Below are 72,089 nucleotides of genomic sequence, written 5' to 3' on the forward strand. Positions count from 1 at the left end.
GGAAGATATAAGACCGGCTAAAAGCCAATTACTGACACGGGGCACCGAAATTGGTGCTTCGTTACCTGTGGAAGGAGTATCCCAAAGGAGGAGAAGGAGCCGATATCAAAACTCACGTTTCCGTGTATGCTGGGGCCGGCGAAGTCATGGCTCCTAAGATCACTGCAGCATCCGCGGCAGCCAAGTCAAGGCAAGGGCAGTGAGGCTGGCACAGCGAGAGATCATCGAACCGGAAAACAAATCAGCAGAGGGGGCCACGTCGATCTCCAAGACGCAGAAACAAGGAAGCACTGCCACACGGAAGGGGAGTACGACCGGCCCGTCAGTGGCGGAGCTATTGCGGAGGACTCCGGCTAGAGCGCTTCCGGGTCAGGAAGGGAAGAGCAAGGCTGGAGACCTCGATGAAGAAACTACTGCTGCAGTCGTGTTGACGGCGGACGAGTGTAATGGTGCTGTGGATACGTTACTGGATGGAACAGATGTCCCTGAAGCGCTGACCCCGGCAGGGGTCGGAGAAGACAACGGTTCATTGCCAAAGCCAAATCTGAGCGCGAGGAACATTTGCGAGCCTGGTACCGTGCGAAACGAAGGTATGGCTCCACTATTACCACCCTTGGTGACAGACAGTGTTTCCGGCAAGGAAGACACGGGAGGGTCAAGTATGGATAATGGGATTAAATCTGTGGGGGGTGCTCAGTCACATGCCGTATGTAGTTCAGCCCATAAACCTCAAACACCTCAAGCACCCCAATTAATGGTGAACAACCCCAATATAGTAATCAATACCGGTCACGCTAATACGACTAATGTGATTAATACGAATAATATTGACACTGAGCTTGAGAAGGACCCCATTGACTTTTTTTCCTTTTCTGATGAAGCTGAATGGTCTGATGATACTGCGTCTTGTTTGACCGATGAAAGTGGAAGTGGCAAAAATATAGAAGATCTCAGGTTTAAACCAAAAACTGTCTTCAAATGGAAGAAGACCCATCATGGGGCAACTGACTTGGCCTGGGACTATACCCCAACTAATCAGCTTACTAATGTCTCTTGTTTGGCAAACTCAATAAATTATCCCGATCATCTAGTACATCCAGATCCAACTGCTCCAAGCCTAGACACTATTCTCCAAGCTGTCGCGTCGCATCGCAAGGAAACATCGCAGGATGGGTGCAAGGCTCAAGCGGCCCTACATTAGGTGCAAGGGGTGGTGCGCAAATTGACCAGGACCTGTAGTACATTTCGACTGACTGAATTGGAATCTAGAATTCTTTCTAATGAATCTGAGATTACTATGAACCAAGAACGGGTTGAATCCCATGAAGCCGAGCTGGCAGATGTGAGATGGAAGCTGGAGGAATTCGAAAATCGCCAGCGTAGGAATAACTTACACATTTTAGGGGTTCCCGAGGCAGTGGAGGGGGAAGATATTCACTCATTTGTCGTTGACCTTCATCGTGATTCTTTGCCGGAACTTTCTGGCTGGAATTGGGCTGTAGAAGTTCAGCGTGCCCACCGCGTGCCCTTCACTTTAAAGAAGCCAATGAAACCAGGGGCATATCCCCGTGCCATTCTTGTATTTTTTGGCAACTTTTTGCTACGCCAGGCAATTTTTGAAAAAGCCAGACCTGAGTCTAAACGCCTAGAAGTGGGGTTTCCTATTTTGTGCGCCCAGACTTTTGCCACTCTACTGTCGAAAGGCGGTGGAGGCTGCGCCGGCTAATAAAACCATTTCAAGACAAAAAAGCGCAGGCCTATCTAAACAACCCTGCTCGGCTTAAAGTGATTCATGGGGGCCAAACAAAATTCTTCCTCTCCGAAATAAAGGCCAAAGAAGATCTCGATGGGCTAAGTTAAGGTTAACAAATATTGGGGTGTGAAAAGATGAAGGATGAAAAGACATAAAATATGAAATATTAGAAAATTGTACAGAAAAACTGTGCAGCTCGGCATTGGTATATATTTATACTAGTAGTTCGGCATTTGTATGTATATATATATGCAGGATACTAGCATGAGCTCTGGTCATGTGTTGCATGTCCATCACAAACATACTCTTATGGAGTCTGTATGCCTCACAATGGGTGTGGGGGGGAGGGTGGGGGAATGGTGGTGGGAGGGCAGGGGGAAAAAGCAGATAAAAAAACAACTCCAATAATAATATTGGTGTAGTAACAGATGCAATTAAATGGATAATACTGACAAAAGATACACAAAAGGATCGAGTTGTCTGGAAATCTTGTCAGAGTTTTGGGTTTAGTGGTGCAGGCTTTCCAAAATCAGCTAATAAGCTGTAATGGGGAAGATAACGATTTGTTCGTTGAACGTGGCAGGACTTTATGATAGAAGTAAGAGAGCCCGTCTATGGGAAATTATTAAACAAAACTCTGCTGATATAATTTGTGTCCAAGAGACACACTTGCCCTGGGATAAAAAAAGATCAGTTAAAGGCTGATGGCTGCAATCTGCTTGCCTGTACAACACAAACATCGAATACTCGTGGGGTAGCCATTTTAGCTCAAATATCCTTAGGACAAGCTATACGCAAGGCAGAGGATGCCCATGGGAGGTGGGCTATCATAGAATTGGCATGGGGTATAACTATCTGTTCAGTTTACGATTCAAACAAAGACGACCCACAAATCTTTGAAGATCTTGAAATGGAACTTGCCTCTTGGTCAAGATCGCTCGTATTTTGTGGTGATCTTAACATTTCCTTGGGGTCTGCATTTAAGAAGCAGAGTCAGAAAAGATATTCAGGCCATAAACCAAGGGTATTCAGAGTTATTAGCCAACTTCGAGATAGCTCCGATCTTGTGGATATTTGGGATATTAAAAATCAATTTGATCCTGGCTACATGTATTTTTCACACTCTCATAATAAGTATGTTAGAATAGATTACATATTAGTAACAAGAAACCTGGCTAACCTAGCAGAAATTATTAAATGCCCTAAAATAATCTTGGACCATAACTCCCTAACCCTTACAATTAATATAATCAATTTTACCAGGCAACGCTCAAACTGGACGTTCGATAGGAAGCTTTTGGTTAATAGAGATTATATAAACTTTATATCTGCTTGGGCCCAAAGATATTTCAATATGAACAAATTTAGCGCTCCCAGGGGGGTTGTTTGGGATTGCTTTAAAGCTACCCTTAGGGGGGAGGCAATTAGCTATGTGGCTAGAATTAAAAAACAGCATGATAAGGAAAATCATTTATTGATGCAAGATTTGGCCAGAGCAGAGGAAGAACATATTGCATCACTAGCTCGGGGTGAGGATGGGATACATACCATGCACCAAATGCTGGTCCTAAAAACAGATCTAAACAATGGGCTGATTCAGAAAGCTGCAGAAACTTTTCAGGCGCACCGAAGTAGTATTTATGAAAATGGAGAGAGGGTGGGTAAGCAATTGGCATTGCGCACTCGACAGAAGATTTCATATAACATGATTACTTCTATTAAAGCAGAAGGGCAGGAATACTCAAAACCAGAAGATATTGTTGAGATATTTCAACAGTACTACCAAAAGCTCTACCAAAGTGATACTATAGCTGACTTAGAGGAAATTAGAAATTTTCAAAAGGAATTTGTAAACGACACTGGGTGGAGTAAGGTCATAGATTCTGTAACTAGAGAGGACATGGAAAAAGAGATTAGCATTACAGAGCTACAATTAGCCCTATCCGGTCTGGCTTCTGGAAAAGCATCTGGCCCCGACAAAATCCCTTCGGAACTTTTTAAAATATTAGGAGAACAAATACTACCTTTCCTATTGGATTTGTTTGTCGGGATACAATGGAATGACATTCCTCCAGAATCATGGAAAGAAACTAATATAATTGTCTTTCCTAAAAAGGGCAAACTGACCGAGCTTCCTTCTTCATACCGTCCCATTTCATTGATTAATTCTGACTCAAAGTTCTACGCAAAGATCCTGGCTAATCGGCTCGGTAGGGTCATCGAACATCTGGTCTCCCCCTGTCAACATGGTTTCATCTCTGGTAAGGGTACAACGGATCACACTTGCAAAGCTATCTCGCTCTTCGATATCATGTCTGGGACAGGGGGCCAGATGTTGATGATCCTTCTAGATACTGAGAAAGCCTTCGATCGGGTGTCATGGGAATTTCTTTGGGGTGTGCTGTAATCTAATAATTTTGGGCCCGGGCTTGTTAAATCAATCAGAGCAATGTATGAAGAACCAAGAGCTAAGCTCCAAGTAATGGGTATTGAATCTTCCCCAATTATCGTTTCAAGAGCAACAAGGCAGGGATGTCCCTGCTCCCAGATATTGTTTGCTATGTATATTAACTCTTTGATTATAAAACTATTACAGACCCAGGAAATAAAAACCAATCACTATCACTGCATATGAAACAAAAATACTCGCTTATGCCGATGATGTGGCAGTATTAACATCAAACCCCGCTGAAGCAATGGCAGAAATTGAGCCTATTACCCAATCATTCAGTCATTACTCGAGATACTCTCAATAGAGATAAAACGATTGTTTTATGCACCGATAACCTTGACTATGATGATCCTAGAAAAGCAGAAAAAGCTACGTATCTAAGCTCATCTGAAAATATTATTAAACTTAACTTTGAACACCTAATAAAGCATATAAGAAAAGATCTTACTAGAAGTAATAGCTTGCACTTATCAATTATAGGCAGAGGACATTTTTTTAAAATGAATGTGCTCCCTAGGGTACTATATTTGTTTCAAGCTATTCCCTTAATCATAGAAGACAATATTATTAAAACACTTGAGTCACAAATGTCTAATTTTGTCTGGCAATATGGAAAAATCAGGAGGACTTTAAAATATTTATCTCTACCACAAAACAGGGGTGGCCTAGCTCTTCCAAATATGATGTTATACTACTGGGCTGCCCTTCTCCATCAAATGGCACCACTCTTTAATCCCATGGCTGCTAATGAAAATACAGAGGTCATCGAAATACCATCTATCTACGAACTTTCAATTGGCAAGAAAGCTCACGGGCTCTTGTTGAGACAACTAGAGCCAAGCTATTATAAAAAAGTGAAATTCAAAGTCATCTGTATTGCATGGAAAATATGGAGGAAGGTTTCTAGATATATGGCAATTCCAAAATTTAACCAATATACCCCTTTGTGGCATTCTTCTCTATTGCCTGTACAGGCTAATGATGACATTGCTAAAAAATGGGAAAGCTTGAGGATTACAACAGTATGGGACTTTTGGGGAGGTGATTCAAATACCAGGTTTCTGAGCTTACAGAGAAATTTTGAAATTTCTAATAATGATTACTTTAAATGTATTCAAGTTAATACTATTCTTAATCTAAAAACTCCAAGTATTACACTGGAAAAGATCCAATTTTTTGATATTATTGGTAAAAATTCAACCAGAATTGGAACAAATTTATCGCTTGCTTCTTGAAAAACTCCAAGGTGACCTTGAACATACAGATTCATCATGGGCTGGTAAACTTGCTAACCCCAATGTTGCTATTGACATGAGCCTACTTCTACAATCACGTATACTAATATCTTCTAACTTAAAAGCCCATCTTTAAAAAACATCTGGCCCCTGGTCTCCAATTGCGGCCTGGAGTAGAGGGGTAAAAAGGGTATAAGATAAATCGTTCCCGCTATAAGATTTATTTTATTGATGCCTCGGATTGTAATGAATCAATGTATGAATTGTGTATTCTTGCTAGCTGTATTAATTTTAAAGATATTTATATAGTTGTCTATTTATGTATATCTCTATTTTTCTATATGTAATAATTGCAGTTGTTTTAAAAAAAAAAACATAGGATAATAGCAGCTCTACCTCCCTTTTTAGCCACACATTCTCTCTGGCAGATGTAGTATCCCAAAGGCAAGGCTTGGATGATGTCAGACCGCAAATCTTTGTGTAGCCAGGTTTCCATAAGGAATAATGCACCTGGTCTTTCCTCCTTCAAAAAGATGAGTAATGCAATTTACCTGGCATGGCAGGGATATGCAATTGATCATATACTTGTGCCAGCCATCCTGTGCATTTTTGTGGTCTTTTGTACAGAGAAACATTGAGGGGAGATTTTTACAAAAATGGTCTCCCTTAGATAAATTATTTAAATTGAGGCACTCCTCCTTGATGGTTCCTTGTAGTAAGTGCAATTGTAGGGGTGGGTATGTACACTTGCTTGGATTCACTAGAGCAGTGTCCTGGCTCCCAGTCTAATTAAGATGTGGATGGGCGCATACTGGCTTGCCTTTGGTGCACTGGCGGTGCACCGACTACAGCTTCTGCTGAGCGACCGCACCTGTGCCTGGATGACAAAGCTTTACTGTTACTCCAGTATGGAAAGTACATAAACACATATTGAGCCCCTGATAATTCTGGAATTCTCAGATTTGAGCTAGATGAGAAACATATTCCAATTAAAAGATGTACTTTAGTTATTTCATTGTTCTCTCACCCTAGAGCTATTTTGTGATCTCCATTTACTTCAGTGGTAATGGGGAGCTATGAACATACTCCCTCTGTTGTATTCCTGGTAACTAACATAAGTATATTTTGTGCAACACTGCAGTTTATGTTGAGTTGAATGGTGTACCACCTTGCCTGATTAAATGTTATGGTTTGACGTTTTCAGTTTACAGTTTGATATTGGATAAGGTTTCCTAACTTAATTTACTTTTCTATAATTTAGTTTTTTGCTTTTCTAATCAATCTATTCTCTCACTCCCACCTTCACCATCACCATCATATGTCATCCTTTTCCTCCCTCATATTTAGTGGAGCAATGACAGTACTATGACTTCTAATCCTCTCGCCACTGTCTGGTGGAGGCTGTTGTCTTCTTATGGACCATGTGCACATGGTAGCTATACTAACATTTGAATAATACCACTAGCATCACATCTGGGTACTGTTTTTGTAAAATGTACCCCGTTTGGTTTGGCATTTATAGGGGATGGTGGGTAGCTTGGTGGATCCACAATCAGCACCCCGGCAAAAACCCAAATTGTGAACAAAGATCTTCCTATTCTTTCACTGAATATTAAAGGTCTCAACAATAATGGTAAGAGTAAAAATACATTCTCTTATCTGGCTTCTTAATGTCCTCATATTGTGTAACTGTTGGAGATGCATTTTTCACTGATGAAGATAGAGAGACTTAAACTGAAAAGGGACTGGGTGATTAGAAACATATTTGTGTGCAATGTTATGTTATGGTATGTTATGTTAAAATTGTGTTAAAGCGCGCAGGTGCCCCAGCTAAGGGGCGTCCCGGCACTGACCGTGTAATTGTACAGAAAACGGATAAACAGAGAAAATCAAAACCTTAAGTCAGAGGAAAGAGAAAGGTCTTAATGGCCTTCCGAAATGGAAGTAGCTCATCAATGCAACTAATAGATACAGGCAAGGAATACCACAGTTTGGCCGCAAGTAGACAAAAAGAACAACCTCCAACACGGCAGAGTCTGTACTTAGGTATAGTCACCAGATGTTGACCCAAGGAGCGCAAGTTACGCTGGGGAGTATACGGAGTTAAAAGAGGACAAAGTAGCTCAGGACTGGTACCATTCAGGATTTTAAACGCCAAACAAAGTGTCTTAAACTGGATTCTAGCTTGAATCGGCAGCCAGTGTAAAGCTCTAATAGTGGCTCTAGCAGAACATCTACGTGGAAGTCCCACAAGAGCCCGGGCAACGCCCATATATCTGACGCTATCACACTGAGCGCTTAAACTTATGAATATGGATGGGTGACTATTTTGTTTCAAGAAACAATGTCTGTATAAATAATTAATATATAAGACCCGGGCAGAAACTACAGACAATTTTGTATTTGTGTAAGTATTCATTCAGGGTTCAACATTAGTGGTGGGCTTGATCTATTTGCCCTGTAGTAAGAAGGTAGACTTTCCAAACCGATCTTCTAGTACTAAACAGTGACAGATTTTGCGTGGCTTACAGTAGTTATTGGAATTTGACTAATAGAGCACAAAGGCCTCATTTGGGTAATGTTGAGGGTTAGAGCAGTGTTATGGATATGCTCTTGTAGACATATGGAGACTGCTGCATCCATACAACAAAGAATACACAGTTGCCTGATGTGACCTTGCAGAAGCAGGTGCATTAACTTTCAGACTTCATATCTTTTGGCACAAATGCGAGGATGTGGCCTAACGACTAGAGTGACCGGCTTTGAAGCTGGGTAACCAGGTTTGAGTTTGGGGGAATACTCAAACATCCTGTGATTCTGGGCAAATCACTTAAACTCCTGAGCCTAAAAAATGAATGTTTATGTATATAATGCAACTGGTGCTCATGTGAAGTCCTCTGATACCTTCGGGTCAAGCTTGCGTTATATAAAACTGCAAAAAAAAAGGTGTTATCTCTGCACGGAGATACTAAGGGCCTCATTCCAACTTTGGCTCTGTGGGAGTGGGCCACCACACGACTGCCCCCCTCCCACACTGCCAAACCTGCCTGCCCTCCAGATTACGAGTTAATTCATGGTCTGGTGAGCAAGCCCATGGCAGTACAGTTTAAAGGCCAATAAGTGAGCCTTAGAACTGCACTGCCATTGGACTGCCAATGGTTGTTCCTGTGTGGCATGGACTGAGCAATCCATGCTGTGCAGGAACAGGGGTGCATGCACACAGAATAGCACAACACGTTCCCCCCTGAATGCACCCCATTGCACAGGAGCAGGCTCACCTCAATGTAAAGGCAGGTGTGGGGACATTCTTAATATGCACACCAGTGCCCCAGCGGTACCACCATGCATATTGCTTCCCCAGACCACTGCGCCACTTGCAGGCATTGCGGATTCAAGGTGGTTGCAGCAGTCCCAAAGCTCTCTGACCGCCGTACTAGCAATACAGCGGTCAGACCGCTGGTGCGGCAGTCCCCGACCGTCAACACACTTCCACAGGGAGTTTGGAGGTCCGATGAACCACCAAATCATAATCAGCCCCTAAATCTGCATTGCCCCATGCTCAAATTTCTTGTTGTTTTTCCTGGTTGCGGCCCTATACTTGTAATCTAAGGTCTAATTCACACTGTAGCTCCACATAACATACAATGCCATAATTCTACAAACAGTCCTACTTGCTTGTTTCCCAGTTGCAAGGCATATAATAGTGCCTGTTACCATTACATTTATTGCAGATACAAAAACAAGGCAGTTGAGATCATGATTTGATGACTTTCCAGTACAGGTGTAGTCACATAAACACTACAGACATAGCAAGTGTAGGAACACACTTCCACCCGTATAAATGCAATAGTGATTCTTGTAATACCACTTTGCATTTAGCATGATATATAGCCAAACAGACATCACACTCTTATGAGTTTATTGTCAGTTCCATTGCTCACCACATAAAATCACTGCAATTGAGATAGGTGATGACACGTATTTTATTGACTATACTATTCCACTGTTTCCTTTACTGTTAGCAGTGTCTATTCACACCTCATATGGACAGGCAGGGGCACAACCCTATTGTCAAACTCTAAATCATGAATAAGGAGAGCAATTGTTACTGAGTATTATACCACAAATCTACTGTGTCCTCTGTCAGTTCGCAGTGATTTCAAAAGAAGGAAAAAACAGCAAGATGAGTATGCTGCAATCTTTTATTTTAATTTCTTTCACTTTACAGTTTAGCCGTTGGGTAAGTGCTTCTCTATTGAGGCAGATTCTGTTTTGTTTTCTATTTCTGTGTGGCAATCTTTATGAACTATAGATTATGTTAGTTTCAGAAAAAAAGATATTCGTATGTCTCTTCTTTCCTTTCTTTCTTCTAGATAGTTTTCCTCCTCCCCAGCCGGTTGCCTTAGAAGGAATGTCACAGGTAAGTATTTTCTCTTGTTTGTTGTTTCTTAATTCCTCTTAGGCGTTGTCTATTTTTCTCTTCTAGTTTAATTAATATCACTAGTCTGTTTCAACTCTTTAGTTGTTCGCCTGTCGATATCTTTCTGAACTTTTCCCTGCTATCGCTAGCTGAGAATCGGTATGGCACCTTTCTAAGAAATATTAAATCAACTCCCAGGGGCATATTATCAAGGACCGGTGTTAAAATTATCGCAGTTTTATCGGCAGGAAACTGCCGATAAAACGGTGATAATGGCCTTGATAATACACCCTTGTTAATTCCCACTGAAGCCCATGTTTTGGAGTTAACATGGGCTTCTATGGGAATTAACAAGGGCGTATTATCAAGCCCATTATGGGCGTTTTATCGGCAATTTCCTGCCGATAAAATGGCGATAATTGTAACACCGGTCCTTGATAATATGCCCCCCTGTCTTATTTTCTGGTGTATATTCTTCGTAATTAAAGAAAAACAAACTTCAGGAAAAAAAGGGAAAAGAAAAGAGGAAAGCAAAAATACATTAACTTCCTGAGGGTTTCAACTCCACTTCTACCTTTGCATTTTGTACCTGTCACTCTGCTCTTTTGGCCTAACTTTCCCTTGAGTCACTACCCTTTAGTGCCACCCTCCCCCTTCCAGCCCCACACCAGAGCACGTCTTGGAGCATGATGGCATCATACATTACCTGGCAGGATCCACCCTGCACATTGGCTGTAGACCTGTGGGCTGCGGGTTCAACAGTCCAGTTGTCGCATTTCTTCCTAGGCCGGGACACAGTAACCTCTGGTTTGAGTTGGAAAACTTTTCCTTGGGTGAAATGTCACCTCCATCATTGTTGGGCTTTCTACTTTTTCTGCCTTCCATTACTCTACATTTATCCATCCTTGCAGGGCCATGCAAGGCGGTCTTGCATTGCTTGATAAATTTCACTTTTATCAAGGGCAATCAAAAGCTTGATAAATCTATTCCTCAGTGTGTAAGCTACCAGAGGACACTGCATGACACCTTGTACAGCAATTTTGATGCTATGAGCTTATTGATTTGATAGTACTCAGCGGGGAACTATCTTTTCCAGGACTTTCCCAGACCTCTTTAAAAGCTTTTGCTATTTTATCCTCCAGTAGGCTGCCTTCCAGAGTGTCATTCATTACTGGGGTTATATTGTGCAGAGATATTTCACACAGGAGGGCACATCACGTGCCCCCGATCATGCACCTCTCCCTCCTGAATCTGATTAATGTGATCAATATTGCCTTAGCAATTTATTATTTCTGTTATACAGAGTGTATTATTTCTGTTATCCAGTCAAAATATGCCCATGTTCATAGAAACTTGATTATCCTTATAATCATCCCTGTCCCCTATGAATAATCATATCTTAGTTATTTCTTCCTGTTGGCTAAATACTAAGGGCAGATTTATCAAACGTTCACGCAACACATTAATACACCTTGCTGTGCTGCATGAAAGAGAAGAAGGCAGGAATGCATCATAGTTGCTAATATATGACGCATTCCTGTCCTCTTCTTGCACTGGTGCCCATGTGCTGCCTTGCACCAACACAGGCACCCTTGGGCCATGGTACAAGGGTGCCTGGGTTGCAGGCAGTATTGCCTTTGTGCGGAAGGCTCAGTTTAAGCAGCCCTTTAAAATATCTCAGTCTTGCAATTGCAGCCTGTGTGGGCAGTGTTACACTGCCATTTCGACCAGACAAAATAAACCTCTTGCCAGGACCAAACCTCCCTTTTCAATACATGTAATCCACCCCTAAAGATGGCCCTGGATATCCCAAAGCAAATGGTGCAGCAAGTTGGTAACGTACTTTTACGTTTTACATGTCCTGGTAGTGAAAAACTCATAAATGTGTTTTTCACTACTGCAAGGCATACCTATAAGATATGGTTGGAGTTACCTTATCTCATTTAATTAGCTGTAATTTTTAAATGGGAAAAAGTAACCAGTTCATGTTTTGTGCCTTTGGAATTGCAATGAAAAATCATAATTTATGGTGAAGTTGGGTTTAAATTATAGTTTTTAAAATCCCATTCTTAAGTCGCCATGTTCCTGCCTTAGCCATTTATTGCCTGTGGCCCCTCTCTGGGTCACATGGATGGGTGTAACTGAAATTTGGGCTTTGTGTATTCCTCCTAGATTGCCACTCGCAATAGAGAGCTTAGTTGTGCCTGCATGAGCCATCACTGGCAGGATGTGAGGGTGGGACTAAGCACAGCCCTAACAACACTTGAATTGGTGTGTCCTGCTTCCACACAAAGGGCTGCATACCCCCTATAGATAGTCCGGAGCCAGGGTAGGGAAGACAGGACTCCTGTGCACTTCAAAGGGAAACTTCTAGAACCTTCTCCCACACTCCAGAGGAAGGGCACCAGGTTTACATTTTTACCCTCAGACACCTTCTCTTCAGTGCACTTCCACACCAGTGGATTCTCTTATAGGAGGAAAGACTGTTGTACTACTGAAAGGACAGACACTCTCCTGGACTGCTGATCTGAAGAATTGCTACCCTGCTGTGCTGACGTTCTGCCTTCTTAACTGGGTGAGAAGGACTAGACCTGCATTTGTTGAACCCAGGACCCCTGGCCAAAGGGATCCTCGATGATGATGCAGTACCTTGCACTACAGACTCGCCGCATCTCAGAACTGACACATTGCTTAGGCTGTGCAACACATCTTCGAGGCAGATCCTCGCAGTACTAAGCCAACCAGGATTTAAGGTGCTCTGTAGAGCGGTCCTAACTGGGTCCCTATAGCCAGCCTGCTCTCCAATGCGGTCGGCCTGAACATGTGAATTTGTCCTGGTCCAGCGCAACCAGATATCCACAGTTGGCGCTTTGTGCTTTTTGGTACTACTTTTTCTAAAATCTTTAAACCTGCATATTTCCTGTCATACATATTGACTTTTTGTCATTTTAGTCTTTTTTATTTATTATAAATTTCTCTATGTTTCTAACCCAGTGTGGGATCCTTTTGTGGGGTGTATTCACTGTGTTACTGTTTGTCGTGTTGCACAAATACTTTATACACTGCCTCGAAGTTAAGTCTGACTTCTCTGTGCCAAGCTACTAGGAGACTGAGCACAGGCAGTAGGTGCGCCTACTGGATGGGGTGGTGAGGATAAAAAAGAAAAAAAAAGACTTACCTGGCTGCCACAGGCCTCTGCCGCTTCGTCCTTTTCTTATCTTCTTCCTGTCTGGAATCCGGCAGCAGGATACATCCAGGCTCCCCTAAACTAATCACTACGCTGCAATGCAGCGTTGTGATTTGTCTGAGCACCGTAGTTCGACGCTCAGATGTGGAGAGGGAGCTTTGGCATATTCTCCACCCAGGCTGTAATGCAGCCTTGGTGAAGCACATGCAAAGTGTGCATGAATGCGCACTTTGAGTGGGCAAACCTCCCCCTGGCCCCTCCTCTGTCAGAAGAGCAGCCCCGCCAGCATCAGGAAATAGAAAACTAAATTGATAATGAAGCTGTTTATTATTGTTTTAGTTTCCCTTTAACTATTGCTTGCAGAGCTGTAGGATGCTGCTCCTCTGCCCTAGCGGAGAAGGTACAGCTGAGCACAGGTTAATTTAGGGTTAACTTGTGTCTCATCCTTACAAGGATTGTGGTTTATGCTTTTTCAGTGCTCACAGCACGGTCAACCATTAACCCAATTGCCTAAACTGATTTTTTCAAATGTGTAAAATTGATAAAATATTATTATATGTTAAAAATAGGATTTATTTCTAAATTTGGAGTATAGCATAAGTAAATAAAACACATTTTCATAAGTTCATATTAATATTAGGGTAAATATTTTTGTTGATTGTTTATATGTGTGTTAATTTTTATTTTTATGGATAAGATGTAAATTCTGTATTTTATTTTTTACCTGTTTCTGGTTGATATTCTTATGAATGATACTTTTTAGATTGTAGTCTTTGCAGTTTTCATTATAAGCTTATAGTCAAAATATTTTTGTCAACTATATTTTTGCCATTATTGATATTAATGTTCACCATATTATGTCAGTGAACCCACAGTCAGGCCTCACTTTAAAGGTTTTTTTTTGTGTAGGATTAATACTAACTAGAAATGAAGAATAAGTGGATGGAAAGGACATAAGGTAGAGACATCAAGATGTGGTAAAACGAATAAGGAAAACACTGTCTGACGGATTTAGAATAAACAAATGCCAGCCAAGAGTATAACTCTGGTATACAGCCGGTGAGCAAAACGAGTGCAAGATATGGGATGAGGGCAGGTAAGTAGAAAAGATTTTGTCAGGAAATCATGCAGATGCTCAGATGTGATGGAGTGGGAGTGCAGTGTAGAATGTTCTTTCAAAAGAAATGTGAAAGGCAATCATACATTACTGCGGATGAGAGGTCATTACATAGATGAAGAGAGGAAATGAAAGGAACCAATATGACAGCTCATGAAAAGGAATGAATCTTCCCTGTCTTGAAATAGCGCTAGGGAGGGCAAGATTGAAGTCACAGATCGATGGGGAGCCAGAAACGTGGTATTATAGGAGATTGCTGTATTGGTAGATCCTGCATTTTGCACTGAAAAATCTAGACACAACCCTGAAAGAGCAAACGAGGAGGACCTTTCAACTTAGCAGGGATTTAACTTTTCCAGTAAGGTGTACTTGGATATGTAGGATCTTTAGAAGTTCCCGAATAAGGCGGAATGAAACACTCACTTCTCAAAGAAAAGGGGGAAGAGATTTCGTGCATGTGTGCCATGGCATAAGTAGGATTTTCAGGTAGTCTGGTTTTTCTGAGGTTGGGAATTTACAGAGAAAGGGTTTGCTTTGCTGTATAACTCTCTGGTGCCCTCTGAGGATTTATGGTTTCCTGAAAGATATTACTGTGTTGCAAGTTGGTGTGCAGTGTCTGTCAAGCAGGTTATTTAGCAGATGCTATATACTTCCACATGGTGGCAGTTTAATGGCAGGGACAATGGGGTTTGAGCTTTGAGAATCCTGAATGTGCCACTGCGCTGCTGAAAATGCAAGAAAAGTCAGTAATGGCGGGAGTTGTGTCATAATGGAAGTATGTTTTTAATTTAGCTTCAAAGTATTATCTATGTACATAAATTATTTCAGAGACGCAAATGTCTTATGACGGAATCTAGGCGTAAGGGGGTGAATTTATTCCAACTTTTCTATTTAGCAGTTAGACAAAGGTTTTAAGGTAGGTGGAATTCATATTGACAAATAATATAGCCACTTAAAATGTCTTTAGAATACTATATAGTTGCCACCCTGCAAACAATCTATGGAGCAGCAAACTCATGCTGCACTTGGCTAAAGTTCTGTCTTCAGGGTTTGTATCCTGAATAATTGGGCAACCAAAACCCAACATTTTAGCATGCATCCTATTTATTGCCTACTTGGGCAGTTGGGCAACGGGTTTGACTACAGGCCAGGCCTTGCCACCATCCCCACTGTACTCTTCAAATTGGTGGTTCGGTATATAGAGACTAATGTTGTATGTCATTAAAGAAAACACAACTAAACTATGAAACTTTGGGAAGTTTTAATAATGGTTTCTTCTGGTCAGACTACGTTAACATATGCTTAAAGAATCTCAGAAGCTCTATGGGAAAAATATAGTTAAGATGCAAGTATGGATCTAGAAGAACATTCTGAATTTGGCCAGCTATCTTTAGTCACATAAATCACACCCTAGCACCATGTTAGCTCATGTCCTCTATCAGAATCTGACCGATGACCTATCACATTATATTACTGATGACATCACTGATAACTCGAATGACATCAGTGTTGATAATTGATGTACCTGCTCAAACAACACTAGTCCAGTAAACAGATAAATGGGATGATATCAAGGTACAGTAGAAAACTATTGTTATTTATAACTGGAACATTTTCAGAGTACATAAGATTATCTATTTTTGAACAGATTTCACACTGAAATCGTTATGTAGACACATGGTATGAATTTCTGAGCAGATTTATAATGAAGCCTGAAAATGCCGGAAATTTATTTCTTCCAATAGTTGTACTACGATGGTTAAAACTATGTGTCCTTATGAGGTTATGTTTCTATTTATATTTTTGTTGAGCAGAGAAGTCAAGTACTAAGATAATTAGAAATTAAGTCTTCTTATGATATATAACAAAGGGATCATATAAGTTGTTACTCTTTCATTGACAGTGCATTGGGGAACCATTCGTATGCCAGCGTTTTTTGTTCCTATTTTGCTTTTGGATTGTTCATATTTGCTTTTTGTCTTACTGTTGACGAATACAAACATGCTTTTGAGTTATTAGCATATCTTTTGCTGTTAAGGCAACCTTAACTTCAAATTGTGCTTTCACTATGACCATATTATTGAACATTTGCTTTTTTCAAACAAAGTAAAAGGAAATACAGGCATTAATAAATAAAGTGTTGTCCAGGCTGTTCTGGATTTGTCCTATTTAAATGGGTGCAGATGTTAAAATTGGTTATGTTTTTTAATGTAATAGCTGTGCATTTTACTCAATTGCGTCTCAATCACTGGTTATGGACAAGGGTTCTAGGACCTTGTGGAAACCTCGAAACTGTACATTACTTAGTTCCATTCAGTCTGGAGGTAGGGACCCTATTCCCTCATCTTGACTGTCTGGCCAGTTGAAAGTTAATTTTTTTCTAAAAGCTTTGGAAAAAGTGTAATTTCAGTGGTAAGGTGGCTCAATATGTTTATTCACTGGTGCCTCCATAATGCAGGGTTAGAAATCATAACCATAGTCAGAAATGTGTAAGACACTTCAATTCCTGTTTGTTTGGGATTGATAGCTCTTAAACATTTATTAAACTTCTTTTAAATTACTTGCAAGCCACAGCTTTATCTCTGAAAACATCACACGGCCTCAGAACATAATCCAACTGACAATAGGGAGGAACAAATGCCTCTTGACCATTGTTCTAAGAAGGTCCATCAAGACTTGCCCACCATCCCCATAGCAGCAAAATTCTGGATTTTATGAATATGACTTGGCCACTTCTGCGATGCCCCAACAAACACAGTGCAGCTCTAGTCTAGACGAAAATGGGGCCTATCATCCACAAGATGTCAAAACGGATGACTTCTGTGAAAACTATGGGGCATATTCACAAGGAGCTATCTCCAAATTAACAGCACTTTATTGCAGCCAAAGTCATGATAAATTTACACCACCATTCACAAGCTGGTGCTAACAGCAGACATCGTCAGAATTCACACGATAACATTCCCAAAACCTAACACCACGGCGGACACCACCAACCAACACTAATAAGATGCGAGGTAGGTGTTCCCGTGCAAAAACACCCGAAAAAGAACAAAACCACTTTCACAACGAAGTGACAGATCTGCGAAGTTAACCGAAAACAGGGAGTGGCGGTGTAAAGACAGACAATCCCCTGCAGTAGACAACAGTGCCCCTCACACAGACACACCCGAAGAACAAACAACACCATGGAGCTACTCATCATGCTGCTCGGGGCCCCAACACCCACCGCCACCCGCCCCGGGACCGCCACCACCCCCAGGACCCGGACCCGCATCCCCCCCGGACCACCACAGAGGCAGCGCAGATTAAGACAGCGGACCTACCGGAAACACTCTGCTCTCACAGACCTGAAGCCCGAGGAAGTCATTGCCCACCACAGGCTCAAAGGACAACCATTCACCACATCATGACCCACATCGCCCACAGGCTGACGGTCCCAACACAGCGGACACCAACATCCCCCCGCATACAAAGCTGCTGGCTGTGCTGCACCTGTTGGTCCCTGGTACCTTCCAACAAACAACTGCCAGAGACGGAGGGGGTCTCACAGCCAGCCCTATCCAAGTTCATCACACCTGTCCTGAATGCCATCCTTAGCTTCATACCCCAGGACCTTCACTACCCCAACACCTCGCAGAAATAGCCAGAGACAAAGCAAGGCTTCTACACCATAGCTGGATTCCCGGCCATGTTGGGGGCAATAGACTGCACACATGTCCCACTTGTGCCCCCTGTGGATACTGCACACCACTACGGCAACAGAAAGCACATGCATTCCATCATTTGCAGGCAATAGTGGACCACCGGGTACTCTTCACTAATGTCGTCGCCAACTACCCAGGCAGTGTGCATGATTCCTTCATCTTCCATCAGTCCATCATCAACCTGCGCTTCCAGGATGGCACATATGGAATGCGACTGCTTGTTGGTAAGTACCAAGTCAACACACCACACATCCCAATGCCTCCACAGCACAATGCACAACTGTGGGGATGCACACGTGACCAAACCACAATCAACATGTCAAACTACACAACCACCTACCAGACACGACCAACCACTCCATGGTCATCCTGGCCTACCCCTGCACCCAAAACAGACATTTCATGGCACCACTGCCACACGGCAATTGAACGTGTGGAGTTGCAAAATGCAGCCATAACACATTTGAGGCACTGCTCTGCCCACATGACCGTACCCCAGTCTCCAGCAGGTCAGCGTCCCGTTGTGGTGGGCCCGTTGTGGCCTGCTGTGCATCTGGGCCACTAGCCCCGTGCGAATCGTGTCATCCCCTTGTAGTTCTGACATTGCATTTCTGGGTGCCTGATGACTGTTGGTGTAGTTGCAAACATCAGCTACTCCATGTGGGATGGCTTACACTCAACCCACACACAGCCAGCACAGGCGTCACTGGATTGGTGGACCTGCCATCACATTCGGTCGACCCAAGTATTGACTCTTTTCTCCCTGCACTGTCACAGGTGATTAAGGATATGCACTCTGTCCTTGGATGATGACACCCCTCCGAGATCCGAACACACCCGCCCAGAGGCAGCACAGTGCAGCACACATACGCACCAGGGGCATCATGGAATGCACATTTGGCGTGTTGAAGTCACGTTTCAGGCCCCCCCTCCAAAACAATAGAGGAAGCATAGAGGTAATGATAGAATCACCCTCCTTATAGATTTGCTCAAACAATAGGATTCTATCAATGTGTGCTGGTGATGAATTTGTTAAATTTTCAATTTTTATATATGAAGGTGCGGTGCTGGGCTCTCTCTTAGATTGGTAAGACGAGGGCACTATGTGCTTTTAAAATACCATACAGTGGTGGGGAGCACACAGTGTTGTTTTGAATACCCCTCACACACCAACAGGCCCCTTGGTGTCATGTTTCATCATCGGTGTCTTCGCACCCCTCTACGGGATGCGGCGTGCTACGACTCACGACTACGTGGGAGCACTGAAGGTGAACTATGCGTTGATGTGTGTGAGGGGAATACATGTGAGTGGTGAGGTGAAAGAGAGTGGAGGTTAAAAGATACCTGGCTCGTAGGAGAAAAAAATAAAAGTTTTATTAAGCCCTCGGCTGGTATCGTTAAAAATGTGCAGAGTGAGGTTGTTGTGTTACTTCAACCTCAAAAGTGCGTCGACATGTTTCGGAGTTAGACAACTCCTTCTTCAGGACGAGGATATGCACAATTATCCTCACCTTACTCACATGAAAATGTAGATGTCAAAGTGTGCTCTACAAAAAAATATAAGGTGAAATGTACCTATTTGTGTTTTAGAAAAATTTCTGTTGCGCCCAATTGGCGTTATTAATACAGAACTTTTTGACAGAGGTTAACTGGCCTCATGAGCCTAAAGCGTGGTATTGTTTTTTTTTATTCTTTCCTGCTGAATATAGCAACGGTTACTGCACAGCCTCGTAGGCTATCTTCCCCTCATCGCGGCTCCGACGTCGGACCAGGGAGGGAAAGAGGTTATCGTTAGGCAAGGACTTAGGGAGTCCTGTCCATGGGATAGCAGGTTTTTGTGCTGAGGTAAATATTTATCTAGTGTGTATCGTGTGGACACATTCTAGAACTTATCAGTACATAGAAGGTTCTTATAAAACTGGGTCAGCTAGATAGGTTTGCTATGGTTGCACATTCTGAGTTGGCCCCATGGTATTTCATCATTAAGGCCATGGACAGGACTCCCCAAGTCCTTGCCTAACGATAACCTCTTTCCCTCCCTGGTTATGCACAAGTCTGTTATCAGGCCATGACAACATTCGAAGTATTTTTCTTTTTTGTTAGTTTTAAGTATTTTCCACTATGAGAATTAATTCTAGAGATCGCCCCATGAAATATGGAATAAATATGTTCGTCATGTTATTAAACGTAATGATGAAAAGAAAAAAAATACTTCCGCTACAATCAGACTACCCAAGAGATGTCCCGCGGCAGGCGGCCATCTTGGGTTAGCGCACTAGTGTCCTGAAACATTGGACGGGGATGACAATGCAACACGCGCAGTGCTTCAAAAAGTGATGGTTGCAGCACGCTCTTGTTTCCTCTGAGCGGCACCAGGGTAGGAATAAGGCAGTGTACACAAGCGGTAACGTAAGTAATAGACTCCGACCACGAGTCTCAAAAAAACTTGGCTTGCCTCACCAACAATGCAAAAATGAACCACGGCATAAACGTAACTGATGTAAGGGTGCGGTTTTATTTTTCAGTTGACCGCGTGGAATACCCTTCGCATGCCGGCTCATGGGGCATGCAACATATGTCTAAAGAGTATGTATACCTAAGTTTCCTACGGTCTATTATCACAAAACCCCCTTTTTTCATTAACCTCCCGATATGAGCATTTCGATCGTATCTAACGGTCTCCATAGGTCCTGGGTCACTCAAAGAGTTGGGTGTGTTGTTTAAGTGTATTGAGTCGCGTCTTTGTGTGCGTATTTGTTGAGATTTTGTGTTTGTCATCCTATTTGACAGGCTACACGGAGTGAGTAAAAAATCATTGGCTAAACCATTGCGTTTAATATCTGCCTATCCGAATGCAGCCTAATGTATACTCACAGAAATAACAAGCTACCCATTTATGATAACGTTGATAAAATGTGGACGTTGTGAACTATGTGCTATCGTATTGATATGTCTATGGTTTCCTTTTTCCTATTTTCTTTTACAGAGACCTGTGTGTCAATATTTTCGAAAAAAAATTTGAAAAGACTTTCTACTACGCTTAACCTAGGGCCAACTCATGCCCTGAAGCTCAAACTGATAGCCTTTTTATGCTACCAGTTTGTAGGACTTTAGGCTTACGACTTTAGAACTGAGTAAAAAACAAGTGGGGACCGTCAGAGGTCCTGATGAACAAGCAGTAGGGGACTGCTTGTGAAACATGTCGACCAGGTAGCCGGCTAATAGCTCTACCACACAACCCCTTTTTAACATTCCCAGCCAGAGAAGCGAATAAAAATATTTTTTCTACTAGCCAGGGAATTTTTAACCTTTTTTATTTACACAGTTAGGTCCCTACACTTCACTGAAATCACCTACACTGCACCAACACATAGCCTTCTGTCATAAAATCAGTGCTCCCGTGTAATTCGTAGGTCGTAGCACGCCCCGCCCCGTAGAGGGACGGGAAGACCCCAATGATGAAGCATGACACTAAGGGATTCTTAGTGTGTGAGGGGTATTTTAAAAGCACATAGTGCCCTCGTCTTACCAATCTAAGAGAGAGCCCAGCACCGCACCTTCATATATAAAAATTGAAAATTTTAAAAATTCATCACCAGCACACATTGATAGAATCCTATTGTTTGAGCGAATCTATAAGGAGGGTGATTCTATCATTACCTCTATGCTTCCTCTATTGTTTTGGAGTTAGTGGCAGCGTACAGTTGCGGAAGTTAAAAAAGTCAAAAAGATACTGTATCTCAAAGCACACCGCGTGATTCTGCACTCGACAAGCGCCCAACTAGTGGAAACCAAGGACTCTACAACATCAGCATCTAATCTCTGAAGATGGCCGATCTATGGCTTACATTTATCGAAGATGAAATCTCTAATCTAATGGCAACCCTGGGGACATTTGAAGGTCTAAACTGCGGAGGTCCCTCGACAAAGAACAATGATTGGGATGAGTTGGAAGAACTGAGAAGAACTCAAATCAAGACAGCAATCCATGGACTGCTAATGTCTGAATATCTTAAAGTCAACACTGCACCATCAGGCCTCATTGTTCGCAACAAACCTTTTATATTTCTTGACGACAAAACTTTTAAAATCGATTGGTCTCAAATTTCGTGGCGATGCACACGAGATTGGATCGTGCTGATAATAAAGACGGCGAGCAGACTAGCTTCAGATCTCAAAGTAGAGATACAAACAATTGAAGTACGACTAAAGAACTATGAATCTCCTGCGAATTTGAAGAAATACTTAGATGAATTAAACAAAACACTAAATGAGTTCGAATCATCTCTGAAACAAAGCAAATATGACAAACTAAAGTAAGATACAAGCAGATGGACCAAAGAAAGAATCTACCCATATATAAAAGATGATTACAAACCATCACAAGACAATACCACTGAGGATGAATCATCAGACACTGGATCCAACAGCTCAGACTCCAGTAGAAACAAAAGTCCCTGGTATCAAGGCACAAGAAGAAACTTCCGATGACCAAACTATCAAGGTGCGAGAGGATGGAACAACTACCCTCCACATATGATGTATCCACAACAAGGATACGGCCCGCCACCCTTCCAGCATCCATCGGGCCCCTTTCCACCTTGGGGATACCAACAGCAAGACTATGGTTACTTCGATCACTCGTCTTCTTTTTTAGGGGGCGCCAAGGACGGAACAAAGGAAGGAACAGAAGAGGAACCAATGTACACTGGGAAACCGCAGAAGAGAACCCTCCGAGAGTGTCCACAAGGAGCATGACAGGGGCATCGAAGAAACAAGCCTAGTGGTAAACCTCACAGACATTGAACTATCTGAACCTCAGAAAAGAGTATTGGAGAAGGGCCTTGGATATGTTCCCACAGCAAACATAGACAAATTCCATATTTGCAAGGAAATGCAAGAGTTTATAAGACGGCTAAAACTCCAAGTTTTCTTCAGAGAAAAAGAGGACAACATCGAACAAGGAGATACTGGACTAAGACCGAGATCCAATTTCACCCCTATGGATAACTCATTACCCGTAGAACTTCTCACATTCGAGAAAGCTGTTATGAAAGATCTTGAAGAACTCAATCCAATGAACAAACAAGTCTTCCAAAACATCTCCAAAGAAGAGTGTATAGTTCTGCGTGAGCTAAGTAACAACAAAGAAATGGTAATAAAACCAGCTGACAAGGGGGGTGCCACGGTAATACAAAGCAATGAACAGTATGATAATGAATGCATGCGACTCCTGAGTGACCAACGGAACTATGAAATTCTCTGGGTGGACCCCACTGAAAGTATAAAAACCAAGATCAATACAATGGTGGAAGAGGCTTTGGCCCATAACTGGATCACGAAAAAAGAAGGGGACTTTTTATGTCAAAAAAATCCAAAGACCCCCTATCTGTACACGCTACCAAAGATCCACAAAAATCTACACAATCCTCCGGGCATAGTCTCGGGGATTGGGTCAATTTTAGAACCTGTCTCTAAGTTTGCAGATGCATTCCTAAGACCAATGGTACAACAAACATCTACTTACCTGAGAGACACAAAAGACGTGTTGAACCTACTTGAAGACCTGACTTTTGATCCCAACACCCAGCTCCTAATCAGCTGTGATGTGGAAAGCCTTTACACTAGCCTGCCACATAGTGAAACCCTAACTATCATCGAGGATGTACTCTTCGAGGATGAATGGGATTACCAGACACCACGCAATGTAATTATGGAGTTCTGCTCACTGGCATTAAAAGAGAACTTCTTTGAATACAATGGCACCATATACCTCCAGAAGCACAGGACCAGCATGGGGAGCACTTTTGCTCCCAGCATAGCTGGTCTCTATGTACATCACCTGGAGGTCACTAGGATACTGAACCCAAGGAACCCTTTCAGGAATAACATCAGAACCTGGAAAAGGTACATCGATGATATCCTGATCATCTGGGATGGAGATGAAAGGACTTCCAGACAATTCCTGACCTGGCTGAACCTACAAGACGACTTTCTCTAGTTTACCAGTACCACCTCGAACAGTAACCTAGGATTCCTAGATTTGAACATCTTCCCGAAAGATGGCAGGCTGATGACTACCACACACTTCAAAAGTACCTCAAAAAACTGCCTGCTAATGTACCAGAGTTTTCACCCGAAACATCTACGGGATAACTTACCGTACGGTCAGTACCTTCGACTTAGAAGGAACTGCACGGAAATCGCAAATTTCAAACTTCAGTCCAAAGACCTACGGAAGAAGCTGGAAACTCGCCAGTATCCTAAGAGAATCATTGACCAGGCATACAAAAGGGCAAGGAACAACTGTAGAGAAAGCCTTCTTGAGGTGAAAGTACAAAAAGAGGAAGAGCGAAGACCAATCTGTGTAACTACATGCAACACAAGCTCAAACCAAGTGACAAAAATTATCAACAAGAACTGGAAGATCCTGAACAGGGGCGGCCTCAAGATACCCAAACCAATCTTTTCACACAAGAAAGCACAGAGCATAAGAGACATGTTGGAGCACACAAGACCTAAAACTGACCGAGCCAACCCTCTAAGAAACCCCAACTTTGTACAAGGCCACCATCCCTGTGGCAATTGCAAAGTATGCTGTCTGACCGAAAAAAGTAAAAAACTGACCTTCAGTGATGGGACCACGTAGTGTATCTCATCACGTGCCCATGTAACCTGGAATACGTGGGCATGACAAGCAGGGCAATAAAGACAAGGATAGGAGAGCATAAAAGCACCATTAAATGCAAAAAATCTAGTTCAAAATTGACAAATCATTTCTTGGAAATCGGCCATAGAGCCGAGGACATCTCCTGGACAATAATTGAAGTGGTTGACAGAGAAGAACATCTCCTAGAAAAAGAACAGAGATGGGTGTTCCGGATCAAGTCAAACAAAAATGGCCTTAATGATGAAATACCATGGGGCCAACTCTGAATGTGCAACCATAGCAAACCTATCTAGCTGACCCAGTTTTATAAGAACATTCTATGTACTGATAAACTCTAGAATGTGTCCACAAGATACACTCTAGATAAATATTTACCTCAGCACAAAAACCTACTATCCCATGGACAGGACTCCCCAAGTCCTTGCCTAACGATAACCTCTTTCCCTCCCTGGTTATGCACAAGTCTGTTATCAGGCCATGACAACATTCGAAGTATTTTTCTTTTTTGTTAGTTTTAAGTATTTTCCACTATGAGAATTAATTCTAGAGATCGCCCCATGAAATATGGAATAAATATGTTTGTCATGTTATTAAGCGTAATGATGAAAAGAAAAGAAATACTTCCGCAACAATCAGACTACCCAAGAGATGTCCCGCGGCAGGCGGCCATCTTGGGTTAGCGCACTAGTGTCCTGAAACATTAGACGGGGATGACAATGCAACACGCGCAGTGCTTCAAAAAGTGATGGTTGCAGCCCGCTCTTGTTTCCTCGGAGCGGCACCAGGGTAGGAATAAGGCAGTGTACACAAGCGGTAACGTAAGTAATAGACTCCGACCACGAGTCTCAAAAAAACTTGGCTTGCCTCACCAACAATGCAAAAACGAACCACGGCATAAACGTAACTGATGTAAGGGTGCGGTTTTATTTTTCAGTTGACCGCGTGGAATACCCTTCGCATGCCGGCTCATGGGGCACGCAACATATGTCTAAAGAGTATGTATACCTAAGTTTCCTACGGTCTATTATCACAAACTCCCCTTTTTTCATTAACCTCCCGATATGATCATTTCGATCGTATCTAACGGTCTCCCTAGGTCCTGGGTCACTCAAAGAGTTGGGTGTGTTGTTTAAGTGTATTGAGTCGCGTCTTTGTGTGCGTATTTGTTGAGATTTTGTGTTTGTCATCCTATTTGACAGGCTACACGGAGTGAGCAAAAAATCATTGGCAAAAACCATTGCGTTTAATATCTGCCTTTCCGAATGCAGCCTAATGTATACTCACAGAAATAACAAGCTACCCATTTATGATAACGTTGATAAAATGTGGACGTTGTGAACTATGTGCTATCGTATTGATATGTCTATGGTTTCCTTTTTCCTATTTTCTTTTACAGAGACCAGTGTGTCAATATTTTCGGGAAAAAAAATTTGAAAAGACTTTCTACTAATCTTCACCTAGGGCCAACTCATGCCCTGAAGCTCAAACTGATAGCCTATTTTTGCTACCAGTTTGTAGGACTTTAGGCTTCTGACTTTAGAACTGAGTAAAAAACAAGTGGGGACCGTCAGAAGTCCTGATGAACAAGCAGTAGGGGACTGCTTGTGAAACATGTCGACCAGGTAGCCGGCTAATAGCTCTACCACACAACCCCTTTTTAACATTCCCAGCCAGAGAAGCGAATACAAATATTTTTCCTACTAGCCAGGGAATTTTTAACCTTTTTTATTTACACAGTTAGGTCCCTACACTTCACTGAAATCACCTACACTGCACCAACACATAGCCTTCTGTCATAAAATCAGTGCTCCCGCGTAACTCGTAGGTCGTAGCACACCCGCCCCGTAGAGGGACGGGAAGACCCCAATGATGAAGCATGACACTAAGGGATTCTTAGTATGTGAGGGGTATTTTAAAAGCACATAGTGCCCTCGTCTTACCAATTTAAGAGAAAGCCCAGCACCGCACCTTCATATATAAAAATTTTAAATTTTAAAAATTCATCTCCAGCACACGTCACGTTTCAGGTGCCTGGACGACACAGGTGGGAAGCTCCTGTATAGCCCGACATCGTGTGCAAGCTGATCATTGCATGTTGTGTGTTGCACATCTGTGTTCGCACCAGGGCCCCATGGATCCCAGTCTCAGAGGTACCAGACGATGATGGTGGTGATGGGGCAGGTGGCCCACATCCCACTGTAGCAGCAGCAGGACTGCCCCATAGGAATACCATCATTGACACCTACTTCTCATGAACACGTCACAATGTGGCCGTCCATGGCAATCAAGCAACAGTAGTAAATGTCCGTATGCACTGCATATGTGAATAAAACATATTTGCAGGTTTTGGCATGTACTTGTACATTTTAACGTTACTTTTCCCTGCAATTTCAGATGTGATTTGCCAAGTCGTGCACATTTGCGAAATCAGTTGTGTCCTGTGTTCAAATGTGGTGGGGGTGCTGTTTGTACCGGGATGTTGTCAATGTCGAGGTGCACTCCTGCCTATGTGCGTATGCTGCACGGTGGGTGTGTCGCTCGTGCTGCTCTGATTTGTCTGTCACTGGTCTCTTTCATGCGTGGTGCCTGTCGGTTCTGTTCTTCCACAGTGCTTGGATGTTGTGGTGTACATGTTGTCCTCTTCATTTGGCCAGGGTGCATCCGTGGTACTCCACTGTTGTTGGATTTCGTTCTGTGGCTTTTTCAGTATGCTGTTCTTGTGCTTTTTCCCATATTGCGCTTGTATATTGCTGCCCTCACGCTAGTTGCCATTGTTTTCTTATCACGCTTTTGCCCATCGCAGGTTTTTTCGCGTTGGGGTTTGTGTTTTTATCTCCATCGAGGTGGTTGTGTCACGGGTATTGGCTGCTGTGTCGGCAGAGTATCGCAAGCTACCGCCGTGTTGTCAACTCCACGTTGTCACGGAGTTGTTTTCCTGTGATGGGCCCAGTGATGAGCTGCGATGTTGAAACTTGCGTTATGCTACTCTTGCGGTAGTTATCACACGTTCTTGTGACTATACCCCTATGTTTCCTGGGGTGTGCCAATCCTTTAAAGGTAATTTATTTATCAATTTTCCTGGAATCATTAAAGTTATTTCTCAATTACTTCATAAAAGAATACAGTTTAAATGGTCGAAAAACCTAATCAAGGTTTTTGTTTCTTGAAAAAATTACGATCATTAATGTTCTTTGCATGGTAATTAGTGGATCCAGGGAAGTGAAGATTTCAGCATCACTCCTGTTGGATCTGAATTACCGGGTTAATAAAATTGATACGCAATTATGTCATGATACATGGAATGAACAAGAATGAAGACGCACACGTGCATACTCATCGTTTCACTTTTTGTTTTCATTTTGCCAATTGTGTTCATCATTTGCAAAAAGCCAATAGGTCTACACAACTTTGGAAAAACCAATAGGTGAGACCTCTTGTCTTTTCCAAATGTTTAAACAATTGTAATCCTAGATCAGGAGACACATAGTAAAACAACGGCCTTTGCCCTCTCATGCTAGGCATAGTAAATCTGATTTATAAGAAAGCCTGTGTAGTGAGTTCATATTTAGCTCTGCAACGTTAATTTAACTCATATGAATGATGTTAGACACCAAAGGTTTTAAGAAATGTAATCGATTTGTAAGGCACCAGGGACGCATTTTCTGCTTTGAGTACCTTAATACTTCATAAAGAAAACATGCAGCTTTAGCAGTGCAAGACTGGGATTCCTAATACTGATTTTATTTCAAAGAACGGTTTACCATTTAATTAATACTTCTGACATTGAAGTTAATGATCTTGCCATTTGAGTCCAACTTTTGATCAATGAATCATGAAGACAGCTTTGTTTTTAGACTTTGGCAAATCGATAAACTGTTTTGTAAAGCAAGACCATGATTGTGATAGGGGCAGTAAATTAATTTCTCAAGGTACAAAAGCACAAAAAACAACTCTAGAGAAAAATCTTGGATTCTGCTCGGGGCACATCTAAAAAATGCATGCCATGCTTTAGAAGTTTAACTTTCATGTCACAAAATGGGCCAGACTCTTGCTTGCTAATTACGACTGTGTGCTTCAAGTCAAAAAGATCACAACTCATTTTGTCTCCTAATCAACAACAAATAGATACTTTTGGAAAAAAGAGTAATTAAGTTAAAATTAAATGGCCAGAGAAATATGAAGCCCTTTTCCACTGCTCTTTCATTTCATTTCATTTCGTGGCAGACATATTTTTTCAAGTATATATTACACTAAACAATGTTATTATAATATAGCGGCATATTTACAAGTTCTACTGCCTCCGGAACATCACTTTATCCGATGTTCCTTTTTGTAGAGGGGCTTCGCCTTAGTCACAAGGCGAGTTAGGCCACTGAATTTGGCTTAACCATATCTTGTGAATAAGGCCTACTTTCACGCTACACATCTTGAAAGTGATGGGCGATAGGTGTTGCGGTGGGCATTCCACTGAAACACCCATTGATTTTGATGCTGCCCCATATTTAACCTGCCGAAACAAGGAGAAATCCTTTATTTCTCTTCGTTTTTACTGTTTCCATATGTGCTGCATTGTGCAGCACACATAGAAAGAGCAAACACCATTGATTGTTTATGTGCAGGAAGGTGCCCCTTCCTGCATATAAACAATCATTAGAAAAAAGACTTGTTGCAACTTCTATGTGTGCTGCATTATGCACCACACGTAGAAGTGGTAATAGTGATGGTTGACCATATCAAAGGCTGCATATAAGTAAATGAGAACATGTTGACATGATAATGCGATAACAAGCTCAGTGCTACACCCTAGTCTGAATCGCTTTTGGAACAGGAGTTCATTGTCGAAAATTTGCTTTTTTAATAGATTTACATTTTCAAGTCAAGATGCGTTTTGATGATCTATGTAACGAAAATAATCGGGGAGACAGGCTGCAATAAAGTTCGGTCTCCAACATCCGGTGAGTTTTTTTTTTTATCTAGGGAGAGAGGAGAGACATCGCTTGTTAAAAACGATACAGAAAGTTACTTTGATCAAGAGGTAGATTCATTATGTTTCTTCAATAGGGTAGAAACAGATAGCTATGATTTTTAACAATGGTGGATGGAAATGGATCTGTGGAGTGGTTTAAGAGTTTCAGCTTGCCTATCTTTTTAAACAGATCGCTTCAGGACGTTTCTTTGAATTCCATCCCTGCAACCCTGGTGTTCATTTAGACACTGTTGATTTTCACAGAATTATAAAATTGAGATATTTAACTTTCGCATAAAGGAACTTAAAGCACTCTTCACATTTTAAATCAGAATCTCTGATGTGAAAAAAAGGAGGGAATACTGCTGAATTTCAAAACGTCATAGTGTTTTGTGGGTTGACTGTGAACAGTATCAACTAGAAATTTTATGGAGTTGCCTTGGCATCAAAAATGCGTACCTTGTAAAACACCCCTGCTGCCCTAAGGTGTTATATATTTGGGGGAAAAGTGTACCTTTTTTATAGATTTTCTCCAACACTTCACCAGGTTTTCGTTTACCATAAAACTATCTTTTGATGCATTAAAGTGAGCGTTTGGATCTTTTCTTTGATTAAGGAGCAAAAGTATCAAGAATTCTGGGACATATTAACAAGGGCTTGTGATAACATTATCGGCGCTTTAGCGGCGATAATTTTGTCGCAATATCATCAAGGACAAGCTTGCGTGTGTCGCTTGATAATATGCCCCTCTGTTTGCACCATCATATTGAGTAGTGGTAGCATTTACATCTTCAGAGAATTGAACAGTTTGTCACACGACAGAACACTTTCAATAATTTTACTATACATAATTGGCCTACTGTTGGAAATGATCATCTTTTGCATGAGGTTTCCCCAGAGTTTTGCCATCTTTAAGGGTAGTCTTTTGTGATGGCCCTAGGATGCTGCACAACGTATACCAGTGGTAAATTCATGTGTTCTCCTCTCTAAACATGTTAAAATTGGTATGAACCTGGCCCATTTCATTTACTTGTAAGCCCATGCTGTATGATACTACGTGTGTTTAGGGCCTGTAAATTAAATACTACAAGTAGGCTACATCACTCATTGTGCCACCCTCTAAAGCAGCCATGTAAAACAAGTCTCATGCCCTGCCCTTGCACCCTTGGTAGGTGGTTTTAACTGCCATTCTGATCATGCTAAATAACCCTCTTGCCAGGCTTACACCTTCCTATTTTTAATACAAATAGGTCCCCCCTGACTTAGTTATTGAAATGCCCATAGGACAGGGCACAGATTATTTAAATAGTAGAACATGTAAATGTCAAGTTTTTCATGTCCTGACAGTGAAAAAAACTTTAAAGTCATTTTGAACGGTGGCAACGCTGACCTAAAACACTAGGTTTCCTTATAACAATTTATAATGCTTGAGTTCAGTATGAGGGCAGCTACAAACTTGATTCAAGGACTCACTTGAATAGTAATTTAAAAACTAACGTAATGTCAAATATATTATACTATTTTGGAAATTACACTTTTAGAAAGTTGACATTTTCCTGCATAGTCAAACATGCCTTTCTGTCAGTGTTTAGTGTCACCTGAACCCTGATGGCTCTGCAGAAGTGTTGTGTATTTCTCCTAGACAGTGGACAAATGGCCTTAGGTGTGAGGAGCAGTGCCTGCTTGGGCTTCAAAGGATAGCCTGGAGGCTGTACTTAACCCCTTTTGGAATTCAGAGGCAGTCTAACCTGTCTCTTGCAGAAGCAGTTCACACCTGGTCGTGCCGTTTCCTTGTTTTTCTAATCAGGCTGGCACAAAACCCAGTAGGAGTATCAGAAATGGTTGAGGTTTAGGGGATGAAACATGCTTGCCCTACACCCACAAACTGGCACTGGGCATAAAAGTCGCCACCACAGAACCTCTTCTCACAATACTCCTGCATCTGTAAAGATCAGGAGAAGGACTGCCCTGCTGTCTAAATCCTGAAGGCAGACAGGACCTGCTGTCCCTGAAGTCAGGAGCCCAGAAGTGCCTTCAAGAATCAGGTGGCTGACCTCGCAATTAGACCTACAGGGACACAACATGCTTCCAGAGGCCTTTACTTGCAACTGCTCAGCTCACCAGTTCCAACTGGACCTGCCATGATCCCCATTACTGGTTGCTGCTGGAGTGCTTCTTATTCCTCCAAGAGGATTCTCCCAGGTCCTGGAGCTTTGATTAGTGTTAGAGTGTAATCGTCCTGCCCAAACTGCAAAAACTGAAACTTAGAAACTTGTTGCCACCTTTTTCCCCAAAGAACTGTCAGGAGACCGAGAACTCCTTCTTGTTGTTTCGCCCCACTGACTTCCAGAAATGCTTCAAAGTCTGAACGTAGAGGGCTTCATCGATATTGATGCTGTGCTGAAGCCAATCACCATTGAGCCCTTCCTGGGCAAAAACATTGGACTTTGACTTCTCAAAACCTTCCCACCTTCATCGACCACCAAACTGGGACTCAGCTCTTCAGAACCCACCACCGTCAAGCTCTTCAATGGAACCAGGTTGCAGTTTCCCCTCCGATGACTTGTCAACCACCACTTTTCTCCAGAAACATTCCGAAGGTAAACTTTCTACTATGATGAACCTGGTCCATGTATCCGACCCACGCTCCATCGCAGTCAGCCTTAACTTTGACAGGGTCTAGGATGACCAGATAGCAAGACTTGGCACTTTGTGCTGTTTGGCACAATTTTTTATTCAAACAAAAAAATCATATCTCGGTTTTAAAGAATGGAATATTGTCATTTTGGTGTGTTTTTTACTAAACTATTTATTCTGTATTGTTTCTTAATTGGTTTGGGATTTTTCTTGCAATCTGTTATCAAATTATGACTGTTTGAATGCTACTTAAAAGCTTTTCACATTACCTCTAAATTGAGCCTGGCTTCCTTTGTGCCTAGCTAGCAGAGGGTTAAGCACAGGTTCAATTAGTTACTTTTGTAGTTCACCCTGACAAGGATTGTGATGATTTGTGGTGGATTCACACATCCCCCCCAAACAATCCTCCAATTACATACATTTACCACATAATTTTCACATTTCCTAAGAATGCCTAATGTTGATTTCTTTGTACCCCTTCTTGGGTAACTTATTTCAATAAAGTCATTATCATTTGTAGTACACAAATGTGAACAATATCTATTTGAAAGGTTTTACTCATCTGGGAGAACTGCTCATTGTTTGTCAGGGGCTCCTCTACACTGCTAGATTGCCTTTTAAAATATGACAGGTCTGTGAATAAAGGACACACTACATGGGATGCTGTCTACTAAAGCACGCTTTTGGTTCTAGTATGTACATAACCATACACACACAAAGAAAAATTGCACCCTTCGATTCGCTGATCCAGACTACAACACCCACAAGTCAATACGCTCAACAGAGCAGCCTATCGAAGGGTGAAATTTTTCCTTGTGTGTGTATGGGTTAGAACAGCACGAAAGACTGTCGAAGCCTCTGATGAAGTGCGGCAGCACAGAAATGCGTCAGGCATGCACAACTCGACACGAAAGCTGTTATTTGCATCGGCATGCCAGTTCCGTTCTTACACTTTAAAAGCCTGGTGCTAGCGGATGTCTGAGTGCGTCTTTGTTCCGGTGGGGAACTTTGGAGCTTGTCGGGGAAGAGTTGGTGAATATATATATATATATATATATATATATATATATACTAGCAGCCTGTTCCGACCTTGTCCGGGAGCTTTCAGGCTTCCCCCTACCCCCTATAACAAGCAAAAGGAGCTCAAGGGGGAAAGCACTAAGAAGGAGGAGGCAGCCCCCCACTCAAACAATGTTCAACAATAAGTACCTCCTCCAACAGACACCAACACGTAAAAAAGACCTGGGGCAGAGATGCTCAGTCATACTCTAACGCTAAATGTGTTTACTTCGCACTAGTCTGCAGGTCGTGGTGTATATACTACAACATTTACTACGGTCTACTCTAATTCCCACAGGTTAAAAAAAGAGTGAAAAAATGTGAAAACAAAGAGAAAGTGCCTCACGGTAGTAACACCTGAGGGGGTTCCTGGCATGAAATTGCCAGTTTAACCACTTCTCATCATTGGTTGCTCTCTCCTTGTAGTGACAAAAGAAGACATTTTTTCACTCTTTTTTTCACCTGTGGGAATTAGAGGAGACCGTAGTAAATGTTGTAGTATATTCACCACGACCTGCAGACTAGTGATAAGTAAACACATTTAGCGTTAGAGTATGACTGAGCATCTCTGCCCCAGGTATTTTGACGTGTTGGTGTCTGTTGGAGGAGGTACTTATTGTTGAACATTCCCCCTACCCCCGCCTGCCCCGACATTGCCCAGCAGCCCGTGCCTCCGCCTGCCCCGTCCCCCGCCTGCCGCCTGGCCCGACCCTCGCCTGGCCTGAGCCAATGGAGGTGTTAGTCCCCGTCCCCCACCTTCCCCGACCCCCGCCTGCCCCGAAATTGCCTTTTGTAACTCCCCGTCCCCCGCCTGGCCCGACACCTGCCTGCTTACCTCAGCCACCGCTCCTGAGTTGACAGCTCCTCGCCGCTCAGCTCCTCACCGCCTGTCCGCCGCCACTCCTCCCCCGCGCCATGTCCGCCTCTCCACTGGTCGCACCACCGCTGACCTGTCCGCTGCTCCTCACATGACCGCTCCTCCCCCGCACCATGTCTGCCGCTCCTCTGACGCCGCTCCTCGACGTGAGCACGCACGTCGCGGCCGGCGCTACTTTGGGGGGACTACTTTTTTTTTTTTAAATACATTTTTTTAAATAAGGTTTATTTTTAAACTTTATATAGCCTAAAACCATCTACACACCCTGACGATTTCTACGGTGTATCGGGTGTGTAGATTGGCGCACTGGTTCCGGAGTTTACCCGCCTCAAACCCTGAAAGTATCTCCTTTATTATAGTAGTATCTATATATATATATATATATTATGAATTGCCGTTGTATGAGATGCGCTGAACCCATTTGTGCACTTATATATTTTTCTTAGCATAGTAATGTAGGTTGTCATGATGTCTGTTAATTTTCACTATACAAGGGACCTTTGCCGATCCACGGCTTCATCACTTTTTCTATAATTAGAAGAGATTGTTGAATTTCTGCCCATTGTTAATGATAATTTATCTAATCCATGGATTAATTCTGCAGTGGTTTTGAGGTTAGGAAACCATTCCAAGATGGTGTTCTATGTAACGCTGGAAGGGCTGGTCCCTTGTTGATGTCCATCATTAATCACATGACCTTATTTAAATGAGTATGCTGGGAAATGGGTTGTGACACCGACGAAGGCTTCTCCCGAAACGTTTGTTTTGCTGTAATAAACTGCACGTTGTATGAGTAACCCCCCGGAGTGCTGCTCTTCTTTTCCTGAAACGGAGGAGTGTTTGAGCGTTTTATATATATATATATATATATATATATATATATATATATATATATATATATATATATATATATATATATATATATATATATCTTCCTAATTATTTCCTTGAATGAAGGAAGGAGAGAAGGGCTTGACAAAACACATTATGAACATGTATTACAGATTTTGCTCTCATTTATTATTTCAGTTGAATGAAGTATTCCTTCCACGCCATATACCCCTCATTACTGTTTTGTAATCAGTACTATCTAACAAAGGCATTGTGTATTTGCCAGAAGAAGGATTCATTCACAAGTGTTTACCACCAAAGGCTATTATTGTGGTTTACAGGTACATACTATAGTTCAGGAAATTGTTTGTGCAGGTAGAAAAGGCTACACGTATTGACATATTATTGTTTATATTTCAGATCTCCTTCCCTGCCGATCCCTCCCCTTTCTTCCCTCACTTGATCACCTTAATATTCTGTACCATTATGGCAAGCAGAATTGAGGCCATCAAGAGGTGGACCAATTGAGCATCAGGCAGACCCCGGGGTAAACTAACACAATTACACACACAAGGAAAGGGAACAAAGGAGAAGACAGGAATGAGAGCAACCTTCTGTGGAATTCACTCAAACAATGCCAAATCATACCCCATCACAACTCAAAGTGAGGTACCAACATTGTAATCATATCCTTACTGAAGTCCTACAAATTAGGTTGTCAATATCTCAATGCTGCAGTTAATCACAACGGTTTCATTAGTCTAACCAGCACTTGCTATAACACTGCAACTTAGAAAACAAACTGAATATCAGGCTTCATGTAGTAGACACTTGACCACCACCTACTACCGTGTGACTGTGCATCAAACAGCTCATTCCATAAATTATGCATTGCCGTCAGCCATGCAATTTTATATAGATATCACTCGGGGACCAGAGTCTTAGCCTGTTAGAATGACCTCATTGCAGATAACCAAACCTCACACAGGTTGAGCCGTGAAATTTTTTCACACCTCACCAAAGGTGTAAACATCAATGTATACCTGCATATGCTATTGATTAGATTGACACTGTTATCCTTATGCAGAGTAAGCAGGTTAGTAGAATATCGTAGTTCGAAGAGTGTCCACCTAATGCTCAACCAGAGAGGAAGTGAAGCAGGATTGTTACAGTACTTTCAGATATCAGAAAAATACCTGACCACCATATTAGGGGGAGGAGAAAAAACTGAAAAAGGAAGGAGTTCTTACAGGGAACCATAGAAGACAGTTGAACAACTAATGGCAATGTATTTCAGTCCCAATAGAAACCACGCATCACCTGCAATCACTGAAGCCAACTTGGTCCTTAACTTGTACGATTATTCTTTAAATGAATCTGCAACCTCTGTACTCGATAAAGGGCTTGTATTCTGTCCTGTATATCATGGTACTTTCTCATAGTTACACATTGAACTCTTTCAGTTTGTTAGGAATGCAAAACGTTAATGTCATTTTGCTATACATGACGTCAATAAAACATTGTTTGCCCTAGACCGGTGCCGTCTGAATTATCTGTGGCACAGATTAATGATATCTCTGTACTACTTTCACTTGACAATGACAATAACTTATCTGTGGATGATGTGGTGGGGGACCTTGATATTGAAGAGGATTACACTTGTGATAGTGGCCTACACCACGCTGTAAGTTCACCCCACAAGGCCCTCATCTTTACAGTCTTAATGTGATTCACAAACAGGTCACAGAAGACAAATTGAATAGCACACATGCCACTCTCTACAAAGACAACCTCACTAAAGAAGAAGAGCAACCCTGATGAAGTTAAGGGAACATACTTTATAGCTCATTTGCAAGGCTGACAAGGGAGGGAATGTAATGGTGATGAATAGATGTGATTATGAAAAGGAGGCACAAAGGCAGCTTGAAAACGGAACCTGCTTTAAGGAGCTGAACTCTAATCCCTACATCACTGGCCTTCCCATCTTAAATGAAAGATGTACTCATTTGAAAGAATTTGGCTTGCTGTCTGATTCTGAGTTCTAGTTCCGGAAAGCTGATTGGACCAGGGTTTCCATGGCCTTACCTTCACCCCAAGGTCCATAAGAAGGGCTGTTTCCCTCCTGGACATCCTACTATTTCAGGAATAGGCTACCTAATGGTAGACCTGTACCAGTTCATTGACTCTGTTTTGAAACCACTAGTGGTGAATCATTCATTAGAGACACCACAGATTTTCTTAACAAATGTGAGGGCTTGGTATTGGATGACTTTATGTGGCTTGTGACCTTGGATGTTGATTCATTATATACTTATATAAAGAAGGAATTTGGATGCACGGGTGTGCACTTTTTCCTTTCTACAAGGAGAGCCAACTACTTAGAGCATATGAGAATGTTTCTTAAAATGATTGGACTCATCCTTGATAACAACTATTTTGTGTATGACATTGATTGGTACCAGTAGCTTCAGTATACAGCCATGGGTTTCAAACTCACCCCTTTATTTGCCAATCTGTTTATAGGTTGGGTGGATCATACCCATGAGTGGGCCCGCACAGCCACAGAGTGGATGAAGGACATCCACTATTGGGGGCAGAACAGAGACTATATCATTATCATCTGGACCAGTACTGAAAATCAGATGGAGGTCTATTTAATTTTGTTAATGAAAATTCCTTCAAAGTCACTTTGACCTTAAACATGCCATGCATACAGGTTCAGTTTTTGGATATTGAGTTGTACATGCTGATGGTGCACTACAAGAGCAAGAAGTGTTTAATAACAAGTATATTTGTATAGTCAATAATCCATGTAGTATCAAGTAGAACACGACCTGTGTCCAACTACCACAGAAAGACAATTGTGACATACAGAGGGGGTGTCGATTTAGGCAAGAGGAAAAAGTCTACATACAAATCATATTTGACAGACTGATAATTTATGAGTGCACTATTGTGACTTTATATAAAGTATAGTCTAACATATAGTGCAAGGTGTCAAGGCCGTGTCCCACTTGATACTACATGGATTATTGACTATACAAATATACTTGTTATTAAACACTGTCTGGCTGGACAGACAATATAGAACCGATTCTTGCTCTATATTTATTACCTCACGTTATCTATACTGTCTAGAGACCATTGTCGTTTCAAACAGTCTAAGCACCCAAGGTCCCTGACCAACTGCTCTTTTGGGTTTCTCTTGTTCTTTATACCCGGATGGTGCACTACAAAGCACACTTTACCATAAAGAAACAGCTGTAATTTTGTATTTTCAGAGTGCACATAGCCATTGCACAAAACATGCAATTCCATTTGGGGGAGATCCTGAGTAAGCTTTGGCAATTATTAAAAGCAGTCCCAGGAGTCAGTGAACTATATGGAGCAAACCCTCAATGACTTACAAAAGAAACAGATCTGTTAGGGAACAATGGTGCCCTAGTTATTGCCTAGTGAGGGAGCACCCCACCTGGCTTAGGAGGGTGATAGGTTTATACACTTGTGGGGACTGCAGCACTTGCCATGTGGAAATTAGTAAAATGAAGGAATTCAGATACCATACTGAAAAGACCCACAATAGTCGTCATTACATTAATTGTCGATCATGCCATGTGGTGTATTTCATCATTTGCATCTGCAAGAAAATATATTGGTAGCACCGCACACCAATTGAGCATTCGCATACAGGATCATCTCAAGGCAATTGCCAATCAGGATATTACATATTCATTGGTTTCACATGTTTGGTTCCAAGGTATTGACCTGTTGCTACTGGACAGGAGGGTGGGTGATAGCAAGCTATACCTCCGCAAATTGGAAGACAGGAGGATCTGCAATTTGAGTCCTGTCAAAATGTGCCTCAACTCTGACAACGAGCTTCACCATTTTCTTTAATATCCTCTACACTACACTGGTGCAGTCCCAAGATGTTTATCACATATGAGTAGGGCTGCAGTGCCAGGGTTTCTTGGGATTATAGAGTGCATTGTGTTACGTTTCTAGTGTTAAATATCGGCATATAGGTCTCATCGGATGGTGCCTTAGTCAAAAGAAAATCCCCTTTGGACAACTTCAATTCAACAAACTATATGTATTCAAAGATAAACACATATCACCAAAAAATAACACCTCCACCATCAAGGCCAACTGTTGAAAAAATACAAATATTTTATTAAAAATCACCAAACATGTGGTCCCACATTGAATATATTTTTCATAAAGTATAAACAAAATAAAAAACAATATACAACAATTAATACAGATTAGAGTCAATACATTATTGGGAGAAGCTGTAAGAACATGTTTTCCTTATCATGTAGAAAGGCTAATACAGCAGGCCAAAATCATTTGTCAGACATTAGATTTTTTTGTGTACAACCATTGACGACAAATGTCACTCAGTCTATGGGATGCCTTTTACCCAAAAAAAGACACAGTGGATCTTTTTTTAGTCCAATTAGTCCACGGTATTATTCCAATGTGGATAGTAAAAATATCCTTACACACACGTGTAATCGGGGATACAACAATCTCCCTCTTAATTGGACATCCCTATCGTACTGGAGGACTGTTCTCCAACTTTTATATCTCTTCTACATCCCACGGTTGGAAGGTTGGAAGACTGATTAATGCCTCTTAGTATTGGGTTCCCTGGCTCACACATAGAGCCTAATCCTATGTCTTGCAATGCCGGGTATCAAACTATGAGGAACTTATGTTCATTTTGTGGTTCTCTCAATTTTTCCCCCCTATTTCTTGCTTTCAATCTCATTCAGGAATGCACCTCAACATTCAGGGTAAAACACCTCCGTCACCTGTAATCTCATCGGATGGTGATCCAGTACATTTTATAAGAACTAAACCAATGTGTCACGAGGGTTTGTCACACTTTTTAATATATGATAATTGGATAATGGTATCCTCTACTTTTAAGCCTGAAATCTGAGAGGGCCTAAGTTGTTTATTGTGATGTTAACAATAATTTCAAGCTTAATACAAAATATGTCTCTTTCTCCATATACTGCGATGACGTCTTCTCTCTTTCTCTATCGATTAAAAGAGAAAAAAGTAAGAAAGTAATAGATTCTTGGTTTCACTGGAATTTTGGATGTATTCTTTCCATTATGTCTTTTCATTTTCCTCTTTGTCATCCTTTTTGTGACCATTTCTGATGTAGACTCACAACTAGATTATCTGTCCTGCACATACTTTGCTGCAGGCTGACTCATGACTTGTAGACTTTGGCATGTTTGTGAAAATGATGAATGTGGTTTGGGGACTCGAGTCTTGGAGAGTATTTTGTGATCCATGTGACATCTGGACAATGTGCGATACGGTTTGTGTTGATGGTGTTTGTTGTGTGGTTCAGCATTGATGGCACTGGCTGTGTGATTGGAGGAAATGGTTGAGGGATTCGATTCTTGAAGTATGGCATGTGGTTTTGTGTTCCACACGGCATATGGGCGATGAGCGATGCGGGTCGCGATGGCGGTGTGTGTTGTGTGGATAGGCAGTCGATCTCAATTTGGATTAGGCGGATGTGAATATCAATGTCAGTCACATCATTAACTAATGGTGGATATTGGACATTGTTATGGGTGACACAACATATGCAGGTTATCACTATAAAGGGCTGATGCGTGGGAAGCTTAGAGTGCTACTTGCATTTCAAGAGACACATTGAGTTAGTTAATGTGGACCTATGCACAATAGGTGCTATACTGTGGACAGTAGTGGAGCTTGTAGCTTTGGTTATGTGCATTATTAAATTTCATTTGAACACAGAGCACAATAGTGATTCCCTATTCGGGACAGTACTTTGAAGTTCTCCCTGCCTGCAGCACATCAGTCTGGGAATGGGTGCACAAAATTGTGGGCGCATTTATACGTATGTGCCCCAGTAGCAAGTTGAGTCGGTCAATGGCTGGGGTTCATTTTAGGTGTGTAAAGCTGTATATGCATTTGGCTTAAGACAGGGCTCTCATATGGTGGTCAGGTATGTTTCTGATGCCTCAAAGTACCGTAACAATCTTGCTTCTCCTTCCTCTCTGGTTCAGCATTAGGTAGCTACTCTTTGAACTAAGATACTTTCCTAACCTGCGTACTCTGAATATGGATAACAAAATCACTGTATTCAACCTTGTATACAGGTATACTTAGATGTTTGCACCTTTGGTGAGGCATGAGGAAATGTCAGAGCTCAATTTGGGTGAGGTTTGGGTATCTGCAATGAGGTCATTTTAATAGGCTAGGACTCTGGTCCCTGAGTGATGTCTAAAACAAATTGCATGACTGACGACAAGGCATGGTTTATGGAATGTGCTACTTTGATGATTTTACAAGTTTGTTTGATGCACCATCACAGGGTAGTAGGTGGTGGTCAAGTTTCTACTGCATTAAACCTTTTATTCGGGATGCATTTTTTTAATGTTATAATATTATAGCATGTGCTGGTAAGACTGATGAAAACTTTGTGATTAACTGTGACATTGAGATACGAATAAAGAGGATACAACCAAATGTGTTGGACTTTGGTATGGACTGTTTTTTATTTAAAAATTTGTATTTCTTCATTTGAAAGGAAAAAACATACAGAATGACAGGATAAGGGCCTTATCATTCACATTGCAATTCGAAGTGATTGAATATTCAACTTCCAAAAGGCCCCACATCTTTATTGCACAACGAAGAATAAAAAGAAACATAGACAATATGAAACAGGAGAGGAAAAGGAAAGTCCATCATACCTATCCATGAGTCATTCATATTTATGTCCCACCTCTTGTCACCAGTGTGAATTCTGGAAGCAATAGCGACACCTCTTTGCGTTTGCTGAAATAATGTTCATTATTGCTCCAGCGTTTATTATTTAGATATTAATTATCTATTGTGCCTGGTCAGTTTATGGCATGCAAAAAGTTAAGTTATTAGCTGGGGGGGGGCTTGTGTCTAAATTGCCTCACCTAGTCCTGCCAGGGGAGTCCCCAGGTGAAGCAGGAACTCCTTGACCCACTATAGACTCTAAGTACTCCTGCAATGGTTTCCAGATGACTCTAGGGTGGGATTTTGGTGGTATTAGCTCCCATTAATGCAAAAGTTGGCCACAGCAGTAAACCGCATCCATGAGCCAATCCTTCTCTCTAGGTGTTTGTCGACTGCCCCACACCATAGCCACTCTGTGTAGTTGCGCATGGGGCCCTTTACCCAGGGAAGCGGGTAGTCAGTGTGGAATGTGGATGTTTTATCGGTGAGGGGGAACATCACTGATTTATTCCTGTTGATATTTATCCTGGAGAGGCCATTAAACCTGAGCATCTACCGAATGACTGGGGAGAGGTTATTGCGCTGGTTGCAGATATAGAGAGTAATATCATCTGTCTAAAGCAAAATTATCAGTCCTCTCGAGGTGAAGTCTATGCCAAGCTGCGCATGATGTTGTCTAAGCTTAGCGGCCAGCAGCTCCATGGCAATGGCAAACAATAGTGGTGAAATATGGCAACCCTGTCTGGTTCCACAGGTTATTGGGATTCGTTTTGAGAGTAGTCCATTGAGCCGTATCCTGGCCGTAGGCAGGGTATATATTAAGATTACATATCTGATTAAAGTAGAGCTAAGACCTACTCATTGTAACAATGTGAATAGTAATCCCATGCCAGGGAGTCAAACGCCTTTGTGGCATCTAGTAGAGCGGCAATCGCAGGGGGCCGATTCACAGAACTAATCTGAGGTAAAATCCTAAACTTACTACTTTTGGTATTTTCAGAAGGCATTTAGTAGTAGTAAAGTTAGGACTCCTAACTTTACTACTACTAAATGCCTTTTCTGAATACCAAAAGACATTACGTTAGGATTTTGTCTCTGTTTAGTAGTAGTAAAGTTAGGAGTCCTAACTTTACTACTATTAAATGCCTTCTGTGAATACCAAAAGATAGTAAGTTTAGGATTTTATCTCTGATTAGTTCTGTGAATCGGCCCCTTTGACATCAGAATGTAGGTAATGCAACACCGTGAAAAGCATTCTTAAATTATGTGAGGTAGAGCGTCCTGGGATGAACCCGGCCTGATCAGGTCTTATCATTTTAGGGATCAGTGGTAAGAAGCAGCTGCTGATGATCTTTGCAAGGATCTCATTATCAATATTAATTAATGAAAGCGGTCTATAGGAGTCGCACTTTTGGGGGTGTTTATCAGTCTTAAGCAGTGATGTGACCTACCACTTTGCGCAGGGTGGTAGGGAGTACGTCCTTGTGAAGGGAGTCTTCGTAAACTGCTAGCAGGTGCGAGGAGATCAGCATTTTCTTTATAAAAAGGGGAAGTGAAGCCATCTAGCCCTGGTGCTTTATCATAAGGGAGTGTTTTGATGATTTGTGTGATTTCCTCTGTTGTGATGGGTATGTCTAAAAACTCCCTGTGTGCATCTTTGAGCCATACTAGCAGTAGTGCTTCTAGGTAATAGGTGAGTAGCTCAGCATCTCTGTTGGATTGCGAAGGATATAATGCTGCGTAAAACTTGGTCAGTCTGTCTAGCACTGCCGTGGGCGTGTCCTGTATTCCTGATTCGCAATCCTCAAGTTCAAATACATATGTTGTAGGATGTGCCTGATTGCGAACACATGCTAGAGTTTTTCCAAGCCTGACTCCCTCCCAAAGTGACGTGCTTGAACATCTTTATTTCAGCATTTTATCTCACGCTCTGCTTCAGTGTTGTATTCAGTGATGTTCTCCCTAATTGTAGCTAGTGTGTTCGGGCAATGGGTTCTGCTGTATTCCACCTCCAGGATTCAAAGGTTGTTTTGAAGTGTAGCTAGATGGGAACTAATTGATTTCAGGATACCTTCCGGTTTGGAAATGCATGCCCACGTATCACTGCTTCGAATGCCTCTCAGATTGTGGAAGGGCAGGACTCTGTTGTGCAATTCTGGGTAAACTAGGCCTGGATTTCTCTCCTTATCACCTCTTTAAATGCAGCGTCCTGCAGTTCCCTCCGTGGGAGACACCAAGTAAAGGCACGTGGGATACTCTTGGGCACATGAATTTCAAGCATGACCGGTGCATGGTCTGATAGCGTCCGGGGCAAGTGAGTAGCATTAGCGTCCCATAATTTGATTTCTGGTGAAATACGCCAATAATCTATCCTTAACCAGGAATAGTTGAGGGTTGAGAAGCAAGTTCCTTCCCGTTGTCCCTCATAAGACCATCTCCAAATATAAAGGAGGTTATGATCTTGAAGGAGTGCATTGAAAGTGTCTGCTGCTCTAGGGTGCGGGTCCGTGTGGAGCCAGATCAATCATGGCTATCATCCAGGGGAACATTAAAGTCCTCTCCCCAGATTTGTACCCCACTGCTGTGTCCTGTGACCTGGTGACATAGATTGATGAAATACCCTGGGTCATCAACGTTAGGGCCATAAACTGCCACTAGAGTGAGGGGTTGTGTATACAGGGTGCTGTGACTATGATATACCTGCCCTCTTTGTCCACTGTGACATCCCTGCAATGCCATTGGCGCTCTTTTCTAAGGAGGAAAGCTACTCCTCTGGCATAATTGGAATATACCGAGGTGTATGCCTCGCTGTACCATCTTGCTCTTAAACCTGGGACTGTGTGGGCTCTTAAGTGTAATTATTGCAAAAAGCAAATATCAATGTGGTGTTGTGTTAGGTAGGCATGCAGCAGCCTCGATTTCCAATACTCATATATGCCCCTAACATGCCCGGTTACGCATTTGATAGACATCATATAAAGTAATGTGCAGTGCACCTGACGACATGACTCATCGGAAATTGTCTACAAAATGTTCATGCCTTGTTCCAGTGTCCAACAATTGTGGAGGTGCCATTAAACATAATATGCTTAGTTCTAAAAAACTTTCTGTGTATTGGTTTTACTACCCTGCCTCCCCTGCTCAAAACAACCCCCTAACTTGGTTTAGTAGAACACCCCTCCCCCCACCCATACCTCCCAAAATGGTGATGAACAATAACGCGGGATACATCCCTGGGTTTGGAACAAGACTGGGTAGTCTTCCCCACCATTTACGGTGGTTGATCGGATGGGCTACAGCCCAATGTAACAGTACCACTTGTGGTGAACGGTATTAGAATAGTTCAACCCAGGGGGCAATCTGTGACGCTTGCCATGGAACTGCTCCTCAGACTAATCCACCCTGTCTTTGCTTTGGACCCGGTCTTCTGTTCTTCGGGAATCAATCATTTGTGTCTAAGGACGTATCTCTTGCGGTCTTCAGTGATCCCGGAGAAGGCAATCGATTGTTGGCAAAGTTCAAATCGGAGGGCCTCTTTGGTGTCAGTGAAGAAATGCGGCACTCCATGTTTCATGATGCAATTTTGCAGGGTAGAGCAGAGCGTAGGGGATTTTAGCCTGTTAAAGCACTTTCTAGGTGGGAAGGAATTCCCTTCTGGCGCACTGTACCGCAATGGTAAAATCCGGATACAGCGAGATGCAGTTAGCCTGGTAAGTTAGGTGTTGTTTTTTGCACGCCGGTCATAATACAGTGCCTTTGTAGTGTTTTTGTAGTTCAATAGCCGAGCTATGATGGGATGCGTTGGGGCCCCGGGAGTGGCCTGGGCCCTAGGTAGCGGTACGCATGCTCCACAATGAACAATAGGACTCGCAGGAGATATTCAACAAGAGCCATTTTTGTGGTGGAGATGTCGGTGGATTCAGGAATACCAGTTATATGAAGGTTATTGCATCGCAATCTGGTTTCAAATATTTATTTTTTGCCTTGATGTTCTCCAAGACTTTGTGCATTCGAATCAGGAGATCTTTAGTTTCAGCCTGAGCATCTTCATGTTTACAAAATGTGTGCCTCAGCTTGTTCTAATCGATTGCCGTGTCTGTCTACCCGGTGCACCCGCTTGGGTGTCGGGGTCTCCCTGGAGAGCTTGGGCTGTTTGACGTCCTGTTTGCCCATGATTACCGGATTTATGTAACTGCTGTTGCAGTGGAATATTAAGTCAAGATGTAAGCTCTTCTGTGGCGGGAATATTCTGTTGTTCTATTTGCAGGCCTGCCTTGCCCCAACTTGACAGCGGGGGGCATGAGCAGGTCATATCCTGATCCGTGTTTCCACCTCCCGTGGTGCAGCTCGAGAAGGTAAGTTACTCAGATTCCCTGGAGGGGAAGTGAATTGTGAACCAGCACACCCCCTGGCGAAGCATGCAAAAGTGCCTTTGGGTGGGAAGGAGGCGGGTCGCACCAGGCCTCAGGCGCCAGAGGGATCAGCCTTCGCCCCTTTACGATGCCCAATGATCTTCTGTGCACACACTTCTCTCCACCTTCTGTTCTTCGTGGGGGGCACCCCACCAGATTGCGCCCCGCAAAGGGCAGCTCTCAGCAGTCCTCACCATGCAGTGATATGTGGCTGCTGACCAGCCGTCAAGTGTCAAATGTGTTGCAATGTGCATCCTCCCCAGGCCCGCCGTAAACTCAACAGGTGAGCAGCATATTACAAAGCAGGGTAAAGGAGCAGGGTGGCCAGAGCGACCCAATGCCTTGCAAGTCGGGCAGATTCCTTCCCCGCTCCCTATGAGTAGTCGCAGTTGGCCACACTCCCTCACAGCCGCAGAGCTCTCCTCTCCTCCAGTCAGTTCACCCGGCACTGCCCCCACTTGTAAGACTTGCCTGCACACAGCTCATAGGGATTCTGGACTCGGGCAGCCACCCAGGCTGAGAGACAGTCGCAGTCCCTGTACGGTGCTTGGGCCCCTTCCTGCTCTCAGCACCCAGCTCAGTCCGGAGGCCCCCTTTCATTTGTGGGATGGTCACTTCAATGTTTGACTTCTTTTTGCTTCTAGTTGTTATTGCATGGCTTTCCTCACCCCATGGATGGATTTTCTGTTAACAATAAATGTGTTTTTTCTTGATGGTGGATTTGTGTGTATTGTTTTTAGATATGATGAGCTATGCGATAATTGATTTTCTCATGTCTCTACCACCAATAGAGGCATTTGACTTTGTGTTCTTAAACTGTCTTGGTCATTTATGGTGATGTTGTTTTCTAAGCAGTGTGTCTGTCTCCTACACCAGTTTGTCTCTTTCCTTTTTATTTCTTTCATCCACATGCTTTTATTTTGAGATTTGGTCCTTATTGTTTGGGTATGATATGTATGTCTGCCTTTTCGCTTTGTCCTTTCTCTCTTGACATAATCACATGGATTGTGTGTTTATTGTTCATATATAAAGTGTTGAATATATGTTTTTATAGGCTTTTGGAATAAAATCTGGTTTTATATGTATTTCCCAATACTATGGTTATTTGTTATGTGTAAGTATCTGTGATTATGGGTATATAAGTCCCTAGCTGTTCTTAAAATGTCTGTTTGTGATATTTTATTTATTTAATGTTTGTGGTGGTGGTAACACATGGGATGTAATGTATTCATTTAAGCTTTTTGTTCGGACTCCCATATGTTTGGTTTGTAAATAAATGTATGTTTATCATATGTTTTTACATGTTTGCATGTTTGCATTCTGGAGGAAGCCTATGCTTAGGGGAAATGCGTTGGTTGCACTTGCTGAAAAGGAATAGAATAAAAGTAGAAAGGTAGCCACCCAAACTGTTTTCTGGTGTTTCCTCGCATCCCGCAGTTGGCCCACATGGATACCTGCAAGGTCCAGGGGGACCACAACATCCAGCTGCTTTAACGCGTGGATGTGCTATTTAAACCAAGACGCCGGCCCGCGGCACATGACGCGCGTGGGGATGCGCCCGGGTCGCGCCCAGGTGAACCTTGGGACAAGGGCGGGCCCGTCCACACAAGTCGGAGCCCGGAGAAGGCTGGGCTGGGCCCACCCTCTGATATCAGCCACTGCACACAAGGTATTGACCATATCAATCCTTATTTGTTGTTACTACATGATGAGCAAGCGTAAGGGTCAAAATACCCGTTTGGGAGAAGGGATTGTGGGAACTCTTGAGTCGTTTTTACCCAGAGCAACGTCCGTTCTAGCACATGATATCGAGTTGATGGAACATCGCTTATACCTTGAGCCTATCCCCCAAACAAGCTCCGCCCTGATGGGTGAAACACCTCTCGATACCTCAAAACAAGCCTTATTACAAACTCAGGTAGAGGAACCAGAAGGAGAAAAGGGGGACATTGTCTGACCAACCTGCACTATCAAAATCATATTCAAAGACAGGAATATCCACCAGGGTCGCAGGGGAAAAAAAAGATCCTGGGAGCTAACACGGAACACCCAGGCAAGAGGAAAAGAGGGGGTGCACAGAATCAAAAACCGGCAAAATGTCCAAGACATGCTAAAGCAAGAGGGAACCGCGATGAAGAGGCAACTGTACAAGACATGCAAGAAGGAGAACGCATCGTGGAAACTCCTATATTATCTGTCAGCCCCCTGACTAATGAGGACATGTGGCGAAGACTGGAAACTTTAATAGCCACGATGCTGAACCCTATAACAACAATACTGAACCGGATTGAAAGGAGGCTAGCAACCCTAGAAGACCAGGCTGCAAAAAATTACCAAGCTCTAGAGACAATGTCATCTACACTGAATGTAGGGACTGGATCAAGCTCAAGAGCAAGACTGAACCAAGAGATTCTATCCCAAAATCACCCACATAGGATAGGCTGGATTGGGAATAGTCCAAACACTGAATCCTCACTTACTAACTCGGCCAAAGTTCTGTGCCGGATTTGTGACTAATATATGAGATCAGTTCCGGGTACATCCACCAACAGTCAACCACACTGGCAACAAACAAGTGGTGTGGATGGCACAATAAACCATAAAACACTGCCCTTCAACATAGTCTCCACTTTTTGGGGAGGAAAGGCGCCAGCCCCAGGTTTAGGGCCAGGAAATTGAATAGAGCACCAAAGAGAGGAAAGGCAGAATGCCAAACCAACATTGACTGGAACACAGACTTTACATCTCCCCCGGCAGCCGTACCTTTGGTGTTGGTGTTAGGGAACACACCATTAATGAGAGAGGGTTCACTGGAATCTACAACTCAACTGATGTCCAAAGCTCTACACTGGCTGACAGAAAAACTGAATGAGGGGTGGGAGAGCTGGGAACCTCTCAAGCCATCTGGTTATGTCTAGAAGGGCAGCATGGGTTGGCCCGGCAAGGAAAGAAATGTTGGGAGATTGCGTGGTTTTAAATTTTAATAATGAATTCATAGTCAGATATATTTTAGAGCACCTAGGTAAGCTTTCCCAAATCACTGTGTTACCACTGGGTTATTTTTATAGACCATCTCTTTTGTTATTTCATAGGAGCAATTTACCCCAGAGGGAGAATCAGGTTGTGAATAACTCAGGGGGTCCCCTTATGGTACAAGGATTAAGCCTTGGGAATAGATTCAACCCCCTGACTGATCTAGAAGCGTGCGACTGACTCCATCCATACCCACAAAACTCCCAAGTTAACTGTGAGAATCAGGCTAGTTTTGTTTGTTCCACTGAAACGACCCCACACTTACTTGAGTCACAAAGGAGGGTTACTAAAACGGTTTTCAAGAAAGACTCGTGGAACGTGGCCGGCATTTCCCAAACATTGAGTGATGAGAATTGGTCGAAAACATGGCAAGGCCGCGACATCACATGTTTTTGGGAGACATGGTCTACTGAGCCATTTTATGTAAACGGGTACTCCTCTTATCAAACTCCAGCTAAACCTTTGCCTTCAGGAAGAGCTAACGGGGGCATCTTGACTTTGATCCCGAATAATTTTCCACGGAAGGTAATAAAATGTAAATTTCCATATCCTCATAATTGAGATACATCAGGAAAGCAAGTGGCTCTTAATTAACATGTATAACAACGAGTTTGGCCCAAATAGGCATGCTATTGTTGATGAGGTTGACAAGGCCTTGGAACATTCCATAGGCAACAGTAGGAGTGAGGCCCCTAACATTGTTTGGGTGGGAGACTTTAATATATATCCCTGCAAATATAATGTAGCCCCTATATTTGGCCTAGAGGATTTGGGGGGAACACTATATATCACTTTGGTCAAAACGAATATGGTAACTGTTTAAATAGGATGTTAACATCCCGAAATATGGTAATGACCAGTGAGTTAGAACTTTCATCAGGTAACTCGGCCGGAACCTTTCAGAGAAACCTATTCACAATTTTCAGTGACCATGCTATTTTATCCCTTCGGATAAAGGTATCCATAGGGGAAGTCCCATATATTCACCCCGATAGTGGCAAGAAAGAATGGAATACAACTAAAATGAGCTTGTGTTGATAAACCTAAATTGACCGCAGAAATTATATCAACCACATTGAGCAAGATAGCAATTTGCCTAGATACAGAGGCTGAAGCAGGAGAAACTGTGATGGCCTTTTGCTATCTCCTAGAGAAGGTAAAACTGGCCCTTACAGGTACAAAAGAATCAAAAAAGAGGGTTGACAGGGGCTGGTTTGATTCCCCTTGCACAAAAGCAAGGAGGGCTTCAATGCAGGCCTTGAAAATTAGAACTAGAATCCCAAACCAAATTAGAGGATTGCGGGCTACATATAAGCTTGCTAGGAGAAATAGAGACAAGGATATAAAATATGAAATTTGGGAGGATCTTGACATAGCAGCCAAAACAGGTAATAGCCGTGATTCCAGGAGGATAGGTAATGCACCACATTTAAAAAAAAACTCAGATCACACATTAGTTAACATTGTAGGTGAGGAAGCATGGGTAGCCCATTTTGAGAACATCTTTGCCTCAAGTACAAATCCTCCAACATCTCCCATCACTATGGAAATAAGCCATCATGCTCCTCTTTCCATCTCATTTATGGAAGTGAAGAAAGGTCTGATGTCGTGCAGCATGGGTAAGGCCTCAAGGACCGAACGGTGTCCCAATAGTAACCCTGGGCGAAGCACTACGCTACGCTCGCGGAGTTTGCGAAGTTTTCGCAACTTCGCACTACGCGAGCTGCACGTAGCACAGTGCGAACATGCGTAGTGCAGCGTAGCGTAGTGCAGCGGTCATTTTTTGCTTGTTCGCGTTCCTGAACGTCATGTTCGCAACCGCGAGCAAGCAAAATGACATCCCGGCGAGATTCTCAACGCGAGGAGGTTTCTCATTGTGAGTGGTTGCGCATGCTCACGACCGCTCTCAATGAGAAACTACCTGTTCGCGTTGAGAAAACTGCTGCTCGAGTAATAATCTACTCGAGCAGCAGAAAACTACAGCTCGCACTGTGCAAGATGCCGTTTTCAATGCTTGCACAGTGCCGGATGCTTGTCCGCACTGTGCAATCATTGAAAACGCATCTTGCACAGTGCGAACATGCTACTACGCAGCTCGCGTAGTGCTATGTGAAGTTCGCGTAGTGCGAAGTGCACTTCGCGTAGCTTCGCGTAGCGCTACTTCGCGAACTACGCCCACCCTTACCCAATAGACGTTTTTCAAGAAACACCAGAACTATGGGCACCCCTATTAACGAATATCATGAATAGTATAGTCCAAGCAGGTCCCCCACCATCATGGTCTGCAGGTGTCATTGTCCCAATCTATAAAAAAGGGGACATGGGCAATCCAATAAATTATAGGCCGATTTCACTGCTGGACACAACGGCGAAGCTCATGGGCCAGCTCCGCCTATCTAAGTTAGAGGGGTGGGCAAAAGACAATAACATCTTAATCCAGGCCCAATATGGGTTCCAGCAGGGAGGGAGCATCGTGGACCAGTGCTTGAATTGGGCACTGATAACAGAAAAATACACCAGAATGAAGGAGGGGAAAATATACATGACGTTCATGGACCTGTTGGCAGCGTTAGACTCTGTGGTCCATGAAAAGCTATGGACTATAATGGGGGAAATGGGGGTGTAGTGGTATTATTTCTATAAAGTGTAAGCATGAGCCTTCTCTTGCCAGATAGACAGAAGTTCGTTATTAGAATGTTTTGCGAGACTCGCGCTTTCGAGTCAGTTGCTCTGTGATGTTCCCCCCTTCTGGTCGCTGCGCGGACCTGTGTGAAATAAACCTGCAACTTCTACAACTTCTACAACTTCTACTGGTCTGTGTACTTACTCACTACAGAAAATTGTGGCGATGAGGCAGAAGTGTCAGGAGAACCCACAAGTGCATCCAGCGTTGATGACTGCGAAGAGCGGTGGTTGATTTTCATCGATGGATATGAGGTGAAGCAATTCCAGTTTTACTCGTCGAGTTGTGAAGGTATGTCCATTTGACATTCGGGGAGATGATCCTTTAAGCGGCTCCGGCAGGAACTGGGAAATCATCATTTGGCACAGTCAGTTACATTGCGCAGCTGATGTCACTGACACGCAGGTGAAACGCATTGTCAGATTCATTGCGCTTCTGACATATCCGCCATTTATTTAGAGACATATTGAAATACACATACTGCGTAGTCTTGCGTACGTTGTGTCGGGCATTTTATGGTTGGAAAGAGTGTTTGGCCATGCAGTTTCTAGCAAACGTTTTTTTTTAAATGCAACTTTATTGGCACATGTTGAATTAAACAATAAACTACTTCTCTAATGTGAGACATAGTGACACCCGGAGTTGTGCGTTCAGGTGCGTGTCAAAAGTTAACAGTGACACGCGTACTTATTATTCATAAAATTGACATTAACGGGGTTACAGTGACAAAGCTTCACACTCAGACTGAACCTTCGGAATCTTTTCATGAGAAGTCCTGATATTTCACAATCGAGCACGCTCACTTTATTTGCATTGGGATATTATGTGTGTCAGATAACAGTGATGCACACACTTAAAACTACATGTTAGTTAAACGGTGGTGAAATACGGTGATGCACACACCTATTGTTTTGCATGTCAAGCAACAGTGATACGCACACTTACAGCCACCGTGAGGAAAAAAATTACATGTTAGATACACAGTGCTGAAATACGGTGATGCGCACACCTATTGTTTTGCGTGTCAAGCAACAGTGATATGCACCAGTATAGATTTCTTTTGTGTGTCAGACAACAGTGATACGAGCACTTAAAATTAGACATTTATTATAACACAGTGATATGAATAGTATTTTTCATTGTTTGTTTGTTCATTTTACAGAAAAGCTAGATGTGAGAAGCTTGATGATGTGTAGTGATATGTAAATCATTAGATACACATTCTTTGAGTTGATCTATTTAAACAGGAAGGTTTTAAAATCAGTTTCTATTGGATATCACTGCAAATTTTACGTGTCTATATTTCATTCTTGTTTCTCACCTGAATATGCAATTGGTTGTTCCACCTCCCGCTTTTCTGGAATCACCAGGTAATCCACCTATACCATGGAGGAATTGGTATGATGCTTTTGTGACTTATAGTGGTGCCATTGGAGCATCACGTTTTAGAGCTGAGCGAAGGAAATTTCTTCTTCTCCATGCTTTAGGATTTGAGGGAAGATCTGTGTTTGAACATATACCTGCTTTGGTTTGTGCTGAAAATGAAGAGTAACTCGATGAATATACTGAGGCTGTTAAGAAATTGGAAATTCATTTTGATATCCAGCCCAGCATTGTTGTTATTAGACATAAATTTGTTATATGGGAACAAAAGCCAGGTGAAGATGTAGAAACCTTTTTTTCTGCTTTATGGAAGCAAAGTGCAGACTGCCAATTTGAAGGTTTCAATGAACTATTGAGAAGAGACCAATATATCTGCAAATGTTTGGACAAAAACATACAACAAAAAATGTTGTCAATGGGGAATCCGACTCTTGAAAAAACCATACGAACAGCTAAAAATATTGAGCTTTCTAAAATCTCTGTAAAAGAACTAGATGAAAAAGTTGTGTCAATTGAATCTGTAACTGTTGTTCGCATAAAATATTGTAAGAATAACAATTCTGCTCCTATAGAGAACAAGCATTTCAAACAAAACTACATATGCTACCTTTGTGGAAACCTTCCACATTTTAAATCTGGTCGACCATGTCCTGCAAAGAATATTGTCTGTAGAATCTGTGGGAAATTGGGGCATTTTTCTAAAATTTGTCAAAGTGGTAAACGTGCTTTTTCTGAAGTCAAACAGTCCTCTTCTCCTGTTGCAAATGTGTCTATTACGGAGGGCAGTGATGTAGATCTCAGTAATATACAAGAGGATCTAAAAGACATGGTTGTTGTTGTGAGTGACATGTCTGGTACTGTGGAGGATATTTCTGAATGTGTTGATCGCTACGTAGATATAAACATTGGAGGAATTTGTTAGTCGATTATGGAGCAAGAATTGCAATGATTACGCAGGAATTGTTTGGTGAAGTTTGGGGTTCTCGTTGTCATGCCCCGAGGTTCCCTACACACTGCCCCTTTAAGTAGAACACTATTTAAGACAGCATGTCTCTTGGAGCGACGCTTTACGTTCTTGCGTCTAGCTCCTTTGATTCCTGACTTCCGTCCTGTTTCCGAGTGCCTGTCTTCCTGTTTCTGCTATTCTGTTTCCGGTTACGCGGTGGAGAGTTCCAGCCCTCGCGCTCGCGTGCGAGTTCCAGCTTTCCTTCCCTCCGCTGTATCACAGATAGTAACGGACGCCTTATTGTCCTGGCGTCTACTGGTGTCTCGTTATGTTTTGCCCTGTAGCGAGAACGCTTACCATTTCTGAGAGTCCCGCCCGGCGGCCGGGTTTTTCTCCGCCATCCGGCTGGGCTCAACATTTATCCCTGTATCGTGTGTGTTGCTCCGCCCTGCGGCCTGGCTTAGTCTCCGCCGCCCGGCCGGGCTCATTTACTCCATCCTTTCCCATTTCCTGAGTTGTTCCGCCCGGCGGCCGGGCTTAGTCTCCGCCGCCCGGCCGGGCACTCTGGGGCATTTTTAGTTTAGTTAGAATTCCCCCTCCTTCCTCATCATTTCAGGTGCTCCGCCTGGCGGCTGGGACTGTTCTCCGCCATCCGGATGGACATCACATGTCCCTTCATTTCATCCCTTCACATTATGCTAAAACCCCATTGATCACGGCATCATTTTTGCTTATACTATGTCACGCCTCACATGTGTTCTGGGGGTTCTTGCGTGGACCAGATTGGGACATAGATTACGACCTTCACGACGTAGAATCACGGTAACAGCGCACTGCGCTGCCTACATATAATAGCTTTATGTTGTGAACCTACAGACATCTGATTGTATGTTTGTTTCTTAGATCTTCATGCAACGTTCATTGGTGTTGACATCAGTTCAGTGGTATCAGAATAGTGAATGTTGTTCAGTAGTCTTCTACCGCATACAGAGTAAGAAGTTTACTAATCAGATATTATATATAGATGTATGTTTACTAGGTAAGAAAGAAGTACTTATTGTTGTTTTTCTGTAACAGCTCAAGACGAATTCCTACCATTATCCCACATACCAGTTCTACACCATAGACAAAACAAATGTGGTATGTAGTAGTCATATACATAAATAGACAGGGTATATTTATGTATTGTGTTTGATCTAGATAGATTGTGTACTTTCCTTCCTTACAGCCCACCTGTTGCCGAGTGTCCATTCTGAGCTGCCATACATCCATTCTGCAGAACTCCATCAAGATCTTGTTTTGGTTTTTCCCCCCACCTTTCCTTGTTTTGTCTCCCTGTTTTCCCCTGGCGAGCCATTCGTTACTCTAGTGTTTGATAGAGTCGAAGGGCCGTAGGGGAAGGCTGTGGAATATTCTTCGGATTCCTGACGCTCCTGCGGAACCTGCTTGGAATTCATTACACTCGTCCTTTAAAGCCTTCAGATAGATCCCCTGTTTCTTATGAAGGGAGAAGGTTTGATTTAGCTGGGTTCTTTGAAGAATCATTGGAGTTTAGAGGAAGAATAATTCATTGGACAATTTATGTGGCCATCAAAAGGTTGTTGATATTACGTTGGTATCATCAAGGTCTGTTTAGAATGGTACTGCGGCCAGGTACCAAGGATCAAGCCTCTGTAGTTGCTTCTGATGATTTTGTTGTTAGAATGTCTGAGCATTATCTTTCAGTTTTTAGCCAAAAACTTGGCAAGGTTAAAGGTTTCACTCCTGTCATAGAAGTCAAGGATGGTACTATTCCTGTTAAACACAGACTGAGGAACGTACCTTTTAGTGTTAGAGATCAAATGGAGAAAGAACTTAATGATTTGTGTAAAAAGGGGATCATAGAACCTATAGAATCTTCATTGTGGTTGTCCCCTTTAGTTGTCGCGAAGAAAAAAAATGTTGATCTTCGCGTTTGTATCGACCTACGCAGCTTAAATAAAAAAATATGGGTGGATTCTCATCCCCTTCCAAAGATCGCTGACATTTTAAGTTTGATTCGTGGTTCTAAGTGGTTCTCCAAGCTAGATTTAGGGTCGGCGTACCACCAGATGGTACTTAATCCCTCTTCTAGACATCTCACAGCATTTGTGTCACCTTTTGGGTCTTATCAATATTGCCGTATGCCATTCGGTTTGGCCTCTGCGGCAGCTGTATTTCAAAGGATTATGTCGGGTATGCTCAAGGGTATCAAAGATGTAGTTGTCTGCCAAGACGGTGTGTTAATACATGGTGATTCAAATGATTCACATGATGAAGCTATTTTTCATGTGCTTGAAGTTATGCAGGACAGTGGTGTTGTTTTGTAACAAGAAAAGTGTGTGTTCAAAGTCAAAAGAATTGAATGTTTGGGCCATGTGTTGTCTGAACAAGGCATTGAAGCTAGAACTGCACTCATCAAGGCCATTGTTGATAGTCCGGCTCCCTTAGACAAGAATGGACTTAAGTCATTCATAGGACTTTGTGAGTTTTATTCTCGATTTGTACCAGAGTACGCTTCATGGGCTCAACCTCTTACCAACATGCTTAAGGAAAATGTTCCTTTTCTTTGGGATTCTAATACTCAAAAGGCTTTTGAGTGGATTTAAACACAGTTGGTCTGTCCAAAATGTCTTAAATCTTTTGATCCAAGTGTCATGTGCACTATCACTGTTGATGCCAGTGGTTTGGGTTTAGGTGCTGTCCTCACCCAATCTGTTAATGGGGTAGAAAATACTTTAGGATTTGCCTCAAGAGTGTTGCGTGGTACTGAACAAAATTGTGCCGTCATCGAAAGAGAACTTTTGGCCTGTTGGTGGGCTGTAAGGAAGTTCAATTCGTATGCTTGGGGAAGGCATTTCCAGCTACGTACAGATCACAGTCCCTTTGTCTCTATTCTATTAGGTGAAAAATTGAAAGAACAAACTCCGAGAACAGCTCGTTTGTCTACAAAACTACTACAATATGATTTTGAAGTGTCATATATCCCAGGAAGTAAAAATGGGAGAGCTGATTACTTTTCAAGGTTTCCTGTTGAAGATGAATGAGAATTGGGTTTGGAAGATGAGGATGAATGTTTTATTGCTAGTTTAGTACTGGTGGATATGTATGCTGTTAGTGAGAAGGAATGGAGGGATGAACTTGCAAAGGACAATGTACTCTTGCGTGTTGTTAAGCATGTTAAAGAAGGATGGCCTAAAGAAAGCAATGTTTCATTTGCGTTACAGACATATGTGAAGGTATCGGTAGAACTATCTGTAGAAGATGGGTTATTGGTACGTAATGACAGACTGATTCCCCCTGATGTGTTGAAGCTACGTTTGGTGAAGGGAGCACATGATGACATTTGGGAAAAACTCTTACTAAGAGGAGGCTACAAGAATATTTTTGGTGGCCCCAAATGGGTAAAGATGTTGATTCATATGTGGGTGATTGTGTGGTATGTTCTGGTGCAGAATTTTTTTTTAATGTCAGAACTCCACCATTACAACCAATAGAATTACCTGATGCACCATGACAAAAAATTGGAATTGATCTTGTCGGGCCGTTCAATGTTCTTCCAGCTTCCTCAAGGTTTGCTATAGTGGCAATTGATTATTATTCTAAATGGCCTGAGGTACGTTTCATTGGTGAACCTAATTCGGGAAATGTAAATGATTTTCTTAAAGATATTTTTTTACGTGAAGAGTTTCCTTCAACCATTGTCAGTGACAATGGTGTACAGTTTGTAAGGCAGGAATTTTAGCCATTTTTGAAGCAAGGTGGTATTATCCACTGTAAAAGTTCACTTTATCATCCACAAATGAATGGATTAGTTGAGCGAATGAATCGTGTTTTCAACAATTGTGTGCAGTGGGCTTTGGCAGGAAAATGTAATGTGCAAAATGCTGTAAGATCCATTCTGTGGTTCTATCGCACCACACCCCACTCGTCTACCAAAGTTTCTCCTGATGAACGTTTGTGTGGGAGGAAACCTGGTTGGATATCCAAATGGTTGAAGATGGACTCTTTCACTTGTTTAGATGACACTGTTAGAGAGAATGTTTCTTTGGCACAATCTAAGCAAAGAGCTTATTTTGATTTGAGGAAAAGAGCTGTTTCCCATACTTTTGCTGTTGGTGACATAGTACGTGTAAAGTTTCCAATGTATAAAAAGAAAGGTTGTTCGAAATTCTCAAATCCAATGGTCGTAGACAAAATTCAGGGCAACGCTGTTAGAATGGAAAACAAACAGTGGTGGAATGTATCAAGAATTGTAAGAAATTCATGTGGTAGGATAATGCAAAACGAATCTCCAAATGAAAATGAAATTTCTTCTTCTCCAGGTCATTCCTCTACTGTCTTGCATAGGAGCAATAGACAGCGTTCTGTTCCTGCCAGATTTCGTTAAATTTCCATATTGTATATACTTTGGGTTTCTGTTGATCTTAATGTATTATTGTTTATTTTTATTTTGTAAGAGGGGGAGGATAATGTAGTAGTTTTATTTCTACAAAGTGTAAGCATGAGCCTTCTCGTGCCAGATAGCTAGAAGTTCTTTATTAGAATGTTTTACGAGTCTCGCGCTTTCTAGTCAGTTGCTCTGTGATGTTTCCCCCTGCTGGTCGCTGTGTGGAACCTGTGTGAAATAAACCTACAACTTCTGCAACTTCTACTGGTCTGAGTACTTACTCACTACAGGTGGTTGATACAGTCAAACAAAATGTTATTAGCCAGTTGTACTCTACTGCCACGGCTTTGGTCTGATACACTCAAAATGGGAACTGCACACGTTTATTCAAAATCGCCAGAGGAGTAAGGCAGGGATGCGTCCTTGCCCCATTTCTCTTCTCCTTTTACACAAATGGAGTAGAAAATGCACTTACTATGACTACAAGAGGTGTTCCTATATTTAATTCACAACTCCTACCTATCCTGGCTTATGCTGATGATGTGGTGTTGATAGCCAGGACGGGGCGCGGTCTTCAACACTTGATATCGTCATATGTATCCTTGATGGACTCAATAGATCTGAGGGTAAATCATGCTAAGTCCTTTGCAGTCATAGTGGGAGCAAGAAAAAGAGATAGAATTCCCTATTTACATATGGACACAGAGAGAATAGAGGTGGTTGACACCTTCCCCTACTTGGGGGTTTATTTGAAAAGGATTTATCATGGTCAAGGTTGGTGGAAGGAAGAAAGTGTGTTTTGGAAAGAAGCCTCACTGCAATAAAATTATTTGCTAAAAAATTGGGTGCTAGACCTCTCTTACCGATAAGAAACATCTACTAGGCTAAAGTTAAGGCAGCAGTAACATATGTGGCGGGAGTGTGGGGTTTTGTAGCAACGAGCGCACTCCAAAATATTGTAAATAGGTACTTTAAGTCTTTATTGGGCCTCCCCGTCTCTGCCTCTAATTATTTTTTACATTTGGAACTGGGCCTCCCTTATATTGCTGATGCAATACAATTGGCCCCAATCCTCTTGTGGAACTCAATCTGCCGTAGGGATACAGTGTTGTTGACCCAAACAATTAAAAAGAACTGTTTGAATATGGATAATAGCAGGATGTCCAGGTGGCTTGGCTATGTAGAAACACTTTTGAACAAAATTGGCCTCTCTGAATTGTTTAAGGATCCATCTGCGTGCAGAAAGATTTCAAAGCAAAAAGTCAAAAGTATGTTTCTGAAGATGGCGGATTATGAGCAAAGGGAACATCATAAAGAGAAGCATGCAGTTGTAACCTATGATTTAAATCCGCCATTGATAGCAAACGTCACCAACTCACAACACAGATTTATATTATTGAGGTCTGATTGCACATGATTCCACTCATGCTAGGTTATCTGTACAAAAACTATATTCATGCTGATTTAATTTTGTGGCCATGTGACAATCTGTCAAAATAAACTGAATTGCATCTAGTTTTATTCTGCAGGCTCCATGAGAAGGAAAGGAACGACTATCTAAAACCAATTTTAAAGAAAGTTTCAGTCAATGCCGGGTGGCATTATGTTTTTTAAAAATGTTATCCAACCCTTTGGTATGTTTTTGGTAGCTACGTTCTTATGGGCCTGTATGAAAAAAGGAAGAAGGGGATACCATTAACCTCTGGGTTGGCCACTTGCTAATATCTTGCACATTATATAGAGGTTGATAGGATACCGATAGTTTTTACAATACGGAAAGGTCACGTGTAGTAGATGCCTTTTTTCTTTTCCTTTTAAATTTTTTAACTGTGGATTAAATATGAATTCATTAATGCTTGTATTGATAATGAATTCTGAAAACATGTTTTTACTTTGTGCTTTTATGATCACTTTTATCTAATCAAATAAATGATTTGACTATGACTATGAATAAAAGTAGAAAAAATCACAAGCAGTGACTGGCTCATCTTGCTTCATTTAGTTCAGTGCTTAAATTGTTGTATGTTACACGTTTGACCGGTATTGCCTCTCATACCATGTTTTTAAGTGATTTATGTATGACCAATTTGTAACTGGTCCTTTTTTAGGTGGGCAACCTGTATTTGATTAATTGGTGAATGCTACAGATGGTGCAATAAGAGATGCCCTGGCTACCAATTTGTGTCTGATGAAAAGATGACTGATGTCTTCAGCAGACTTAACTGATTGAATGTGGAAGAGGAGAGGTTGTCCTGAAACTACAGTGGTATTGAATGAGCAGTAAGACTCTATGCATCCCAAAGTGGGTGCTTCCCTCTTGAGGGAGATTTTCTCTGCAAAATAAAATGTTATCTTCTTCATGGTGCAAGCAGAATATATGAGGATGCAGATTAAGTGGCAGTACTGCAAACACAAGTAAAAGACACACCCTGTTAGTGATGCAACTACACCAAAGTGATTCATTACCTACCATGCCCAAAATATGTGACAAACATGACAATTTACTCACTCACCAGTAAATATCACTGGGGAATTCTATGACTCAGCATACATTGACACTTGGCATTGAAGGGGGAATCCAGACAGCCATAGAGGAGATATCTGCTAGGAAAATCACATGGGGACGATGGGTTTCTTATTGCACTTTATAAGATTAACAAGTGCAGAATTCCCCAGCTCCTGCCCAAGGGGTTTCAGCACATGGAGAAACATGGGCTCTCTTTGCCTTGAATTTACCAGGGAGTTCATTATGCTTTTACCTAAACCTTGAAAAGCCCCACTATTGTGTTCGAGTTACCATCCAAAAAAAGGTTTGATGAATAGACTTAAGAAGGTAATTGTGGATTTTTGATAATGCTGCGAGGTGGGCTTCCATATTCTGTGGCAAGATTGTGATGTTGACAACCAAAAGATTGCCTCTATTTGGACACTGAGGGGGTGTAACTCTGTTGCACCCTGGAGAGGATAGGCTTAGTGCATAACTTCTTTTAGAGAGTATGGTTTCTATAAAAAAAAAAAACGTGACTTCCTCCCTGACCATTTCCGAATAATGTTTGGAACTAGGCAAGGGTGCCCTCTATAGTCTATTTCCATTTCTTATTTATCTTTGACATTGAGCTTCTGGCAGCAGCAATACATGAGAATGGCAAGATAGTGGATTATTACCAGCAATGGGCAAGCTGAACTTGTTTCCATAGGCAGATGATATCCTTCTCACACTGTCAAACCCTGGAGGTCAAATACTGGACCTGAAGTCTGTTATCAGAATATGTTGCTCTTTTCTGGCTATCGGATAAACAGGTGCAAAAGGGAGGTACTACCCCTTAAGGGCAATATGCGAAGAAGGATTGATTGGTTCTTATCCACTCTGCTATATCCTTAAAAATCGTAGAGTGCAGGTTGTAAAGATAAACATAGCTCCCACCTTCAAGTATATTAGACATTATGGCAATGATGATTCCTTCAACACTCTTCTGCTGAATAAATATTGAAATTAAAATGTTTCTGTGGGATGGACAAACATTCAGACTCAAATATTCACTGTTATATGTAGCAACTTAATGGAGTGATTTCCAGCTGCAACATTTTCACTCCCAAACCCCTGGTAGGATGTGGGATAGAAATAAATGCATTATTGACTAAGGACATGAAGGACGTAGGGCACACTGATCATCAAAATATCATGAAGGTTAATAATCCAACTATACACTCCATGACTTATACCTCAGAAGTGGTCCAGAAACTGTTGGGTGTCCACATTTACATGCTGAAGCTTCTTTTTGGAACAATACCAAACTCAAAATTGGAGGACATAGTTCCATTTGAATGGATAGTGGTAGGCATTAAGTAGATTTGAGGAATCAACATCTTAGTGTAAGGCTCCTTTAGGCAATTTCCTGCTTTACCACTTGGAAATGGGTTTCTGTTATTGCAGAAGAGGGGACACATGGAACTGTTGCATTGGCATAAGGATACTTTGGGGTGACACTTGAGCCACTGTTTTTTCCAATGTGGCTGTACCTTCATGTGTGAGGTGAGTTCCAAAGAATGGACTTGGGTTTGTAAGTAACTCTCATTGAGACTTACTTCTTTGACTTCACATCAGTATTTTTGGCGATAAGGGGGAAATGGCTTCAATCATTGTTTGTGATGAGGAAGGGTCTGCAGTCTTGCATCACAATGGAGATGGCTTACTGAAGGTTCAGCTGAAGCTGAACTTTGTACGCTATTCCATAACTGGCACTGCAGTTGAAATTGACTGCTCCACTTTAATCAAAGTACTTTCCCCTGTTGATGGTTTGGCCAGTCTGACAGTGACATTTTAAACATGTTGTGGTGTTGGTAAATGCTGGCATTGTTTTGATCTACTATGGAAGAAGCCATGAAGCCTTCCTGTGGTCATGACGTTCGCTTATCAGCCAGTATGGTCATGTTGTATGATGCCTCTGACATCAAAGGAATGTCCTCCAATTGGCATAAGCAGTTTGTCACATCAGGTATAGCTGCAAAACTGCATATTGAGAAGATGGAAAACTGAATTGTTACTGTCGCAAGAGGATTGGTTTCATGGAATTTTGGCCATAGCAGGCTATGAGATGATGAAGTATAGACTCATTCACCTGTCAGCATTAAGATCTGAGATCATTTCTTACACTGGGAACCTGAACACCTGGAAAGTGAAATATATATACTAATGTAGATTTGGGCTGTGTGTGGAATGGAGAGGGTGGATAAAGATTCCTCTGACCCACAGCATTGAGGGTATGGAATGTATGTACCTCTTATTGGATCTGCCACTCCAAGGTGATTTGTATTCTTCCTTTTTTGTAGTAATACCATCTTATGTGGGCTTTGGAGATGTTGATTGTCTTGCCACCTAGCCCCCTCCATTCAGATATGTTGTGATATTTCCCTTCCTATGATGAAAGGAGCTTTGGCTATTGCCTTCTCCTGGATAGTGTGAACTGTGTGGTTGACTGGTGAATATTGGAGAAGCTGCCCTGAATACTGGTGCCCTGCTTTGAAATTATGGATGAACTGGGTTAATTCTCCCATACTTCCTAAGTACTCTACTCTATGTTCAATCTACCATGTCTCATAGGGTTTGGATCCGAGCTGTATGTAGGGTTGGACTTTGCTGCAATGAGTGTGTCATTCACCTCTAACATAAATACTCATTTCCTGTTCTCTTGGGTGTTCTGTTTCTCTCCTGTGGTGAGCTGGGAGTGAAAAAGGTTAGTTTGTGATGCTCTTTTTTATTGCTAACACTTTCATTGCAGATTTAAGGTTGGTTTTGTGATGTTCTTGTTTTATTGCTGACACTTTCAATGCAGCTTTAGTCCATGATAGGTAAGTTTGTTTTCAGGTATGCCTTATAGTATAGTGACACTAACTTTTCCCACAGTACTTTAAGACGTGATTGGCAATTTTTGACTGTAACAAATTGCTGATGACTAGAATCAATACAAGAATGTATTAAAAAAAGGTATACTTGTGGAAATTATTTGCACCTGGTTTTCATTCAGCACTTACAAATATTTATGTATGTTTAATCATTTTTTATATGTGAAAATTGAGTGATAAGGAAAATATACATTATAAAGTGGTCTAAACAATAACTGTTGCGTAAGCTACGCCTTTTACATGGGTAGCACAGGTGAACTTGGCCCAATGCACTGGTGAGTAATGTGAAAGACAGGTTATTGTAGCACCGCAAAACACTATTCAATGTATTATTGAAATTGAGTTATTACTTTTGTGTTGCTAACAATCCCATGAAGGGATCAGGGGCACCGTAGTAACAGCAACAACCCCCTTTCTTCATGCACAATATCGCACACATAGGGGTCGATTCCGAATCGGGAAACTAATCCGTACGACGATTCGCATTCGTAGCCGTTTCCGTACGAATCGTACAGATCCGTCCAAATCGCATAGTATGATCCGTAGGTAAAAAAATATGTCCGAATCATTGCAAACCATACGAAACATGAGTTGAAATCCGTACGACATGGACCCTCACAGTGAATTGTACGATCCGGACCGGGGATTGAGCATGCAATTTGTACGGAAAATGCCGTGTAGAAGCAATTCGTACAGAGAGCCACACATTCTCATACGCACCGTACCCCTAAGCTCAAGGGGTGTATGCATGGGGTATATACACCTACGGCCTTGGGGGTACGAACCGTACCCCTACGCACCGTACACCCACAATCATGGGGTGAACGCATGGGACATATGTACAGTACCCCTGAAGTCCAGAGGTGTACGCACCGTACCCCGATGCACCGTACCCCTGCAATCATGGGGTGTACCCGGGGGGGGGGGTTCGTACGCATTTCGAGTCGAAATCCGCTTTTCCGGGCGTTTTCAGCTCCCGTATCAACAGAGTCGTATGCAGTGTTGTCCAGACGATTCGTACTTGCTGGGTCGGAAAATGATGCTTCGATATGTTCGGAAATCGCGTACTGCATGTTCCGAATGAGACCCGTACGGATTCTTGAGTCGTACGGTCTTTGGTACGATTCGTACGGAGAACTGCTTTGGGTGCACATCCTACTACATTGTACTACATCGTACGTACGGGGACGGTTTGTGATACGATTCGTATGCGAAAAATGCTCCGTACGGCGATTCGGACAGGATTTTACCAAATCGGAATCGGCCCCATAGCGTACTAAAAGAGTGAGCACTTTTAAATGAAAAGTGTTTATTACTACTGGAACAATCTGTTTCTGAATATGTCTAAAACAACTACACAGAATATTAGAAAGACAGCAAGAACATTTGCTATTGATAACTAGATTAAAATGAACATTTCTAGCATGGTTAAAATGTCATCTAGAACCTAACACCGTTAAAATATATACTAAAATCATGTGACATTACAACCTCTAGTAGCTACTGCAGAAGGTGGAGTCAGATCCATGATGGGGATTGGCCTACCCAGGATGGGAATCAACACCTTGAATGTCTTATTTGGAATGTTACTGGTTTGAGAGTTATAAGAAGACAACATATGATTCTTCAGTATTTAAGGGACAGCTCAGCTAGACTCCTTTTGATTCAGGAGACTCACCTCCTGCAAGCAGAGTGTAAGGCACTATTTGGTAAACATAAATGGGTGGATACAATTATTGCTTGGGATCAACAATGCTGTTCTAAAGGGACTGCGATAATACTAAAAAGGAACTCCGGAGTAGAGATAACTTAGTCCCAGGTAGATTGTAGAGGACACTGAGATTAAATTTAGGGGGGTCAAACAATCCCTGGTTAGCTTTTATGGGCCTAACGAGGATGATATTTCCCCTCTGAATAGTCTTTGTTTGGTCCTTGCTGTGTTCGAGGTTCCTTTGATCCTGGCCGGGGATTTTGATGTACTCTTAGACAACAGGCTAGATAGGTCTTCCCCTCACACTCAGATAGCAGCTCCTCGTGTTAAAGCACATCTCCTGAACATCCTAAAAAACTTTAACCTATTGGATGTGTGGAGAAAAAAACATGGTGAGGCTAGGGAGTATTCCTTTTATAGTAAAAAGATTTCTCACTATTCCAGGTTAGATTATGTATTTATGGAGCATGCGGATACACATAGGGTGCCCTCAATCAAATATATGTCCATTTATTTATCGGATCATGGTGCTATGGTTTTTATACTAGATTTCCCGCTGGATTTCTCTTTAAGAAGATGGACATTAAATAGGGGGTTTCTCCTGTTATCTTCTACTCCAGGTCTTTTGAAGCTTGAAACTGAAATCTTCTTCCATAATAACATTGGGTCTGCCCCCCTGCATATCGTCTGGGATGCCTTTAAGGCTTGGCTGAGAGGGATACTTAAAGGGGCGGTATCAGCGTGGGCTAGGTCAGAGAGGGAAGAACTGGCAAACTTAGAACAACAGATAGCGGGGGCCAAAATTGAGTTGAGGGCGAGACCTCCTGATGATCCTGGGAAGGTGCGGTGGGTAAAGAGAGTGGAGGAGTGTCTACTAAAATGTAAACTTAAAACTGAAGAAATTTTACATCAAAAGTGGGAGATAAGTAAGATGAGGGAGTTTGATCAAGGGGAGAACTGGGGTAAGCTTCTTGCCATGAAGTCAAGGACTGATAGAGCCAACATGTATATCAGTAAGATCAAGATGGGTACACAACTGGCAGAGGAAAAAGACAAAACAGAACAGGCTTTTACAGGGTTCTTTCAAAATCTATATCTTGAAGATCTCCAGGGGGTAGATGAGCTTATAGATAGCTGGCTAAAAGAGAAACAACTTCTAAGGTTAACATAGCCAAGTTAAGAATTTCTCTCTTTAGAAATATCAGGGAGTGAGATAATGGAAGTGTTAAATCTGGCTAAAAAGGGGAAATCTGCAAGGCCAGACGCAATTTTGACCGAGGTTTATTTCATGTTGAAGGATGAAATCATTCCGGTCTGGATGAAGTTGTTCAACGAAATACTAAAGGGTTCTTGCCCCCTGCCGGATTCATGGTCGGAAGCAGTTATCACCCTGATTTTGAAGCCCGGTAAGGATCCTTTTCAGTGTCAATCATACCACCCAATCTCCTTAATAAATGTTGATTATAAGGTTTTTGCAGGAATTTTGAATAAATGGCTTTGTAAAATTATAGGCCAAATAATCCATGAAGATCAAAAGGGGTATCCCTCTGTCAATTATTACGGTTGACGCTGCCAAAGCCTTCGACCGCGTTAACTGCCATTTCCTAGACAGGACCTTGAATGTTATGGGCTTTACCTCGGGTTTTAGAGAGGTCATCAAAAAAATGTATAGTTCACCACGGGCTCGGATCTTAAATAATGGTAGCCTTTCCCCCCTTGTTAATATAGAACGTGGCACAAGGCAGGGATGTCCGTTGTCCCCCATTCTATTTGACATTTATTTGGAGTCTTTGTCTCAGAGTTTAAGGTTAAATAAAAAGATTGTTCCATTTCAAGTGGGAGGGTTTGTTAGAAAATTAGCTATATATGCAGACGATCTAGTTGAGTTCTCATCTAGTGTAGACACTACCTTGCACGAGCCTATACTTGAAACTGAAACCTTCTGGAAGTTCTCAGGTTATGAGATAAACAAAGATAAGACGGAGGTTATGGCTTGGAATATTGTTAATCAGGGGGTGGCATATGCGACAGAACTTAGATACCTCGGAATTACAATTACTCAAGATCCTAGAAAAATTCCAAAGGGGAATTTAGACAGAGTTTCAAAGGAAGTTGAGATTCTTTTAAAAAGATGGCAGAACATACCACTATCGCAATACGGTCGAGTCAATTTGATTAAAATGTGTGTCCTTCCGAAGTATACTTATCTTTTTAACAACATGCCTTTGGAATTTCCAAAAGATGAGATTCTTAAAATTCAGGGTAGGATTTCCTCTTTCATTTTGGGCAGGAAAAAACGTAGGCGCAAATTAACATAGGTTGGTTTGGGTTTACCTGACCTACAGCTCTACTGCTTGGCCTACCAACTAAAAAATGCCCGGATGTTATTACATACCCCGGATAATTCTCTAATTGGTAATATGTTCAAAGCCATGCTGAAGGAGGTAGGAGACTATGGTTTTACGTACAAATTTTATAAAAAGGTTCGTCTGAAAATGCTGGGTATGGCGGCCAAGCTTTTGGTCGGACTGTCGAGTCTGTTTGGGGTTTCCTTATTAAAGCGAACGGGCGCCGGTGTGGGACTCTCCTTAAACGCCGGAGTGCCTTTTAGACGCCCTATCTCATCCACTAAAAGCGGCGGGAGTCCTATTATGGGGGGATTTGGTAGTAGATAGCAAATGTCTTCCCTGGGAGTTCTGAAATTAAACTACAGTTGGAACTTTGTCCAGATTTGAACATTATCGGCTTATGTCATGGTGTAAATCTGAAAGTTGGTCATGTTGTGAGGATAATGACATGGAAAATGACTTGCAAAATGAAGCCCCGAGGAAGAAAGAAGTTGCCCTATGGTATAATTATCTTCTGGCTGCAGCAGACAGAAGGATGGCTAAGCCGTATCGGGTATGGGAGAATTACTTGCCTGGCGAAGAACGGAAGGAGTTATGGCAAGTATCTATTGACCTGCTTTATTCTGTGATTAAATCTGCTGCACTCAGAAGAAATAATTTTTTCACACTCCATAGGATATACTGGACCCCTCTTAAAGTCTCTAATTTGAAGGGTGGAGGAGCAGGTAATTGTTGGAGGTGCGGCTTCCAGAACACGGATGATGTCCATATAATCGCGTCCTGTCTCAAAGTACACAAAAGTCTATCTCCAGGGTTCTGGGCATAGATGTGGAGGTAAGCCCAACTCTTATCTTATTTGGTGTGGTGTCTATGCCGGGAGGGATATGACTTCAGTGTGGGCCTCAATATAAATTGGTGTTTTACCTGATGTTGTTGGCAAGAAGGGAGATATGCTTGCTGTGGCGACAGGAAATGTCTCCTAGTTGGAATGCCTGGTGGAATTCTGTACAGTATTATCAAGCGGTAGACCAGGGACTCAATGTTTCTAGGGATAGGGCTGACGCTGGGTTGTTTTGGAATTGGCTGGATGACCCTCCTTGAGTGGATTTTGGATTACCATTCGTTAGATCTGGATATATGACATCTTCCAATGATTAATACCTCTGGGTCAGCTCACAGATAAGTATAAACGGGCATTCCCCATCTAGAACATATCAGCTGAGACTAAGTATCCACCAAAAGCTATTTGTGCCAGTGGTGGGATAGGTCAAGAGGCGGAAGGTCATATGAGGCAAAAAGAAAAGAAGAACCTAACACCGTATCATTTACTTCTATATGCTATACTAAGAGAGCATGTCAGGCAGAGCAAGTTGCAGTCTACAGTTTGTTATGAAGAAAGGACACACTGCATACCTTTATGATAGCAAAAGCTGTCCTTATCAGTGAAGCCTTAAATACAGTGTTCCCTGCGAAGAACAAACACACACTGTGCTCTTCCACTGGGATTTAGCGTTGTTGGCTTTAATCTTCAGGTGAGATTTAGCATCTGTGAAGTGCAAAGTTTGCGGCTAATAGATGAGATTGTCTCTGGCAGAATCCTGGATGAAAATCTAGGTGAAGGACCTCTCCTGACAAGAACTTTGAATTTCTTGCATAAGTTTAAGGATATCTGACATGGATTAATCGCATCAAGATAAGAGTCCCAGACGTTTCTTTATGAACATGTAAGATAAAATAATATCAATTCAAACTACACTATTTAGACTAAGTGCCTGTGATTGTTCTTTTTCAACTTTGGCCTGATGAAAAGTAGACATTTGACACAGACGAATGTGCATCAAGTGTTGTGTCTATGTCATTGATCAAATGACCTGATGCTTTCATAGTTCTAGGAAAGATAAGGTCAGGAAAATTCTGCATCTAATAGCAGACTTAACAATGATTGTGCATAAATCAGGGAACATGGCGACTTCCGCTGTTCACGATTGAGAAGGTGGCGGCCTCCATTATCCGATATGGAGTCGGGACCTATATAAAATGGAGTCAGACCATAGGGGCTTTATATCACCAGAATCCTAAGCAACAGACATTAAAGTCCTCATTACAAGGTTAGGCTTAGGGAAAAAGGAGTTGTGTACCTAAATGAAAGAAACATAGAAACACAAATTTTGTAAAATAAGGCCCTGATACTATCAATATATCAAAGCTTTTTGTTTTACCTTTGTGGCTGCATATTTGAAAGATACATGTAAGAGCAGGTTTGTAATATTTGTGCAGTTTTATAAGCCACAGTAGCACTAGGAGCTCAACGCTGCACACCTGCTTTTGCTCAAATGGAAAATAAGAGAAGTTTGTCCTCTTTTGTTTCTTCAGGATTAAGGACATGCAATTTCAAATGTAACAATGAAAAAACAAGGCTAATGGAAAATAACATATCTCACACGTCATAAGCGCTGTCATTGTTCATATTTCTGCTGACAGTAAAGGTTTCTCCAAAGCAGATATGTTTTCTGTAATTTCTACAGGAATAATTATGAATGGTATTGTTGTGTAATTCGATGTCTGTCACCTTTGGAGACAACCTAGGCATCCAATTGGATGAGGGAAATCTGCCTTTCCTCATAATATAAAACACTGCTTCATCACCCTACCAAGCAGATAAAAAGTGTACCCTCTCCTCTTGATGTGTAGGACAAAAATCATTACTAACACTGTAGTCATCGCTATCCTTGGTTCTTGATAAATTCCTAAGTGTCATATCCATTTCCATTCCACTTCTCCTAATTTTCAAATGTTTACAGAATATTCTCACGCCACCTTTCATAGTACATCTCCCTCTGCACTCCTCAATGTCTCATCAACCATATCCATCTTAACAGCTTCTGAGCAAAAATTGCTTCTTCAAAGTTTCATTCAATCAGCACTGTAAAACTATTGGCACGGTTACCTTTTTTAAAACTTGATTCAATTGAGATTACTTAAATACCCAGTAACACTAGTTTTAAGGGAGATAATAATGCAGTGGGAATAATGGTATGAAAAGTATTACAATATGAAAATACACTGAGAACACATTTCTGGTGAATGAAATTGTAGATGTTTTATCAAGGCCTATCAATATGCTTGCTCTGTGGACATCATAGCCATTTGGATTAGGCGCCTTGACGCCCTACGGGCTAAGTAGCGCAATATAAATCGTGTTTATTATTATTATTATTATTATGAAGCAGCCGATTAAGATGGTGATCAGAAAAGCTCTGAACACAATTCGGTTCGCCAGAATCTGATTTGGAACCCGTCTTTCTGACCAATTTGGAAAGCCTTCCAACAGACCGATGACAATAGTTGGAAACCAATCGAACTTTCCAACACAGTTCTGAACGGCATTCAGAGTAACCAAGTCATTCGGAGCCGACTCGTATGGGTCTGCGGAGAGCATTTCCGACCGATGTTTTACGATGCCGGATTTGGACTGCCTTTCTGAATCGGTTTTTCCAACACATTTTGGCTGTAGGAAACCAACTTTGGGGGCCTGTAGCAGGCCCCCCTTCACCTGGAGCCCTCTGAATGGGCCCGTGGGGGTATTAATGGGTCCCCTCATCCCAAGCATGTACAGTATGGAGGGCACCATGCGGTGCCTGCCACAGGGTGCACGGTTTTCCCCACCCACTCCTTTTTTCAATGGGAGCCTGTGTAGTCAATCAAAACACAGGCTCCCATTGAAGTCAATGCGAGTTCGACTGAACCATGTTCGGAAGCATCGTATTCGGTCGGACTCGCATAACCAGATTCAGCCGTAAACAATTCCGAAACTGATTTGGTCGGAAGAGTTCCGGTCCGACATCGTAATCAGCCCCTAAGTATATCAGTGAAAGGATTATATAGGAAGGGAAGGGGGGAGGAGGGTAAATAAGGCAGATATTTGTTACTGGGTAATTATACAAGAAGTAATAGGGAAACCTGTAGACAATTCATAATTATAAATTTAGAATAACAAATTTACAAATAAAGACAGAAAAATATGATACAAGTAAATTTAAGGAGGTTTCTAGACCTCAACAGAAGTCAGGATAATCTTACTGGCAA

Source organism: Lissotriton helveticus, chromosome 12 (genome assembly GCF_964261635.1).
Source record: "Lissotriton helveticus chromosome 12, aLisHel1.1, whole genome shotgun sequence".
Lineage (NCBI taxonomy): Eukaryota > Metazoa > Chordata > Amphibia > Caudata > Salamandridae > Lissotriton > Lissotriton helveticus.